This window comes from Lepisma saccharinum, unplaced genomic scaffold (genome assembly GCF_977018435.1).
Source record: "Lepisma saccharinum unplaced genomic scaffold, izLepSacc3.1 HAP1_SCAFFOLD_870, whole genome shotgun sequence".
In the NCBI taxonomy this organism is placed as follows: Eukaryota; Metazoa; Arthropoda; class Insecta; order Zygentoma; family Lepismatidae; genus Lepisma; species Lepisma saccharinum.
Window position 1 is genome coordinate 6,241 of NW_028143529.1, and position 69,760 is coordinate 76,000.

The 69,760-nt window shown below is 39.9% G+C and overlaps 1 protein-coding gene across 1 annotated transcript; it reads right to left on the reverse strand.

Moving 5' to 3' along the window:
* Positions 1-34,335: 34,335 nt before the first annotated feature.
* On the reverse strand, positions 34,336-59,204 carry LOC145983404 (uncharacterized). Its single transcript, XM_083116527.1, has 4 exons — positions 56,168-59,204; positions 55,290-55,575; positions 53,220-53,393; positions 34,336-34,778 (listed from the first exon to the last, which is right to left on the reverse strand). Exons 1-4 carry the CDS (start codon positions 59,094-59,096, stop codon positions 34,616-34,618), a joined length of 3,552 nt encoding a protein of 1,183 aa, XP_082972653.1. The 5' UTR covers positions 59,097-59,204; the 3' UTR covers positions 34,336-34,615.
* Between the last annotated feature and the right edge of the window lie 10,556 nt (positions 59,205-69,760).

The window sequence follows — 69,760 nt, forward strand, 5'->3', positions numbered from 1 at the left end:
TAAAAGTTGTTTGGTTGAGAATTCTCATTTTAAAAATCTTCACAATTAGTGAAAAGTGGCAGAAGAGAGAAGTAAAATAAAACAAACCAATCAATAGTCTAGATTTAGAGGATAATTGAATAATATATCACCTAAGTTGCAACTTTCTGTATCCTTCACGCCATTAATTATTATTAGTGCACGTTTAGTATAAGTATGTACTTTTTTCTATTTTGTTTAAGTCAGAACTTCTGTTCAGGTGCTTATGATAATTATCTTTATAAAAGATAAAATTTATACTTAAGCCTACATGGAGACCAAGAATGTCGCACCTGTCGCGAACAATTCAATAACTTACGAGGTTCTCAATTTTGTAATAATCTGGACTTCCTCGTTTCCCTAATTCATTTATTCAGCATACATTTCCTTAAGATCCCAAAGCATAAGCATAACTTCTCGGGGGCAAGGGTGTTATAACCAGTCCATTCAGATGCACTGTTATATGTCAAAATTTGCTAAGATTGGATATTTAAATCTTCATTTCTCAGTGGGGGCTTTTATTTTATTGCATTCCCCATAATTGATAAGCACTGATTCTGAAATTTCATCATTATCGGAGTTATATTAAAAAAGTTATTCAAAATTAAAATATTGGCTCGTATTTTATATACAGTATGTAACATTGTTATTCGTACACATAGAATTTCCGAAGAGAAAATGTCATATCTACTAGTAAATATAATCATTTTCATGTGTACCTGGAAATTAATGTTAACGAAGGTTTCACCAACAAATGTCAATAAAAAATGTATGTTCAAAGTGTATAAACAGAACATATAATTTGTGTGAAAAGAGAAAAACACGCTGTTTCATGCAACATTGTTATTCGTACAGGCAAGAGTTTCAATCTTCCTCGCACACAGCGCCACCGCTATTCTGGCGATTTCGTGCAGTTTGCAACTTCGTAACAAGTTTGAACATGCAGGCGCGCTCCCCGTCAAGCGGAATGCTGGCGTAGGTATTGTTGTAGGCCTATCGTCTATCTATCAGCGTGTTCGAAATGGGCAAGGTGAAGGAACTTAGTTCCGATCTGAAGGATGTTATTATAAATTTGGCCCTTAGAGGTTATTCGTTAAGAAAAATTCGACGAACAGTCAATAAATCACAGTCCACAGTTCAATACATAGTAAACAAATTTAGAGAGGAAGGTTCAACACAGAATGTGCCGAGAAAACCAAAAGAGAGACGGTTGAATAAACGTGATGAACGCTTTATTTTAAAAAGAGTGCGAGGAAACCCCCGACTAAGTGTTCCTAAGTTACGACCGTTAGTAGAAAATTTTGCTGGCAAGATGATGTCTGGTCAAACTGTCCGACGTGCCTTGTGGAAGCATGGATATCATGGCAGAATACCACGAAAGAGGCCGTATGTAAATAAGGTGAATCGCAGGAATAGACTTTCATTCGCGAAAGAGCACATCCACAAGGACCAGGAATTTTTGGATAGTGTCATATGGTCAGGCAAGTCCAAGATTAATATATACGGGTCAGATGAGATAAATAGGGTGTGAAGATAATCAAATAAAGACAATGATCCCATTAACACAGTTCCAACAGTTAAACACAGTGGTGGGTCATTAATGATTTGGGGTTGTATGTCGTCCAAAGGTGTTGGTACCATCCAGTTTATTGATGGTATCATGGATGCATATGTCTATTTGGACATATTGAAGAACAATGTAAAGCAGAGTGCCCAAAAAATGGACATGCCGCGTATCTACAGATTCCAACTAGACAATGACAGGAAGCATAAGGCGCGAGTTAACATGAATTGGCTAATATGGAATGTGCCCAAACTACTACAAACACCAGCTCAAAGTCAAGACTTAAATCCCATTGAGCATTTATGTGCAATTTTGAAGAGGCGAGTCCATAAAGCAGGCGTCAAGTCCTAACAAGAGTTGAAAACTGTTGTGCAAGCCGAGTGGAATAAAATAAGCTCTGAAACATGTCGGAAACTGGTTAATTCTATGAAGAACAGGTGTCAAACAGTAACTAAAGCCAAAGGATACGCATCAAAGTATTAGAACTGTCAGTCAATTTGCTCTGAATATACTTTTTTCTTTTACGTACATTATTAAGTGTACGAATAGAAAAGTTGTACAAAAAATGGCATGTTTCTCTTTCAGTTTCATTTAATTTATTATTGTCATTGGTTATACAGAATTTGGGTAAGATTTTATGTTCGTAATGATATTAGTTATTGAATTGCAAAGAAACAATTTCAAAAGAGTGTATTTTCTTTCAGATATTAAAGCATTTTCTTTCAAAATCCATGTATACGAATAAGAATGTTACATACTGTATATTTTCATGCTCCATTGCAAGCATTGCAAGCATTGCAAAGAACGGGAAATTTTGTAGGAGTAATTCTTGTATTTTGTAATCTTTCTTTGCTAATTAGTACTCACAGTTGTTTCACAAGGTTTTCTATAGCTACATTTGCAATGAAAAAGGCACAATTTGAAGTTAATTTAATATTTTGATGAAATTCGTCCAAGAAAATGCATAATTATGGTTGATCTTAGTTCATGGCTATTTTGCAGTGTTGCTTAATCACTTTGTACAAAGATCGGAAATATCGCAATAACATAAGGACAATAAACATACAAAATATATTATTTTGGGTTAGTAAATAATAGAAAAATGTCTTAAAATTGTATGAAACATAATTTTATTACATATTTGAACTCGTAAAATAAGTTTACAGCAGTTTCTATTAAAAGGTACATTCGTGATGTAGAAGAAAGTAATGATTCGATAGTCTGTGTGTCCATATCACAACTTTAAAGTGAAGGATACCGGGTTAGAGGCTTCGTAACAAAAAATGGCTGCCAAAAGGACACGCAGATAAGAGTCGGGACCGTAAATTTATAAATTTGACCGACATAAGTCCAAATTAGCTTGAATAATGGACCAAAACAGAAATAGTGGATTTAAGCAAAAGTTATATAATTTCATACCCTGGAATCTACAAGACAAGTGGTGGTGTATGAGTGATCTTGATATTTTGAAACCGGACAGATAAGTATTTTATAGCCAGCTCCAAGTAAGGGAGGCTGAAATCATCTGGTGACGTATTGAAAACTTCAAACAGTAACTACAATGAAAGGAACAAGTTTAACATAAGAATACAGATCCTTTGGATAATACAAATTATGGCCATTTAAGTGTACCATCAATATTTATGAAACTTGAAATATTGATACGTTTGCGACATACTCATAATATAGTACAAAAGCACTTGTATTCACCAATTACGTGAAACAAAATGTGTTATCACAAGCTGTGACATTATTGTAAAATTACACGTAGGCGTGGCCATGCAATAACAATAATTATTATAATTTGTGACGAATATAATTTTCTTTAAAAGATAAAATACTGTTTTATTTGTGAATATATTTCAGGAAGCATTGTTTTGGGTAGGTACATAGTTCATCTGTTAAATTATTTTGAGAAAAATCAAATTTGAAACATTCGTATATATGATTGTAGCATTAAGTATGTTGTGGCAACTCACTTGGCATTAGAGTCGCAACCTGCTAGCTATTGTGCAAACTTTTATCTATAACTGAGGCGAGGAATACATTTTGGTAAGGATTTAATACTCAATTAATTGTATATCCAACCACTCTCATACATCACTATTACATCCCCCTGCGGTTGATGTAATAGTGTGGAGGCACAAATTGCACCCTGGACAGTTTTCATTTTCAGTTGCACAAAATGTTCAACATTGCACAGTGTATTCCGCTACAGCTGAACGGTGTTTTTCTCCAATGAAACGTCTGAATATATGGCTAAGATCAAGATACTATGACGCAAGATACTATTGAAGATAGATACAGAAATTTCAGCGGATCGCAAAGATTTCAAGTGCAAAAAAGGAGCACTTAGATAAAACAATAATGTAATTTGTCTTAGTTTCTTCCACGAAACTAATCACAAGTGCTTCTTGGCGGTTTGCCTTTCAACATTATAACTTGTTCATTACCATGAACACTGGATTACCCAATAATAACAAACTAAAATTATACCTTCTTTATCCTAAAGAAGAAATGTGCTTCTTAATAAATTTGCAACCTCTATAATAGTGTATTCATTCCTTTCATAACACGGCATAAGCAAAATTCCATATCTTTTGAATACGAGGGGTGTCCCATAAATAGCGATCCTACCTTAGAAGGGGATAGGATGGGACCACAATAGCAACCTATTTTTCTACGTAGTCTCCCTGCAGGTCCACACACTTTTGCCAACGCTTCTGCAGAGCTTATATCCCGGTCTCATAAAAGCTTTCCACAAGGGTTGCAAAATAGTCACTTACAGCACTGATGACGTCATCATCACACTGCTAATGCACACCGCCCAAAGCTTTTTTTCGGGTTAGGGAAGATATGAAAGTCTGATGGAGCAAGATCGGGTGAATGAGTGGGATGTTCCAACAATTCGAACACACAATCACGGATGGTGGCCATCGCAACAAGCTATGTGTGAACACGTGCATTGTCGTGATACAGAATCAACCCTTTAGAGAGCTTTCCCCGTCGCTTAGTCGTCGAAACACCCAGTAATTGCCTTATCAGGGAAGCATAATGCTCTCGGGTCTTGGTGTTTCCCTTTCGGAGATGATCAACCAACAGAACACCCTTAGAGTCCCAGAAGACTGTCGTCATCACTTTCCCAGCAGAGGGACCGGACTTTGCCTTCTTTAGGGAGGGGGAGCCGGGGCGTTTCCACTGTTTTGATGCCTGTTTTGGCTCCGGTACATAGTGACGAGCCCAGGTTTCGTCAACAGTCACAAGTTCTTCAACAAATCCGTCTGGACCAGCATGGAACAGCTCAAGATTTCTTCTGAGATCATGTGTCTTGTTAACTTTTGTAATCCAAAGGGCAGAAACCTTTTTCATCCCCAACTGAACATGCACAGTGCGCTCCACTGTTGATTTTCACATCTTCAGTTCCTCTGCAATATATCGCAGTCACACGTCTGCCTGAAAGAATAATCTTGTGCACTTTCTCTACGTTTTCTTGTGCCACCATCTTTACTGGCCTGCCTGGGCGAGGGTCATCTTCCACACTCACTCTCCCCCGCTTAAATTCGGCTACCCATCTCTTCACCGTGGCAGAGGATGGAGCATCCGCTCCTAATGTTGTCACCACATCCTCATGGATTTCCTTGGGACTCAACCTCTTTTTCAACAGATACTTGATCACTGCTCGTATCTTTTCTCTCTTCATTTTTCTGACGTTACGCACTTAGCACACTTTCAGCTCCTGCAGAGAAGAATAAGATGGTTAGAATTGGACACCGGTTTTCATATACACTTACAAAGAATTGCTATATCAAACCCCAAAATTATTTTCAGATTGAAGTATGGGAACCCTACCAGGCTCACTACTTATGGGACACCCCTCGTAAGATGATGTGCAGATCACCTATTTCCCAAGGAGAATGGCTACTATGATTTTCGTAATGGATAAAAGCATGAATAATGTTACCCTCATTCAGCCCCCCCCCCAAGTGGACGGACGAATCTATGCCTATGCTGATGACGTCACATTGCAGAAAAGTCAACAAGAATTGTACCTGTTGGAGCTACATTTCCGGCACCTAGCTTCGTGTAGCTATGGACTGTGAGATTTATTTTGTTCGGGCATTTTCTATGCGGAGACAAACTTCAATTTGGTCTAAAAACCATTGCAAGTGAGTATTCTTGGATAGGTTACTACTTATTTGAAAATTCGGTATTTATGTATTTTCATTCAGAGTATCCAACAGTATCTTTTGTAGCAAGAATAAAGATAATTTGGTACAAAATGAAAATAATGGAATGGAAGCGAAAGATAGAGACAGACAAATAAAAGAAACCTGAGAAGAGGAAGAGAAAGGGATGGAGAGGTAAATAAAATAGATAGAGTGGGAAATAGAGAAACGTAAATAAAGTATAATTGATATAGTTAGAGGGGAAGAGGTAAATAAAGAAAACTTGAGAGAGAGAGGGAGAGATAACGAAAGGCAAATAAAAATTGGTAGAGGATTTGTGACATTCACAATTCAATCATTTGCACGATTATATTTCGTTCATAAATATTTGAAACTAAAACTCGAAGGTGAAGATACAACTTCTATGGGTCTATATATTAGTGAAATAACTGAGTAATATGCAGTTCACTATTACTTATATTTCCATTTTTGTCAGACACACTACTACATAATGACTATTGATTCTCGTTGCTATAGCAACGTTAGAATTCCAAATATCTCGTTTATACAGCGTATAGTGCAATGAATAACATAAAACATAATTAACGTTGTACAAAGTAATAATTATACATTTTTTTGAACCGTTAATATAAAGTGATTTGTATAATATGAAATTAATAATTTCAATAAACATATAATTATATTGTGCGGATTCACAGGACCGTCACAACATTCTCCTCCTCCGGGAAAATGAAAACTACGAAACAGCAAGGAGGAGTTTTCATTTAAAAATCAGTCAGATGTTTATCAACATAACTAAAACAAAGTTACAAATGCACAATATTATCTGACATTCGACAACAACTTGCACATAAACAGATTTGTGCCTAACAGGTAATAACAAATCAGACCATAATAGAACATTCAATTGTACAAAATAATAAACAGAATGGTTTCCTTTTCCCAGTATCTACTCTCATAAATTTAATTTTCAGACAAGAGTTGATTCCTCTTTTCTTCCGAACAGTTAAACACTCGAAGGTTTGAAAAGTTCACCTTATCATAATATTGCTGGTTCAATGTGTAAAGAATTGCATTATTGTCCTTAATTTCCTTGACAAGGAATGGCCCAATATACAAGTTGAACAATTTATGAATCTGGCTGTTAATTTTAGAAGTAACTTGCCTATTTTTTATCATAACCAAATCTCCTGTTTGAAGTTTGATCGAGTTCAATGCATTCTTAATCTTTCTACTTCTTCTAGATTGTCTAATCCTGATTTCTGCTAAAAACAATTTGCGTTTCCATGGCAAAGATTTAATTTGTTCTGGCCAGCTGATTTCTTCAAATATTGAGTCCTTCATATCTTCATGTAAGAAAAGTTCACTAGGAGATAATCCGGTAACTGAAGAGCATGAATGATTTAATAACTGAATAATAGAATTTATTTTTGGATACCAACTGGTGTGATTATCATTGCAGAATAATCGCAGTAACCTAACAATCTCCTTATTGTACCTCTCAATAGGATTAGATTTCGGATTGTATGTAGTGGTAGTAATATGCTTAATTTTCCTTGAATCCATGTAGGCTTTCCACTCATTTGATGTAAATTGGCTTCCACAATCTGATAATAATACATTACATACAGGGTAATGTTTAAAATAATGTTCTTCAAAACGATTGATAATTTCCCTGGCAGTCGCTTTTCTTAACGGATAAATCATAACAAACTTTGACATAACGTCTACAATTGTGAGGAGATATTCATATGTACGTGATCTTGGTAATTTTCCGATTAAATCAATAGAGAGGAAATCGTGAGGTTGGTGAGAAACGACGTGATATTCATCTCTCCGCAACGGCCGACCTACAATCTTTGTTCGTGCACATTCTAAGCAATCTTTCAGGTAATTTCTAATTGATTTTCTCATGTACGGCCAAAAATATGTCCTTCTACAAGCTGCTAAAACCTTCTGATAACCAAAATGTCCATTTAAATCATGCATTTTGTGTAATACCAAAGGTATAAGCTCACGTGGCACTACAAGTTTACAAATTTCATCTGAATTGGGTTTATGAAAAAGAATTTTGTTGTGAAGAAGATACTTTGAAAAGTTTTTATCAGTTGTACTATCTTCCAGGTGAGAAATTATATTATTGCATTTTTCATCTGCTCGTTGAGCTTTTAACCAAATAGAAGAAGTATCATCTTGTGAATCTTCCACAATTACTTGATTGATATATAATTTATCATCAAGTGCAGAATAAGTAGTACAAGGCGGAAATCTGCTCAACGTATCAGCAATATTATTCGAAACTCCTGGGACATGATATAACGTGAAATCAAAACACTGCAGTTTGAGAGCCCATCTCGTAAGACGAGAATTAAGTGATTGTGCAGTTTTAAGCCAAGATAACGACTTATGATCTGAATATAAGTTGAAATCAGTTCCTTTAAGATATATAGCAAATTTCTCCAGAGCAAATAATATAGCTAAACATTCCAATTCGTGTGTACTATATGTAATCTCTGCTCCCCTAAGAGCACGACTGCCGTATTGTATGACACGAATTTCATCATTATCAACTTGCCAAAGTACACAACCCAATCCTCTCTGGCTTGCATCAACAGAAACACAAAACCTCAAATCAAAGTCGGGTTGACTCAATGCTGGTGCTGAAATTAGAGCATTCTTTAATAACAAGAAAGCTTCTTGACACTGAGGTGTCCAATAAAATGGCACATTCTTGCGTAAAAGATGATATAATGGACTAGCGATATCTGAAAATCCCTGTATAAAACGATTCCTCCAATTTGCCAGTCCTAAAAATTTGCGAAGTGACTTTTTGTTTTGAGGAACAGGAAACTGTAGAATAGCTGAGTCTTTATCATGATCGACCTTAATCTCGGAACCAGACACCACATGACCCAAAAACTTAATTTCCGTTTGGAAAAATTTGCATTTGGCAAATTTTATGGACATGTTCGTCTTCTGCAATGTCTGTAGAACATAATCAAGATGTTCAAAATGTTTCTCTATTGTTGGGCTAAATATTAAAATGTCATCCACATATATCATCAGAAATGAATGAGTCTCTGGTCCAAACACCTTGTTCATTCTTTCAACAAAAACAGAAACAGCTGATTTTATACCAAATGGCAAGTAACAAAACACGTGCTGTCGTCCTCGATACGAAAAAGATGTGTACTTATATGAGTCGGGCGTAAGTGGTATTTGAAAATATCCACAGGAGAGATCAATCGAAGAAAAATATCTTGCACCCTTAAAATGTTGAAGTAGCTCGTTTATAGGTTCAACATGGGTAAGTGGTGAAATTACATGTTGGTTTAGGCGACGAAAATCTACTACTGGACGCCACTCACCGTTAGATTTTGGAACGATATGAACTGGGTTTAAATAAGGCGAAGACATCTCTTTAATAATTCCCCAGGCCTTCCATTTCTCTAGTTCCCTTTCTAACGCTGCTCTTTTGGCGAACGGTACCGGATATATAGGTGCCTTGATTGGTTCCTTTGTGTCTAGTTCAATTTGATAAGGTTCTACGAATGCAGATCGGGGTCGATCAGAAAACAACCTATGATATTCTATTATTAGATTCTCAAGCTGAGACTGCTGCTCCGTGTTGAGTGATTCACACGACCGCACCTTCGTTGTGATCTGATCTAGAGAAACGACAAGTAAATTTTCTGCTTCTTTGACTATAGTAACTTCCTGCATCTGGCAGCGATCCCTATCAGTTGTGCTTTTGCTAGAGTTAAATGGCTGAACCAATTCGGAACCTGTAGACGCCATCAAACTAATTTCGTTTCTTCTAAAATCGAGTACAGCTTTGTATTGCCTTAAAAATGGTATTCCGAGAATTAATTCAGCATGCAGTTGCTTCAATACAAACATCTCCAAAGAAAACACTTCCGAGTTAATTGAAATACTTATAATCTTCCGACCAGCAACACGAAACTTCTGATGTCCTGTAAACGGCAATAACTTAAGTTGATCCACGGTATCCAGTTTGGCACTCGGAATAATTGATTTTATACTGCACCATAATTCATAGCTGACTAAATTACACTGGCTTCCACTGTCGATGACACACTGTATGGTAATACCGCAAACTGTTCCTGTGATCAAAGGTTGATCAGTAATAGGAGTAGGTATACCAGTATCATTTAAAATCCAAGTAGGTTCATCTTCGTACCAATCTAATTGAAAAAATATTGAAAGTGGATAACAATGATCAACTTCAAATAAACCGGAATTACTTAATACAGCATACTGACAAGTTGTGCCTATATTATTACTACGATATGATTTAGACGGACCCTCCATTATGTTGGTGCGAGCAAACTGGTCCACGTTCACCCGCGACGTTCGTTTAATGTTGCTTCAGGGGCAGAAGAAATGAACTGTTTACAAGAAGTTTCTCTTGGATCGAAAGATGGAGCATTTTCATTTAATGGAGTATTCGCCACTGCAGTTGCATTGCAACTGTTTCCCGTTGACAACTGAGAAGACGAATATCCGCAATTGGCACATACACTGCATGGTTGGAATGAGTGGAAATTATTGTTAGAGAACTGAGAGTTAGGACGCAGTGTAAATTGCTGTTGTTCTTGCTCGTTTCTGGCATTGAAACTGTTGCTCATAAATCTACCATTATTGTTGAAGTATCGTGAGCTTTGTGGACTTCTATTTTGCCGGAAATTTTGAGTTCCTGCACCATTACGTCTGTAACGATTATATGGTCTGTTAGTTAGGTTAGGTTTCCCAAAATTATTATTTCTATTAAATATCATCGTCTTCTGGCTGGAGTTTGATTGTTGGTTTTCTGCAACAAATGGAACATCTGTACGTGGAATCTTAATTCTTTTAATTTCATCGCTAGAAGAAACAAAATGAACACTATCATTAGGTCTTACGTTACGTCTTAAACCTTGATTTCCATTAGGTTCATCATCGTTCACAAACGATGAACTTTTAGCAACACTTTGAACTCTCAGTTTTGCCCTTGCACTATTATTGTCGGTAAAACTTTTAGAATTATTCCCATCATGTCGGAAATTTTTTTCACGTACATTATCATGAACATTAAAACTCTTGTTTGATCTTGAATTCACTAAATCCAACCTCTTTAGTAAAGCAATTACATCATCCATTTTAACTAATCTAGCAGCTAATATTGTTTGTGCAATAGATGTGGGCAACTGATTGATTAAAATATCAATAACTTCTGCATCATCCGGACGATCAACTAAATTATAATATGCTGAATGCGTACGAATAGCAAAAACTTCCATACTACTCGTCGATTTAGGATCATATTTACGACTTCTAAGTTCAGATAATTGAGCCTGAGTTAACGAATAAGACGTGTAGTGATTCAGAAATTCGTCAACAAACTGTTTGTACGATGTAAACGAATCGACATGAGTATTATACCAACCTTCTGCAGGTCCTTGAAAACAATTAGTAATACATTCAAGCCTTTGCATGTCAGGAACTTGCAGTAAGTCTAAGTAGGACGTTAAAGTTTTAATAAACTTACGTGGGCTTGATTTTTCAGGATCTCCAGAATATTTAGGAAGAACAGTAAGTTCATTCAATCTTACCAACCGTCGAGGTTCCTGAGTAAGCGAACGCATACAATTGTCAGGATAATCACATCGATGATTCTGCGGATTTGCTGACTTTTGGTTTACTTGCCTCTTTCTTTCCTGACCAGAACCATCAGAATATAAAGAACGGTTTGATTGACATAACTTGTTAGTATTACTAGTTCTCACTCGATTATTTCTAGAACGTTTGTGTCTTTGTGAAGCAATGCGATTGTGTTCATCATCAGAAACAACACACGCTGAAGAATCAGATGATTTAGGAGAGGTTAGGTTCCGTGCAGGAATACCAGGTTGACAGTTACTATTCACATGAGAACTGTAAACTTGTACAGGATTACTTGATTCAACATTAGTCGAAATATTAGATGTTAACTTAGTAATATTTTCCTCACATGCTTCCACGCGCTTAGTTATTTCATCCTTGCTCACAACGACTTCAAGTCTTTGAACTTGCCGAGACAACCCTGAAACATTGTTCTGGCATTCTGTAATCTGATCATTCAACCCAGCAAGTTTATGAGAATTCTCTGTACAAGTAGTGTTGACTTCCTCGATTTTCTCTGTTAGTCCTTGCACTTCTCTTTCCATTTCCTGATGTAATGAACGTGTTGCTAATTTGCAGGACTCGGCAACTTCAGCTAATTCCTTTCGTAACGATGTACTCAATTCGTGGAAGTCAAGCTTGAGTAGTTGCTGTGAATTTTGAATTTCCTGTTGAGATTCCCTGATTTTTGTAAACTCAAGCTGTTGAGACTCTTGAGTTTGCCTCATAGAATCTTGAGTTTGCCTCATTTTTGTAAACTCAAGCTGTTGAGACTCTTGAGTTTGCCTCATAGAATCTTGAGTTTGCCTCATTTTTGTAAACTCAAGCTGTTGAGACTCTTGAGTTTGCTTCATAGAATCTTGAGTTTCCCTAATTTTTGTAAATTCCATCTGTTGTGACTCGCTGATTTTTCTTAACTCTGCCAGCAGATCAAACATTTGAAAAGGAACATTACTTTGCCCCGTTGACGTCTCTGCCAACACAGAAGGACGAATGTCAATTTCTTGAACATTTTCTTGACTTCTTTTCCATTGCACAAAAGCTTCAATACTGAACGGATCATAAGATGGATCACAATCTGTACAGAAATAATTTTCATTTAACTGGTATAACTCCCAATGCTTATCGGACAAACCCAAACATTGTAAATGATACCAATAGCCACAATTTTCACAAGCTACCAACCTTTCCTTATCGGGATCTTTGCAGCACTTCACCATATTCATGGCACCATTCTTATTTTGTGATTCATCAGGTTCATCACCACAATTGATAGATCTAGCTGTAAGACTTGTTTTGGATCTCAGATTATAAGGATTACTTGATGCGTACATAATATAAATTTATGTACAAACTAGATTCACGAGAACAATGGTGTAAGTTAACACGCAGAACACATCACTCAAGATCGTGCTGATAACGTTCCACAATACTGGACCACCAATTATACTGTGACATTCACAATTCAATCATTTGCACGATTATATTTCGTTCATAAATATTTGAAACTAAAACTCGAAGGTGAAGATACAACTTCTATGGGTCTATATATTAGTGAAATAACTGAGTAATATGCAGTTCACTATTACTTATATTTCCATTTTTGTCAGACACACTACTACATAATGACTATTGATTCTCGTTGCTATAGCAACGTTAGAATTCCAAATATCTCGTTTATACAGCGTATAGTGCAATGAATAACATAAAACATAATTAACGTTGTACAAAGTAATAATTATACATTTTTTTGAACCGTTAATATAAAGTGATTTGTATAATATGAAATTAATAATTTCAATAAACATATAATTATATTGTGCGGATTCACAGGACCGTCACAGATTAAAGGTGCAATTCCCGCACTCAACTTTCTTTAAAAACTAAAACACTAAAACAGGTGAATAACAAGTGGCGTATGCTGAGTGCAAGTCCTGGTCTAGTTCCCTATGGCACGTGGTTCTAGGCTAAGGAGAAAATGAGAAGCCTATGCTCACGTAAATCCCAGGTTAAGCACATCCATTTTGCTAGTTCTTGACGCCTTCAAGGAAACCATTCCAACGTCAGCCAGGCTGCAAACTTCTAAGAATTCAGGTTGCCAAGTTCTAAGAACTCAGGATGCCAACTGATAAGAACTCAGGTTGCCAACTCATAAGAATTCAGGTTGCCAACTCATAAGAATTCAGGTTGCCAACTGATAAGAATTCAGGATGCCAAGTCATAAGAAGTCAGGTTGCCAACTCCTAACAATTCAGGTTGCCACCTCCTAACAATTCAGGATTGCAACTTCAGAATCGCCATTATTTTTTAATTAAAATGAGTAAACTTATTCACAGTTTCTAATGTTTATATTTTTCTACTGTATTTTACTCTCTATGCTTAAGGCTTCGCAGGTAGCATAGCTAGACTAGAATATACGCTGCTGGTGAATAAATATGAACGACGTAGCATTACACAAAATTAGGAAGAAAAAGAACTTGCGGGATTTTCATGAGGGGAGAACGCTCATAATCAAAATAGAACAAAATACCATCCTTTTAAAATCATCATAGCTTAGCAGCATGGCTGGGAAGAGACCTGCTCTCGGTCTCCAGCTCTTAAGAAATATAAAGTCTGCCCCCCTCTCTCTCTCTCCCTCCCCACCTCTTGAGAGAGAGAGAGATTGAGGCAGACTTCATATTTCTTCTTCTTCTTCATCATCCCTGCCTCTTTCTCTCTCTATCTCTTTTCTATGCCAACAAAAGTTATAACTGGGAGACATCACAAATATTATTCTCGAAAATTGGTTCAACCTGTAATCACGTTGCTCACTGTAGCTATAGTGAGAATAAATATGATTCCTTAATCATAAATCATGAGTATATCAAATAAAGTTTGTTGATTATCAATAGCTAGATAATGTATAGAATCTGCCTTGCTTTTCTAGCTCCCATCCACTCTTCATCCATCGTACATGCAGGGAGCTTTCAGACAGAAGGAACAGGCGACAAGCCACACGGGGGTTTACACTGAAGTTACAAGCGACAGGACCCCCTTCCGTTCCGTCTATGATAAAAGTATTCATCGCACGAGCAGTACCAACAGATCGAGGCGATTCTACGCTCGATATTAAGAAAACGACCCAATTTGAGCGACACGCAAGCGACAAGAAACACGTGGTGCTTCGGTTCGGAAGGTTACGTGTTGCTTGTCGCTTCTCTCCTGTGACTTGTTCAATGTAAGAAGCGACACGGAAGTATCACACTGAAGCAACGAACGACAGGGACACTTCAGTTTATAAGCAAGCATTCATCGCGCATGCGCAGATAACAACCCTCGCGACTATACTGTCTATACGGTATCCAGAAAACGGCCTAAGCAGAACAACAAGCAAGCGACAAGCGAGACGTGCAGCTTCGGATCGAAGAGTTTGCTGTAAGGAAGATTTGTTCACCAAAGTTACAGGCGACAAGCGACACGAGTCGCTTGGGAGCGAACTTTCAGTAGTCAATGCAACCTTTCGAACAGAAGACACACGAAAAGCTGCACGTGTCTCTTGTAGCCTCGGTCCGTTGTTCACGGATGCGGGGTGAATGTTTTTGTTCAGACTGAAGAGGATTGTGTCGCTTGCCGCTTGGGTGTGAATTGTACGTGTCGCTTGTCGCTTTGGTGTGACATTTCCACAAGATAGCTTTCAGTTTGAAACGACAGGCGACAAACGACACAGGGTTTTCACACCAAAGCCAGAAGCGACACGCTCCTATAGGGAGATTTCAGACCGGAGCGACAAGCGACACGCGACACATGTTGCTTTGGAACGAGCCAATCAACAGCAACGTTTCACAGCGTAGGAGCATGGCAGGCCGCACAAACCTGCGTTCGATTGGTGAAATCCTGAAGCGACATGTGTTACGGGTCGCGTGTCGCTTCGATGTGAAATCTCCCTTAGTCTATAAGCAAGCTTTCACTGTGAATTCACTACCAACAGACAGAGGCGACACAATGCAAGCTATTAAAAAATGGCCCAGTCCGAACGACACGCAAGCGACAAAGCAACACGTGCCGCTTGACATGTCCTTCCCGGACGTATGAACAGACTGTTGAAGTACACCATCCCGCCTGATAGATATGAATCTTGGATGTGAGTTACGAGATTAATGGAAGTGCATGAGAGAAAGACTGTGAGGTTACTGTGATTTCTTTTTGTGAGTTTCGTTATGATGTACAACTTTGGTTCCTTTTAAATTGGATAATCAAGATAAATAGATTCTGAATTCATATGTTAAAACGTAAGTTCTGTGTTTTTGTGTCTATTTACTGCAAATCTTAATGTTTTCCCATACCCTGGGAGGTATCACGCGTATACCAATATACAGTCTCATGTTGCTCATTCTCAATTTGTATTGAGCTAAATATATTCTTATGACTATTAATAATATCATATGGTTCACTCTGGCACGACCGTGTCACGCTTGCCGGTCTAGTCGCTTCCGTTCGGAAGGTTGCATTTATTACTGTGGGTTCATTTCCAAGCGACACTTGTTGCTGTCGCATGTCGCTTATTACTCCTATGACTTCAGGCAATTTTATGTTCTTTACGTCAAAGCAGAGTATCTAATTTCACAAGCTTTTTAGAGCCGCGGTGGTGTAGTTGTTAGGGCGTCTGACTGCCAGGCGGGAGACCCGGGTTCGAATCCCGGAGTGGGTGAATAAAGGTCGGAATTATTCCGCATTGTCCCCGCATAAAGCAGCTCCGGAGCTCAACAGCCTCATATGAATAGGTGCATGGGGGCAATCTTGGAGGACAAAAGCGGCCGGAGTGTGATGTTGATCACTTTGCCTCCAAAATGACCTTTCCCCCACATCCCGTAAATATGCCTTCTTGGCACTGTGTTATATGCACTTGGAACTTTACCTTTATCTAGGTGTTTAGTGTGAAATCTTTGAAGTTTGAAACCAGCACTCGAGGCTGCTGTGGATTTTGAGAAGAGGGTCGCAAATGAAAGAAGGGTCTCTTTGGGCGAGAAATTTTAAGACGATTGTCACCAGTATGGCTGGAACAGGGCCGTAGAAAACAATGGCAGTGACTACCTCCGGATCGTTTTGCGCAAGGATGAATGGAAGAGAGATCTTGGGGTAGCAGATAGTTGCCAGATTTAAGGTATTCTGAAGAAATTTCAGTAGGAAGATACAGGGACACGAGGCTAAAGTCTGGGTAAATTCGTTAAGGACAACGTGTGACGAATTAGGATTTTTCGAGGGGGAATCTTACAGATCTCTATTCCTGTAATAGAAGCTGTTTTGGGTTTCCAAAGAAAATTCTTTATTCCAAATAAATAAATGTTTGTAATTGATTAGTTATTTTGTTTATATTTTTTCGAGACGAGACGAGACTTTTCAGGAGCCGCCTCGTCCCGTCTCTCGTCTCGTCTCGAAAACGAGACGAGACAGGTGGTCAGTCTCGTCCCGTCTCGAATTTTAAAAAGCCTGTCCCGTCTCGTGTGCAACACTACCGTCCTGTTACGGAACCAAATAGAACCCATTAGAATGTGTGTGGATTTCTGGATCCTTAACAATCCCAGGGTTGTTAGTTTCCAGGGATTGTAAATAAATTCAATTCCGTCCGGAAGAGAAAATCAGCAAATGTAAATGGGTTCTAGGCCGTCAAGAACCTTCTTATGTATCAAGTATTTCAATTCGATGCAGGGACCTTTTTCCCGGATGAATTTAAATTCGGTGCAAGAACCTCTTTTCAACGAAACAATACGCAACTTGTACCGAATTTAAATTATGTGAGAAAAAAGGTTCCGGTACTGCAGCGGAACCCAATAGAACCCATTTCAATGTATGGGTCCCTGGATCTTGAACAACCCTGAGAGAAAAGCGAGTTTCTTTCTTTACCTGTACACGAAGAAGTGAGCGGAAACATCCATCGCTACACTTTAGGCTGCTCTCATACCGAACTAGGCTTCGTGGCGATTCCTCTCTCGAACCTTAGGCCACCCTCTGTTATCATCGTTCTCAAGCAAAAATCGCCTTCAAAAATTCATACAATGGGAGCTATAATACACAAAAATATATCATGAAGGCCATCCTCATCTTCCCATTCCTACTTGTTTCAACCATTTTATTTATTCCATTGCATCTGTTTTCTTCACTTCGGCTGAACTCAGTGGGCTAATGGGATGCTCTGACACCTCTCAGGTACGGATATGAGAAACACATGGCGTATGATGTTTTTCTTCTTCCTCCTCTTTCCCCTTTTGCCTCATAGCATCGGGCTTACCTCTATCCACTCCTGCCATCTCTCCCGTTCCGTTGTCATCCTCTTCATTTCTCTTATTAATTTTCCTTTATTTTGTCCTATTTCTTCTATTCCTTTTTCGAATGTCTTCCGGGGTCTACCTCCTGTTCTTCTTCCCTCTGTTCTAGCTTCCAATAATTCTTTTGCTTCTCTTCCGGGGTCTACCGCTTGTTCTTCTTCCCTCTGTTCTAGCTTCCATTAATTGTTTTGCTTGTCATCCGAGGTCTACCTCTTGTTCTCCTTCCCTCTGTTCTAGCTTCCATTAATTATTTTGCTTATCTTCCGGGATATACTTCTTGTTCTTCTTCCCTCTGCTCTAACTTCCATTAATTGTGTTGCTTGTCTTCCGAGGTCTACCTCTTGTTCTTCTTCTCTCTGTTCTAGCTTCCATTAATTATTTTGCTTGTGTTCCGGGGTCTACCTCTTGTTCTTCATCTCTCTGTTCTAGTTCCCATTAATTGTTTTGCTTTTCTATCTTCGTCCATTCCTACCACATGTCCGAACCATTTTAATTGTCTTTGCGTTAGTGCTTCTGATATAATTCTTCTCTGATTCTTTCATGACGTACTCTATCTCTTCTTGTTCTCCCAACCATTCTACAGAAGCCTTTCATCTCTACTGTCGTTATTTGTCTTACTTCTTTTCCTCTTACTGGCCATCTTTCACTTCCGTATAGTAAAATTGGTTCCACTACTGACCTGTACACTTGTAGTTTAGTTTTGGTGTCTATTTCCCTTTTTCCGAAAATGGCCTTGCTTAGTTAGTAGTATGCATTGTTATACTACAAGGGTTGGATAAAAAGTAATGGCAACACTGCTGTCCCGTGAAAGGGGTGAGTCACAGCGCCACAAGCGTTTCGTGGCTGATAAAGGGATGTCAGACGAGGAAGTATAGTGAGTGGGAGCGATTGTATATTATTCAGTCAAAAACAGCAGTGCTCTGAAGCAGAGGACGAGAGTGCAAGCGCCCTAACAATATGTTTAGGCAAGAAGAACAACGTCTCTTAGGCAGACGGTCAACGCAGCCTACTTCTGCACCTTCTTGCAACACCACCTTCGTCTCGCATTAAGAAGGAAGCGACGGCACGGTGTCCCATCATCCTGCTGGACAATGCAATGTGTCACACTGCGAACAATGTGACGGCGCTCCTGCATAACTGGTAGTGGGAGGTACTGGAACATCCGCCGTATTCACCGGTATGAGACCGTGTGGTTACGACCGTTTTGTCAAAATGAAGGAACCACTGGGCGGGAAGCACTACGACACGCGCGAAGCCATCATACGTGCTATAGGGCGGTCACTGTGGGACATCGACAGAGATGGACGCGCTGACGGTGTACGACGCCTTCCATGCGTGTGGCAGAAGGTCGTAGAGATGAGGGGCGATTACTTTGAAGGAATGTAACACGTGCTCCTCTGCCAATACAGTCAAGTACCAATTATACCAGTGTTGCCATTACTTTTTATCCAACCCTTGTAAATCATTTTGACACAGGCTATGGGAAATGGAGACTAGATAAATGAACAATATTTGTTTCTGAAGAAAGGTCCGCTCCTTCAGTACATTACTTTAAGGGCAATTCATTTTCTGAAGACAGTTTATTTTTAGATTCTTTCATAAATTTGCAACACTTTTTCTTCTAACAATGTAATCTGTGTAATTCTTGCAGTTCATATTACATTTACTGAAAATGGATTGAAGTAATATATTCGTTATATAAAAACAAGCAGGCGCTTGCTTGGGAACTTTCTGAACGCTCCCCGGCATATGATTTTGACATGACTGGCGAAGGTTTTGAGTGTTGACTCTGATTTAATGTTAATGAGTTGTTCCAAACTAATTGGCCAATATGGTCTGGGTTCAATATTCTTAAAAAATATAGCAATAATTTGAAGAATATTAGAGACATCGACTTGATATCGGGTATATTCACAGAGCGAACCTACCCATACCAGATATCAATAATAAATAACGTGATAAATAGTTAAGACGAAATTATTTTACCTTATTCTGCTGTATGATGGCATTTGAGCATGCCTACAGGGCGAACCTACCCATACGACAGAATAACTATATCTCGAAATTAAGGCGGCCCCCGTGGCGGAGTGGTTAGCACATCCCGGGTTCGAATCCTGGTCTGGGAATGGATGTTTGTGAGTGTCCATTCACGAATTTCATCATATCGACACTCATCCTCATCTTCGCAAATTACTATTATTCTACTGAATGATGGGATCACACCTGCCACTCCCAATGGGTGATGTAGCTAATCATCATTCATCCTCATAAATGGCGAGAGCACTTGTCATAAAGACAATTTAAATGCTTGGCAGCAAAAGGCACAACTGAAATACAATAGAAATGGCAAGTAGAAATGGCAAATAGTCACTCGTTGGATTTTAGAACCTTGAACCCGAATCATACATGGTAAGGATTAAGATAAATACCTGTCTAGACTTAGAAGAATGATGATCAATTTACTAACTTAGAGTAAAATAAAACTGAGCCCTCTCTAGGCTTCGTCGCTTCTTGACCTACGTCAGGATAACTCCTCCTTCCAATCTCTCCCCAAAGGTGCTCTTCTCAGTTTTCAATCTAATCGCAAAGTGAGTCACCTGCCAGTCTGTTTCCTCCTCTCAACATCTCTTACCCAAGACTTCCTATACGCTGATCAGTGAGTCTTTTCCTTCCTATTATTGTAAGCTGCTTACTCCTTGTTTACCTGTTGTAAACCTTGTAGCCTCAATATATCAGGAAATGGAAGTCTGCTGTGCATAACTCAAATACCGAGAATTATGGACAGCTGGTGTAAACAAGTGAATGAACTTAGGTGAAATGAAGCTTAGAGAAAGTTAAAATAAAAAATAAAGAATAATCCTATGGATTGATACGAATTAGTCGTAAGTGGCACAAAAAGCGAAGTAAAATAAAGCAATTCAATCAATCAGTCAATCAATCTCTAAGTTAATTTGAGAAGGAAGACAAAGTTCTTGAATCTTCCCATAATGGGAGCTGAGTATTTGAGATGTTAACTAGTGTTGTGCGATACGTCGTTCAGACGATATATCCCGATATTGAAAAAATAGCGTCCAGGAGATTGTCACGATATTTTGGCGATATATATATATATATATATATATATATATATATATATATAGTGTCTGCGATATATCGTCACGATATTTGGCGATATATATATCGTGGAGAATATATATCGCCGATATTACGATACGGAAAAATATCGTATCATTAAAACGATATATCGCGATATCGTCCATCCCTGATGATAACCCATCAGTTATAAAAATGCCCCAGAATTAGTTTTCGAGGGTGTATTTAAACTCCCGCATGCGAGAGAGCGCCTCCGGTGATACAAAAGATAAACATACAGCTGTGATATGCAGAATTAAATTGCGTACAATGGCAACATTTCTGAGATTAAATAGTATCTTACATAAAGTTGAATTTTATATGTCTAAAACATCAATTATAACCCTTGAAGTTTCACTTACATTCATGATACAAGCTTGTAAAGATGTCTTTAAATGTCCATAAGGCTTATAATACTAAGAACTTCAATTGAAATTTATCTCTTATGGCTTTCATTAACTTTAATTTCGAAACTGAGAAGAACATATTTGTAACTAATTGTCAACAATGAAATAATCTGCTTTGATAAAATTTACAAATATCATAAATGTGAAATTACTCAAGCTAAAAAAAAATAGGTAATTATATCAACCATTAAAATATGTACTAAAACTTTTATAATGTGCATTATGAACGAAAGAAAAAGAATAATTAAGAATAACACTGAATATGGCCGAATCTTTGATATGATTCGGGTGGGGAGATTGTATTCTCGTGTGACATTATCAAGAATTCTTAGGCAGAGCTGGTTGTAACGCCAGGATACTCACTTCGCTACAATCGGTTCCACAAATTTTGTTTCCATACTAAAAAGCATTGTACCGAGATTGAGTGATTGAGTTAAAATTTGTGGGTGGGTGTAAAAAATCACCATATCTAAAACCATTACCTTAAAGTTAAAAAGGTGATGTAAAAACACAAATAAAGAAATAAGGATAATTTAAAAATGTGCACAGAAACAGTGTAAAAGGCCAACACTTCTCGAACAGCTAAAACCATTTGAAAACCACAGGACAAGAAAGTGCTTTGTCCATTTTTTTTATTTTGCAAGTTTTCCTTGTTTTCAGCAAGTTCTTTACCTTCATATCCAACCAACACATATTTGTAATGGATGGAAAATGCACGGTACCTTCTTGTAGAATTCCTAGTTAGAAACTCGCTTTACAGAGCTATTTGATAGCACCTTTACCTCAATTTGGTTAAAAATGAACAAAGCCTTTGCTAAAATACTGTCGTAATCTCCCAACATGGATGAAATTCGAGAAGAATATGCCAAACACAAAAAAGAACATTACATACACGACACAGAGAAGGGTCCAGCCCTTACAGAAAATGTCCATGAGTGAGACGTCTCTGTCCATTGCGCCACCGGTGGGCTTGAAAGCGCGGAGCTTGTTACCCCGTTGCAATCTTACTGGCACGTAAAAAGGAGCAACGAATCGAAGTGTAAATGATCATTCTTCATTATAGATACTCGTGCATTGTTACTCATGCCTTGTAGGAAACAATCATGGTCGTATTATTGCGAGAAACGTTGCTTAGAATTTAGTGGGAGCGGAAAGTTTTTAAATAGAGCACACACAAAATATTTCCTCTCACAAAATAGTAGCCAAATCGGCTTTGATATGGAACTCAGCGAATATAAAGACATCCTTCTGCAGCACGTGAACGCTGCGAAAACTTACGTGATCGACACCTTTACTAGAATGGCTTCTAGTTGCCCGCATTGTGAGGTTGGGGAATGCGAGTTCTACGAGGTGGTGACCCAGTTTCTTCTCCTTCTTCAGTTCGCAGAGCTGCGAGTCAACACACTGAACACAACTGTCGAGTGCCTGCACCAAGAAGAAGACGGACCCAACATTGTGGAGGTTGACGATCAAGGACTGCCCATCGATCATCCTCAAGCCTTTGAAGTCGACGACCAAGTCGCAATCTTTCAACAAGCAGCTGTTGCCCACGAGGCTTTTCCAGAAGAGGGCCAAGCAGCGGACGAGGATTTGATTCACCCAGAGAACGTGGAACAGGCACACGTTGCCCCTGGCAACATTTTCTTTGGCCAACTTGAGAACGACGCACCTCAGGCACCGGTCGAAGAAAATGCACAGATGCTAGAGTATGACGATGTCGAAAACGAAATTCCTGCATTCAACTGGGACAACGTCGAGGGACCTGTCCCATTCTTCAGCTCGAGCGTGTCGGATTTCTCCGACACATTGGATGAATCTGATGACGAAGAATCATCTTCGCTGGAGTCTCTTCGGTTGCGGTACGAGCCCGTCGAGATTCAGCCTCGACCAAGCCGCCGGGCATTCAGGTTCGAGAGAGCCATGCGCCAGAGAGCCAGACTTGAAGGACTCGTAGTCGATGAACAGGCACTTGAATCACAATTAGCGGTGAACGAAGGAAAGCAGTTATTATATGTTGCAACTACGGACAATCCTCCCCTTCCGGAGGTTTCCAAAGATATTCTCCAACAAGAGTTACCACAACACTACGAAGCTTTGCGTCCCTTGGAGGATGCTAGATGCCAGAAACCCGAGGTCGACAAACGCCCATTTGAACCACAATCAGGAGGCAAAGAAACAGTTCAGCCGTTATTTGCTCCAGCAGAAAGCCCTCCCATTGCGGAGGTTTCCCAAGATTTTCCCCAACAAGAGTTGCCACAGCTCTACGGGGCAATGCGTCCTGTCGAGGAAGATAGGCGCCAGATAATCGACACCGACGAGCAGCCATGTGAACAGAAATTAGCGGATGACGAAGTTCAACTGTTACAAGCTTCTGTAGACAACTCTTCACATGAAGAGCCACCACAACACGACGAAGCTATGCTGCCTGTGGATGAAGAAGTGGAAGCGTTAGAACTAGACTTTGTACAGGAAGCGTTCAAGGTCATTCGGGAAAGTTTATGTAAAACGACTAGAGCATTCCAAAGGAAGTTAGAAAATGAGCGTATGGAATCTAGAGTGAAAGACGAGTGTTCTCAGACATTGAATGAGTTCAAGAGCGCTCTAGAAGCAAGAGCAATGGAGAATTTGAAAGATACTATGAGATTGCAAGCGAAACAACGGCAGGGGGAAAGTCTCGCTCAATCGAGACAGCTTAAGAAGTGCATAAATCGATCAGTAGCACAAATCAAGGACACCGTGGTAGACGAGCTTAAACACAGCTACCGGGAAATTGTGGCAGGAGCAAAGCTCAGAAGAAAGATTAAGAAGCCAACGAAACGCTCGAACTTCGTGCAGTGTCTTCGCAGGTGCTGCTGCTGTGCAGCCTGCAGCTCCTCCAGTTAAAATAGGCATACCTCCTTGCTTTAAAAAATATTTACCTGTATATATAGCAAAATTTACTGTGCCGAATTAATGAGTAGAAATAGTGACGTCCAGCTCGGTAAAGCTAATAGACATCGCAGTGTTTCATCAAAACAAGTAGGACATATAGTAAATTTGAGTTGATGCCAATAGGAAAATAGGAAAGATGCAAGATTTGTAGGCGTGAACCAACACAAAAGCCAATTGCAGGAGATGAATCTAATTCGGCGAGGCGTTAACACCAACAGCGAGATGAGCGGATGATGAATGAGAAAGCACAACTGCTTGAATGTAACCTACCCTAAGAGGGCTGAGGGGAGTGTTACGGTTACACTCATTCTTTCATGAAACAGATTGCTTGCATATTGTCAGTGTGGAAGAAGTGTAGGGTGAATGTTTCAGGAAGAGCAAACCAAGAACGAGTTCAATGTTTCCTCAGAAGGAATTGTCTATCAGGAAACCATTGTCATGAGTTTACAAACTGTCTAGTTCCTGTGGTTTATGAAGAAGTACCCATGTTAAGCAAAGGCATACAGTCTAATCGCAAAGGCGTTATCACCAGCCGCATGACGAGTGGATGTAGAAGGGTAATCATCGTTTGATTATGGTAATGTACTCTATGAAGGCTATGAGTATATTTACTATTGCCTCCATCCATCCGAGACATGGAATGCTAGGACTAATAGTGAAATCATCGCTGATTACATCAGACATTAAAGTGAAGCATTGTATGCAGTTGTGATTATCTTCTTTACCTGCACCCTATCATATTGAGGCTATGAGTAGGATTGCGGTTTCAACGACATGAAAAATCAAATCCATCACCAGCGTCGAGTGGATGTGAAAGGCTGACCATCTTCGTATCGTCCCTTATTGAGGCTAAGGGTAGACATACTTTTTCTCCATCCGTTCGAGACAAAAAATGCTAGAAAGATTCTGTCGGAAACTTAACTAGACATCAGGGTAATGAAAAAATGTATTCTCAGCATTGTATACAGTTGCATTTGTCTTCTTCCTAGTACCATCTCTACAACACCCAAGCTAGGCAAAGACAAGACAGATATCACCTAATCAGCAGTGACAGACGTGTGAATATAGAAGGTTCCTTCATGGTATTCTACCCTATGAAGGCTACGGGTAGAATGCCTATATCCGTTCGAGACATATGCTGCGACAGATAAGTGAATGCGTCGGGAAACATTAAGTGATTGATAAATTTTTATCCTACGATCTTGTACACAGATTGCAACACTGTACTTTCGACACAACGCCAACGCCAGGCAACCAAAAAAATCTTCTGACACCAGTGACGAGGCGAGTAAATATAGAGGGTTGCTTCATGGTATTCTACCCTTTGAAGGCTAGGGTAGAATAACTGTTCATCAAACAGAGACCTGGGACGAATGTGTTTACTCCTTGTTAAAGTTGTAGAAGATGAAAGCGCCGACGTTAGATATCCCAAGACGAACATCACAAGAGTGCAAAAGCAAACTTTTCCTTAGAATGAACTTTTGGAACTGCAACCATTGTACTTAGGTTGCAAAAATTAAAAGGATGTGATTTCACTGAGATGTACCATACATAGCATGTAGAACAAAATAAGTGTCAATTTGTGTACGATTAGCGTTATACATTATAACCAGTAGTTGAAGTCACGTAGATTTGAAAATATTTTGTTGTAGTAAGTAAAGCAGGAGGTGAAAAAAGTATGCAAAACTGTTTTCTTTAATGTATCTCTTTACTCATATACTTGTTGGGAGAGACACTGCGCTTTGCAACTGTCCTGGGTCAACGAAGTTAGTAATAATTTGTGTTTTATACAGCGTATATTGATACATTTCTAGATTGAATTGTATCTTCTGCAAATATGCTGTATAAAGAAACAAACTGCCGGAGTACTAATTGAGGCGAGTGTACATCACGCTGAATATTAACAACATACGTTACGAGAAGGATGAGCACACTTTTATGCAATTTAAAAAGTGAATTTCTAGTCCTCGGCGTTCCAATGTGTTTCCATAATATTATGTAACTTAGGTTGCAAGAATTTAAAAGAGCACAGACTAACATCGCAAGGTATTATTTCACTCTAAATAACCAGATACAAACTCAGTTGTCTTTCTTTAGCACGACATTTTAGAATCAAACTTCCTATCAAACAAAGAAACAAATTGAAATCAACAACATTAAAAATATTGACATTGATACAGCGTTCTTAATCTCAACGCTTCCGTGTTAATTTATAATTCATATGTACAATAGAAAGAAAGTAAATACTTGTTATTTATGAGTGTAGAAGACAGATACAGTTTACGGCTAAAACAAATTCGAAAGTACCATCACGTGATCAGCGGCGAAAGAATATTTTTGATTTAGTATAACAAAGTTATTTCTCTCAGATACATGCACATAAAATTAAAATAAAATAATTTTGGAAACGATAGATGACATTGTAGTTTTATCAAGAATGAATGACAGTGTTGCCAACTCAGAATGAGGTATTTACTGGAACATATATAGTTCTATTCGTGATTCAAGTTACAATTTAGGGTCTACTGCTGTTGCAATGAAGAGGACCAAGGTTCGATCATTGCTGGACGCAGGTGGTGGTTCTGATCCCACTATAAACTGTAGGCCCAGTCCCGATTAGTCTATTTGTGTATAATATGGACTTCAAACAATCTTTGGAAAATAGTAATTCTGGCGCCGCCATTATGACCATTGAAAGTGGGGGCCAATATTTGATTTACATTTATCAGTAGAGCGTAACGCTTGATAAAGTTCTATTCTCGCAGTAGTGGATGATTTGAACTTGTACATAATTACCGTATGCTGCGAATCGCATACGAACTCTGGAACGTGTAAAGAAATGGGATATAGGGTCTTTCTTTCCCGTTTGTGCGCCTGACGGCGGCACGCTTGGCGCGCGCTCGGACGCCAACTCCCGTAAAATCACGATCCATACCTCCGCTATGGAAACCGCTAGCTTCGAAATGACTTCAAGTTGTCAGAATTATAGTTACAATTACATTCAAAATTAACACGTTAATTGTCACGGGGATGTTGGAAATGTCCTCGTGCATCCACTCGTTTTTGGCACGGTTTTAGGAAATTTGAAGGCTGATCCCGGAGATTTGTTTTAAATTTTATGCAATAATAGGCTAAAGAATTTGCCATAAAATGCCTTTTCTTGTTCCTTGGCCAGATAATGTAGGCGTTTATGTTTAAAAACCGTCTCGTGACATTTCTGAGTGGTATTCATTGATTGATTGAGTTGGTGTTTTAAGTCCACTTTATGCACAGTAAGGCTAATCGGGACTAGACCTACAGTTTAAAGTGGGATCCGAACCACTATGTGCCTGAGTGTATAGTGTTCCTTTGTGACTGTTTAGTTACTTTCGAAGATAACAGATTTTTCAGTGCCTAATCCATGAAAATGATGAAAAATGTTCAGCACGTTTAGTTTGATTTGATTTGATTTATTTTACTTCGCTTTCTGTGCCACTTTTGGCTAATTTGCGAAGATGGAGATGAGTGATATGATGAAATTGATGAATGAACACTCACAAACATCCATGCCCAGGCCAGGAATCGAACCTGTAGCGCGATGTGCAGACGATTAGTGCCTATTTTGTATTTTGTTCTTATTTGCCTGCTTATTTTGAGAGTTTTAGTGCCTATCAATCCTCTCTTATATTTCTAATAGCGATCACCGTTGATGGTGTAAATAACATAGGACACTGAAAAGTATCATATAAAAATTTTGTAACATTTTGAAAACTGTTAGTAATTAAACTTGCGAGAATTCTTTCAGTCTATAATGATGAAAACTTTTCATAATCGCAGAGACTATATTTCTATAAAGAAAAATCAATACTGGCGTCGAAAGCGTAGGGACGGAAGGGCACGGCCCTTAATAATTGAGAAAAAATATTTTGGAAGGTGGCAGATCGGACTCTCACAGATGCCAATTTTTACTGTAATGACCTAATATGTTATGGAAATTATTGCAAATTCATTCCTGCAGTTACAATCATTAAAGTGTCAATTACAATCAAAATCAAAATAAGCACAAGAGATGATGGAAATGGTGTCCTCTTGCATCCACATATTTCTGGCATCTTTTCAGGAAATTTTCATTTACACGCAACAGTTCAGCTTCTGAAATTGCTTCAGTTTCTCTCCTGATATTCTCCTTCAGTTTTAATATGTGGGGGTTTGTTGCATAAACTTTATTTTTCAATTTCCCCCATAGATAAAAATCGCATACGGTGAGATCAGGGGACCGCGATGCATACGTGTGATAACTTTCCTCACGGAAACCGCCATTTTCTTAACATGCAATTGAACGCTCGATGCACTGTTGCCAAACTTCCCTCTAATCAAAGCAGTCCGCATTCCACATGCTCTTCTCCCTCGTGATTGTCACTGTCACTGTCATTTTCGTCATGCTCGCCGTATTTTTGTATGGGATTGTAGAGCTTTCCCGCTAGCCTGAAAAATTCTAGCCTACGGTACGATCCTAACAGTGTGGCAACGCTGTAGACAGCGTAGCTGATTGGGAACGTCATGTGTTCATATCATGAAACATGGTTTCCATGCTTGTATACGGAGAATGATCGCGGTAATTGAAAAGCTTATTTTACAACTTCTACACGTCAATTAACAATTTCAACACGTCACCCCCACATGTTAACCTCAGATAGGCTACTTCATCGGGACTACGTATTTCGTGAGTATAAGAAGTAGAATAGAAATTACGGAAGCGTCCGGTATTGTAAAATCTTACCGCGAGACTCCCCGATGGCGCAGTGGTAGCGATGTCGATTTGTAATCAAGGGGTCCCGGGTTCGATAGTGGCTCATCGTGGTTCGGATCCGACTTCAAACTGTAGGTCCAGTCCCACTCAAATGATAATCCTTCCACTCGTTTGCCCCTTCCCCCCGAACAAATTCAATAAATATGTGAACGGTTCAAGAAAATAATTACAATCTGGTGTTTCCTCCGTTAATATTTTGCTCGTGAATATTGAATGTTCAAAAGTTATGGATTGGTTGATTGATTTGGTATATTTTACGAGGGTGAATCAAAAAGTAAGTTACACCCCCTGTAAAAACAAACAAAACACATTAGAAAGAAAAAAAAATATTGGACAAAAACGCATGAACATTTAACTTTTTTCGACATAGTCACCAAGGTGTTCCAAGCATTTGTGTGACCAGTTTCTCGATTCCTTGTGTAAAAATTCCGTCGAATTTCTTTGAACCACTTTGAGACTGCTTCCTGCACTTCCTCATCTGACACGAAACGCTGACCCCCTGGGTCTTGTTTGAGACGACCGAAAAGGTGGTAGTCACAAGGTGCCAAATCGGGGCTATAGGGAGGGTGAGACCACACTTCCCACTTGAATTTCTGCAGTAAATCCTGTGTGACACCAGCTGAATGGGGGGTAGCGTTGTCGTGATGAAGGACAACCCCATCACTCATTCTTCCGGGCCTTCGACCTTTAATGGCTTTTCTCAGCTTCTTTAATGTCTCACAGCATGTTGGCGTATGTCAAGTTGGCCCCCCAAGTGAATGGGCTAGATGAAAACAATATTGGGCCAGAATCTACACTTAATGGGCTAAATGGGCTAACAATTATTTCTGATTGGGCTAACTCCGTTTACGAGATATTCGGATTCAAAAAATGGGGGGCCAACTTGACGCCAGCCCCCCAAATGAATGGGCTAGCAAAACTAACCAATGGGCTAGATTCTCTGTTGAATACAAGGAATGGGCTAACAAGAAATTTTGATTGGGCTAACACCGTTTACGAGCTACACGGTTTCAAAAATTCGGCGCAAGGCGTCAAGTTGGGTCCCCAAATGAATGGGCTAGCAAAACTAACCAATGGGCTAGATTCTCTGTTAAATGCAAGGAATGGGCTAACAAGAAATTTTGATTGGGCTAACACGGTTTCCGAGATATCCGGTTTCAAAAAATGGCGGCCAACTTCACGCCAGCGCCCCAAAATGAACGGACTTAAAAAATTAACAATTGGGCTGGATTCTCTATGGAATAGACGCAATGGTCCAACAATTAGTTCTGACTAGGCTAACACCGTTCACCAGATATTCGGCTTCAAAAAAGGGGGCGTGGCATCAAGTTGGCCCCCCAAATGAATGGGCTAGCAAAACTAATTAATGGGCTAGATTCTCTGTTGAATACAAGGAATGGGCTAACAAAAATTTTTGATTGGGCTAACACGGTTTTAGAGTAATTCGGTTTCAAAAAATGGGGGCCAACTCAACGCCAGGGCCCCAAAATGAACGGACTTAAAAATTAACTATTGGGCTGGATTCTCTATGGAATGGACGCAATAGCACAACAATCATTTTTGATTGGGCTAACACCGTTTACGAGCTACAAGGTTTCAAAATTGGGCGCAAGGCGTCAAGTTGGCCCCCAAATGAATGGGCTAGCAAAACTAACCAATGGGCTAGATTCTCTGTTGAATACAAGGAATGGGCTAACAAGAAATTTTGATTGGGCTAACACGGTTTTCGAGATATCCGGTTTCAAAAAATGGCGGCCAACTTCAGCCCAGCGCAACAAAACGAATGGGCTAACAAAACCTATTATTGGGCTGGAATCTCTATGGAGTGGACGCATTGGCACAACAATTATTTTTGATTGGGCTAACACCGTTTACGAGCTACACGGTTTCAAATATTTTGCGCAATGCGTCAAGTTGGCCCCCCAAATGAATGGGCTAGCAAAACTAACCAATGGGCTAGATTCTCTGTTGAATACAAGGAATGGGCTAACAAGAAATTTTGATTGGGCTAACGCGGTTTTCGAGATATCCGGTTTCAAAAAATGGCGGCCAACTTCAGCCCAGCGCAACAAAACGAATGGGCTAACAAAACCTATTATTGGGCTGTAATCTCTATGGAGTGGACGCATTGGCACAACAATTATTTTTGATTGGGCTAACACCGTTTACGAGCTACACGGTTTCAAAAATTCGGCGCAAGGCGTCAAGTTTGGCCCCCAAATGAATGGGCTAGCAAAACTAACTAATGGGCTAGATTCTCTGTTAAATGCAAGGAATGGGCTAACAAGAAATTTTGATTGGGCTAACACGGTTTCCGAGATATCCGGTTTCAAAAAATGGCGGCCAACCTCACGCCAGCGCCCCAAAATGAACGGACTTAAAAAATTAACTATTGGGCTGGATTCTCTATGGAATAGACGCAATGGTCCAACAATTAGTTCTGACTAGGCTAACACCGTTCACCAGATATTCGGCTTCAAAAAAGGGGGCGTGGCATCATGTTGGCCCCCCAAATGAATGGGCTAGCAAAACTAATTAATGGGCTAGATTCTCTGTTGAATACAAGGAATGGGCTAACAAAAATTTTTGATTGGGCTAACACGGTTTTAGAGTAATTCGGTTTCAAAAAATGGGGGCCAACTCAACGCCAGGGCCCCAAAATGAACGGACTTAAAAAATTAATTATTGGGCTGGATTCTCTATGGAATGGACGCAATAGCACAACAATCATTTTTGATTGGGCTAACACCGTTTACGAGCTACAAGGTTTCAAAATTGGGCGCAAGGCGTCAAGTTGGCCCCCAAATGAATGGGCTAGCAAAACTAACCAATGGGCTAGATTCTCTGTTGAATACAAGGAATGGGCTAACAAAAAATTTTGATTGGGCTAACACGGTTTTCGAGATATCCGGTTTCAAAAAATGGCGGCCAACTTCAGCCCAGCGCAACAAATCGAAAGGGCTGACAAAACCTATTATTGGGCTGGATTCTCTATGGAGTGGACGCAATGGCACAACAATTATTTCTGAGTGGGCTATCACCGTTTACCAGATATTCGGTTTAAAAAAAGGGGGCACAGCATCAAGTTGGACCCCAAAATGAATGGGCTAGCAATACTAATCAATGGCTAGATTCTTTGTTGAATACAAGAAATGGGCTAACACCGTTTACGTGATATTCGCTTTCAGAAAAGGGGGGTTTGGCGTCATTTGGCCCCCCCAAAGGAATGGGCTAACAAAACTAACCAATGGGCTGGATTCTCTATACAATCGACGTATTGGCCCAATAATTATTTCTGATTATACTTACATGATTTTCGACATATTCTGTTTTTTTTTTAAATATGGCAAATTGCATCAGTTTTGTTTACTATAGAAAGGTTTACAAAAATAACGAAAGAGCTGGATTGTTTGTTGAATGAATAGAGCGGGCTAATATATTTTTTTATTGAGGCCATTTTAGATGTATTCAGTTTACAAGAATTTTTGATGGGGCCGTGTAATAACGAATTTGCTGGATTGGATAACTGACGTCGATGTCAAAATAAGACACAGGATTGAAATAAAGACTAACTTAAAGGGACAACGGTAGATGGCAGCACACAACATAGAATAACTTTCAATTGGAATAAAATGTTCGGTAATGAACATTTTTCAATGAATTTGCTATAGTAAATTTAGCAAATAAGTGTTATAATGAAATTCATAAATATGAAGCATGAGGAATCATAAAACGAGTCACAATTAACGTTAATGCCTTAATTGTTGTGTACAGATAAGCAACTTTTGCCTTAAATCAACATAAACCTATACATTGGGATTAATTAGAACGTGTCAGTTAGAAACAATAATAGGAAACAGGACACAAAATTAAATTCTTTATCATCTACAATAATCTGCTAATAAGTATAACTTTTGTGCTAGATTCCCCACGAAATACACTACAATCATAATGCGTGTACGTTAATAGTTTATCTCTCCAAGATATCCATCTATGGAAAACCTGAAATAAATCGATTAGGTAGCAGACAATGTCGACTGTAATAAAACAATGTGATATCCAAAGAGAATATTTGGATGGATTGCGAACGGTCTCATCTACATATACATTCATGGGGATTAATTGGAACTTCACGGTTGCTCCATAAGACACAGGGGAAATGTGTATGCAAGGAAAAAACATTTGAGGAAGCAGCCGAAAAAAATTTATTTCTTATCTGCCACAACAATGTATTGACAAAGATAAATATTGGGCTAGATTCACCACCTAATGCACCACAATTGCCATAAATACTCAACGCTTGTAACTGCATAATTTTACCATACGGTGTATGGAATGTTCAGCCTTATAAGATGGTTTCCGTAAAGGGAGAGATCAATTTCAGTCCACCCAATGGACAAAAGAGAACAGAGAAAGATCATAGGAGTAGAACCATTCTGTTCTGTAATCAGCATTTTAACATCCTTGTGAACACTATATTTATATATATAAAAATGTGATATTTCAGTTCAGCATACATTATTTATCTCACATGAATAAGATTTTCGTCATTTTTAAGATCCTTACCTACAAAAGGTCCACGTTTGAAACAAAATCGAAGAGAGTAACTTCCACTTATTTATTTTTTATAATAAATTTAACAGAATCAACAGCTACAATGTGTTTATTATCATGGGATACGTCATCTACATTTCTTCCCTAAATAGAATATGTTAGGAACACTTATTTACTTCATGTAAACAACGAAATGTAGGATTAACACATATAGAAAAACAGAGCATGTTCGAGGGCTTTTGCCAGGTAACATTAATGTTGCATCTAATAGACAATTACGTAAATTGTTGCGGATCGTCTGTTTACACTACACTCTACACCTTCTTTTATAAAATATGTGTATTACGTCTGGAACTTGTATACATTAATATATTTTTAAAACTCTCTACATGGAAAAGTTTTTGAATCTTCATTTTTTACCTTGAAAACATTAGTTCTGCATAACATTAGAAGAAGTATCCAAAATAAAATTGCATTGGGAATCCACACACACACACACACACACACACACACACACACACGTACATAGGAAAATATGAAATGTGTAATTCCTAACTTATAAACCTATTATCTAGAAATACAATAATTTTACCTACTGACATCAAATATTTAAACACTTTCTTGAAAATGTCTGGTTTCTTTGAAATGTATCATGGCCATTTCTTTCAGGGATTATTATTACAAAAAGCAGTAACGTACCTTAGCTTTAATACTAAAAACAAATTAATGCAGCTACAGTAATCTTCATTATAATCACTGATGCATTACAGAAGGAAAAGGAAAGGAAAACGCTAATATGATCTCAAATATGTATTTTAATTAAAAAATTGCTAAACTGAAATCGTAATTTTATATTAAGACTAAATAATCAATTATATTTAACACCCTTACTAAGTACAATGACTTGTTTTATCGAAAGTAATCCGTGAATATATCATTACTGGCAAATCACTCTTATCGTTTCAACTATTTCTCATGTTTCTGTACATTTTCAGAAACTTATTTCCACCTTCACTATGAAAAAAATATGCACGTAATTAATTTTACTCAACCTAGATAACACATGTATTTTAAAGACTGTAAACACACATTCTCAAGTCTATTCTAATCGTTGATTTTACTGGAACTACTTTTCCAGCCATATCATCTGCTTTCTGCCACCGTCCATCTCGCCTACGGCAGAATGCTACGTAATGGGAACTTTTCTCTTGAATTACACCTCGTAGAGTATACCTAGAAACGAATGATCAAATGATACAGGTTCTTTTCCTAGATGACAAGTGTAAAATTTATATAAAGACTTTCCACCACAAATTATTGTATCACAATACTTTACAGTAATTAAAATCTTGGGTGTGCTTCATGCATTCCTTTTCAAGAATAATTCTAAAAGTTAAAGCAAGGGAAATGTATTCATTATTTAGATATACAGAGAGAAATAACTTAAAAATTTCGTAAACATAAGATGAGTGGGAAAATGTATCTCGTTTGGTTATAGGGCCTATTGAAGAAGAGTAATAAGCTACGGTTACACAAAATTAAAGACAAAGATAGCTTAATCAGCTGTACTTACGAAAGAGGAGTCTGTCTTAGGCACGCTTTAGACGGAAGTATTTCCATTTAACATTTTTGCCAGCTGAAATGCTTCCAAAAATCTTGTACAGTCTTTTTTATATCAGACAGCACTTTAGTCCTCAATGAAGAATTTCACGTAACATTCCGGTTAAAATTGGTGAATATGATGATGCGAAGCGTGCAGAGAACGTTGGATAATTTATGCAGCACGCAATACATAGGAGTTACTCGGTTTTCATTTCATGAGTAATAAATTTAAAGAGGAGGAGATGTAATTTAAAAGAGGAAATAGTTATTTAATTGAAGAGATATCGTGTAAACATTAAACAAACTGAAACTCTACAACTAGTTTATTCTTCCAAACCTGTACTGCATGTGCTACAAAGTGCGTATGTCTTTAAGCAGCACTATGTGAAGTGATACATTGTTAACATTTCACTCTGCCACCATTACGTCTGCACTCGTGACCTATAGCTGTCTTGTGATTGGTTATGCCACGCGATATCCTAATGAAATTAGGACCCATTCTATGTGTGAAATATGAAATGACATCAAAAAGATTTCTTCCCTTCAAATTGCAGAATTAGATCATACTAAAAATGTTAAGAAAAATGCGAAGTAAAATGCTTTCGTCTAAAGCGAGCCTAACTCTCCAATCCTAGGTTGAACCTTCATTCTGCAGATTTTTATATAAATTACCAATACAACAGAGTAATATTATTATAAAACATGGAAATGAAAGAAACCAACTTACTGGCCTCCTAAAATGTACCATCAGAGTAAAAATGTATAATGTAATTTGCAAGTAATAAAGTTTTATGAATGTAAAAGTAACTACATACAAATAAAAAAAATAACAATCTAATGCGTTTAAAATGCCAAAGAGTAGTACAGGTGGCCGGGTTCACAAACCGAAAATGAGGCTCGGTGAGGCTCGCCTTAATGGATTTCTCTCGTAAGGCATGAGCCTCATTTTCTCGCAGTGTTGCCAGCTCACCCCAAGAATATTTCACCATGTGATATTTTACAGGCGAAGCTAACCTACAAATGGGAGTTGGCAACACTGGCAACATCAATTGCGGTTTAGTGTTGCCAACTCACCTTAAGAATATTTCACCATGTGATATTTTACAGGCAAAGCTAACCTACAGAGTAGTGCAGTGGCACGGGTTGACAAACCGAAAATGGCGCTCGGTGGCGCTCGCAGTGTTGCTAACTCCTCACTTGAAAAAATCACCAAGGTTTTTGTTTTTGGGTCTAACCTAACCTCAAGCAAGGAGCTGGCAACGCTTGAGGCTTTCTCGCAGTGTTGCCAACTCACCCCAAGAATATTTCACCATGTGATATTTTACAGGCGAAGCTAACCTACAAATGGGAGTTGGCAACACTGATTAGTGGAGGTGCACGGGTTCTGCAACATCAATTGGCGATCAGTGTTGCCAACTCACCTTAAGAATATTTCACCATGTGATATTTGACAGGCGAAGCTAACCTACGAATGGGAGTTGGCAACACGGATTAGTGGAGGTAGCCGGGTTTACCAGCATCAATTGGCGATCAGTGTTGCCAACTCACCCCAAGAATATTTCACCATATGATATTTTTACAGGCGAAGCTAACCTACAAATGGGAGTTGGCAACACTGACTAGTGGAGGTGCACGGGTTAAGTGCCATCAATTGATGTTGCCAGTGTTGCCAACTCACCTCAAGAATATTTCACCACATGTTATTTTACAGGCGAAGCTAACCTACAAATGGGAGTTGGCAACACTGGTAACATCAATTGCGGTTCAGTGTTGCCAACTCACCCCAAGAATATTTCATCATGTGATATTTTACAGGCGAAGCTAACCTACAAATGGGAGTTGGCAACACTGGTAACATCAATTGCGGTTCAATGTTGCCAACTTACCTGAAGAATATTTCATCATGTGATATTTTACAGGCGAAGCTAACCTACAAATGGGAGTTGGCAACACTGACTAATAGAAGTGGCCAGGGTTGCGTCCGAATCAGCAGCAGATGTCACCTAGAGCGCTGTTCCATCCGGGACTCAGCCAATCTCTGTTGTCCGAATTTGCGGTAGACGTGGAGTCGGAGGGAAGAGCAGAGAGGCGCGACAGATGCACGCTTGAACTCGCTGTGACGCTGCGCTTGGCAGCCATATTCTAATTTTCACTTTGTACAGACAACATTTACTGATTAGAGGATGTAAAACTCTATATTTTAATATTTTTTCGATAATACTGAATGCAGAAAACGTAAATGATGAAATAGCGTGTTATATTTTTAATGTGAGTAGTTAGGTGGAAATCATTGTCATGTTTGTTTGCGCCCCAGAGCGCGGTGGGTGAAGTTCGGGCTGACACCTGGCGGGAAAAGTGACAGCCGTACTACAAGGGGACATGCAGATTCGGACGACTTGGACGCGACTTCGAGTGTACGCGAGAGCAACGGGGAAGAATGGGATGGAGCGCTTGCCAATCCGGACACGGCTTTTGTAAACCTCTCTCGGGAACGATGTGCCACACACGCGCGCGCGCGCCTATCGGTAGATTACGTTTCGCGTATTTATTCGTTGCGCTGACACAGCGTGATGAGTAAATAATGCATTTTCTCATTTTTGAAGTACGAATGCACTTTATCGTAATCTTCCAAGTCCCGGGGACACTAATGTTTGTATATCGTGACTTTTGTAAACCTCTCTCGGGAACGATGTGCCATATACACGTGCACGCGCTGGCGCCTCTTATTATTTTGTGCAAGAAAAAGATGTTAAACCTGTTAAAACTGCTCTGTAACCCTCTCGTTCTTCACGTCGTGGACGAAGGACTTCTCGGCGACCAGGATAACGCTGCACACGGTATCATCGGGCAGCGCGTCGTGGAACTCGCAGATGATTTTGATGTTGGTGCGATCGTTGACCACCACCTGCTTCCTCTTCGTCGTATTGATGACGAACATCGGCCTGCGGATTTTGAATTCGCTGGGCGTGTAGTACACGTCCACGTTTCCCTCGGTCACGCGCTTGTAAGCCGTGTAAGCTTCGTAAAGTTTTAGGTAATCGTCTTTGGTCATGTCGAGGTTGTAATTCTCGCGCGGGAACACTTCGTTCCTACCGTTCTTCAGGTAAACATTTTTGATCTTGCAGTCGTCGAACTTACTGGAATCTTTTTCCTGGTTGTTATCGCGACCGGTTTGAAAGAGCACCACGACGAAATCTGGCATGTCGAACTGTATGTTGTTGAACTGCGTCGTCACGTCGAATTCCATGTGACTTCCCGATGCCACCTTCTGCACGTACTGGTAACCGTGAAAGTGAATCGGCACCTGCGGACTCTTCAAGATCTCCGCTTTGTACTTGAGGGCGTAGTTCGTCTCGTATTCCACGATCGGCATTCTCAACTCCATGCTCCGGATGACGCACTTGGCTGCTTCGGGTAATGTGTTGGCTATCGGCGTGCCGTCGGCGTTCAAGTTGGTGTATCGCATCAGTGCGCCGTTGTCGTTGGCCGCTCTTCGAAACGTGACGCGCAATCCTCCCTTCCACATGATGTCCTTGTAGTCCGAGAAGAATCCCGGCAGCAGACGCATGGGAAAGAGCACCGTGTGACTTTTTGTTGATATTTTTGTTCCCGCTTCGAATCCTCCCGCTTGATAGTATGCCGCGTCTGTTTTGGATAATTTCAATGTTCCCACTGCCGTCGACGTGATGCCTGGATAATCGATTCTGTCGATGACGGTGTTGTGTTTCCTCACCTCCACCTGCGAGAACAGATGAGGCACGAAGTTGTCCACGAGTATCAAATTTGCATTGGGCGGAAATGCTTCTCCGCTTTCCTTCTTCACCACGTCGAATTGAAGGTAGAGGTCTGCTCTGTGAGGATGAACAAACCCATCCCCTACGTCCACGTCGTATTCGATCTCCCTGTTTGCTTCGTTGAGATTGGCGAACGTGCGACGGTTTGGAGGAAAAGATTGCAATTCGTAACTTTCGATTTGTTCCATTTTCACTATGTGTGTTATTTATTATATGTTGATCTCCACGATGGCCGTCGTAGTGGCACCTGCGAAATCCACCACCTCTCCTTTCTCGTTCGTCACCACCAACTCTATGTCGTCTATGCGGTTGCGACATACTGGAAAATAGATCGGCGAAGAGGGTGTGTAGATGATCGGTTCCATGAATTCGGAATTGGGTTTGAATGTGGCGATGATTCCCGTCTGCTTGTGACTTCCTAACAATCCGTCCGAGGATTTCGTGATCATGCCTTCCGCCACGTTGCAGTGAACGTTTAGAGTCTCTATGGCTAGAAATTTAGGAATGTTGGTTGCTGTGTGTTTGATGCCAGCTTCGAGTTTTGTGTTGTTCTCGAAACCTAAAAGTTCTCCCATGGTGCCCAGGTTTATGGTTTCCGTCGCCGATAGGATTTCCACTCTGTGCGTGACCGAATTTTGAGAAAAATACGTGCCTTTGGGTAATTGAGCTTGCAAAGTGGAAAGATTGTATTGGCCTGGCGTGACGATGATGTGTTCGTTTCCGACGCTAATTTTGTTGTTGTGCTGCGTGACGTTAGGTATGAGGTACATGCTGTAGAATGCACGCAGAGCTACGGATTTAGGATAGACGATGTCGTCGTGCAGCGTGAGTTTCAAGATCGAAGATTCGCTCGTAAGATGGAACACGCCCATTGTGTTTAAGATTCCACAATGCATTCTGAAAATGTTCCACCGACGGGTTATTTATTTTAGACATGTATGCGAGAACGGAAAGGCAAAGGTGGCCGCAGTTAACATCAGTGAAACCTTGGATGCGTTTGTCATTGTAGTAGAGGTTGGCAACACTGAGATACTTCACCAACCTGGCAGGTGGTGTGCCACCAAACGAATCGAAAACAAATGCATTGTTATCGTCAATTTTGAGGTAGCATATCCAATGTGTACCAGGATTTTTGTAACTGTCCAGGTTGACCACGCTATACTCTTTTTTTTTTTCACAGCAGAGGGTAGAGAATCGGACATGAAAACACCCCTGAAGTTTTTTATTCCCAACAGTTCGATCAGAGATTCAATATCGAAGTTGGACAGGGCTTCTTCTTTTTTTTATATTTCTTCAAAGCATCGAGGTTGCTTTTTTGTTTTTTGGTTATACCTTTCCCCTTCTTCTCCATAGCCAGGTTGTGACGTTTCTGTTCTTCCAATTCCGCCTTGTTCTTCTTCGAGTCGATGACGGTTTTCGCGATGGCGGCGCTACCGCCGGCCAAACTTCCAACGGCCCCCAAAGCTGCCAGGATGGCTGGGATGCTGAATATGAAACCTCCGATTTTTTGCTGTTTCCGCGAACGCTGCAAGCGTCTCAATTGAGGTGTGCTGAGAAGTAATTTCATTCCGTGTCCTTTCGTCAAGCAAGAACGTTTCTTCTCGCGTTGTTTCTTGGTGAGTAAACCATCGAGGGCACCTAGATTTTTCAGATTGGAGTATGGTATCTGGTACACGACACCTTTGGGCTTCATGTTGATGCTCTATATGTTATCTTCACGGTATGTTATTTATATATATGTTCTGAGATTTTTTTTTGTTTTGTGTAATTTTTTTCGGTATGTTATTTATATATAAATGTTCTGAGATTTTTTTTGTTCCGTATAATTTTTTTCAAGAATATACTCCGCGCAGAACCGTTACACAAATTCTATTACGTGCTTTGTTTTCTTACCAAGAAGTTCCTTTGTACCCTTGTACACGATTTGAGTTTTGTTCTCGATTAAAATAGCTAGCTTCTCGTCGGATAACATGTTAGCGTATCGATCTGGTAAAAATAGACTGTATTGTGCGTTGAGCAACAGACGCGCCTTGGGACCATACTGGGTAGAAACAATTGAACCGGAAGTTATCGTGTAAGGTTTGTCCACTTCCAATTCCTGAATTTTTACATATTCGACTGATGAATTTAGCATTTGTTTTAATGCTTGGGCGTCTAGTGATTGTTTACTCATTTTATAAATGGCAAACACAATTGGAGTTTTTTTTTTTTTTTTACGTAGTGTTATTTATATACCGAAGAAATTTTTTTTCACGGTTCGAGAAATTTTTTTATTTCTACACACCCCATCCAAGTTTTTGTTTCGTGTTCATGGCGATGGTGGTGCCCAGTGCTGCAACTCTTTCTCCCAGCGAAGCGTCTCTGCTAACGAATCTTTCGAAAGCTGCGTGCTCTAACTTTCTGTCTGCTTCGTGACGTGCATCCAGATCGGTGCGAGTGGTGTTGTAAGCGATGTCGTGATCTTTGCATGCGGCGTCCAACAGATTCACACCCTTGTCTCCTCTCTCCAATCTTTTCTCGAGTTTGGTACCTGGTCCGCAGTACTGGTAGCCAGGTAAATGCATCTCGAAAGGTAACTTGTTGATGATGTCGTTCACGAGACCCTTTCCTTCGGCCACGTTCCAGAATCTCGGAGGCAGCGTGTTGATGATTTTAATGAGGTACCCTATGCCCTTGTCGTCGTTTACGATGAAGTTGGAAAGTTTTGTGCTGATCATGTCCACGATGCCAACCTTCTCGTTGTAGAAATTACGATTGCCTGCATTCTCCTCTCCTGCAATAACCAACAACCTGTCTATGAGCTTGCGCACGTCGTCCACCCACACAAACTCTTTGGGCAGGGTGTTGTAGAGTTTGACGCCGCTGCCTGTTTTCACCTGGTTCCATATCGGCTTGATGAGATTCCTGTATTTTTCGCCGCTGCTCGATTTCACCCTATTCTGCGTAGCGTCGTTGTTCTGGTACAAGGCGTCCGTCATGATCAGAATTTCCTTGTAACTCTGGTAATCTTCTTCGGTGTAATCCTTCGGCTGCTTTTTGGCAACGAGTTCCCACAGTCCCACCGTACCCGGATACCTGTTCCAGCTATTCTTATCGCCTAAATTGACTTTAATGTCGTTGCCTTCAAAAGTCACCTTCGATTTCCCAATCTTCCATACCACACCGCCGCCTTCATTGGTTTCCATGGTGGGATACAATCCGAACACTTCATCCTTGTCGAACTTACCCGTACTCAGGTAGTCTCGTGCCAAAGGTCCCAACTCGATCTTATCCAAAGACGACGACGTGCTGCTTATGGCTCGACGTCCTGGCGGTACGTCCTTCAGTTCAAACGGCGTTGAAGGAATGCTCGAAATAGGCGTGGGTACGGTGTAACTTTTAGCTGCAAGTGGTACGAGTTCGTTGATCAAATTTTTATTTTGTTCTGTGACGCTTTTAATTTCTTTACCTAGATCGCTGATGGCATCGATCACAGGTTGATCTTGACGTTTCTTCTCTTCGTAGAATCCGCGATTCTCGGATTTCCAACCTTTGAAGCGTTTCGCGAGGTAGTTTCGCAACTTGAGATTTTCGTCTTCGATTTTTCGTTTCGCCATAACGTTATTTATACACGTCGTTTCTCACAACGTTGCAACGTTTAGAAAGTCGTTGATTTTGTTTCTGTATTTTCCGTCGTTGGGTTTTCTCGTCATGTCGATCGTCGCGAATCCGAAATCGTCACTGTTCCAACAGTGGGAGCAGCAGCGTTCCGAAAATTGATTGTAGTTCATGTCTCCGCCTACGTAGTCATCGTACGCGTGCTTGAGGTTGGTGTGATCTTGACGAAACAAACATATGAAATTAGCGTTGTCGCGTACTAACTGTTTTGGAATTTTGGAAAACGTTTGAGCTAGGAAGAAGCAATCTATTCCTTTGTGACGACCTTGCGTGAAAAAGTTGCGAATTTCATTTTGATTTTCCAGGATGACATCGTCGAACACAACGACTGAATTTTCACGACAATCGTCGAGTGGTTTTATTTCCGAAGCGAACGTTGCAATGTCCAGACCATCGTACAGTTTCATCAGTTGCTTGTATTTCGCTTGTTCGAGACTTTTCGAAAATACGTAGAGGTGCCTGTTCTTCCAATCTAACCAATTCGGTGCGAGGAGAAAATTGTCCACGAGCAGTGTTGTTTTCCCACACCCCGAAGGACCTACGATCAGACAGCGGATGCTGTCGGGAAGCAACTCACCGTTCTTTTTTCTCGTTTGACTTTCCGAATCCGGTAAACGTTTCACCACGTTCCATGTACTTACAAGATCACTTCGTTCGCGTTGATCCAACTTTTTTCTGGAAGTCCCAGCCATTTGACAAACAGTTTGTTGCCTTTTCTACGCAATACTTTCTCGATGAGGTACGTGTCGGGATGTTTTGTTTTAGAGAGTTCCTCTTCGTAAAATCTTCCTTTCAAAATCTCACCGCTACTATCTTTTATTATATACGTGTGTCGGTTTCCGGGTAAAACTCGAACCACCGTAAAAAGTTCCGTGCTCCAATTTTTTGTGAACCCCTTCTCGAAGGTGCGTTTGAATTTGCTGATCCTCACCTGGTCTCCAATTTTGAATTTTGATTTCTTGGTAGTCGTGGGAGTGTACTTTGGACAGTAAACTGTAGAAATTAAACGCTGCTCGTCAGATTTCGTAACGTCAGCTGGCTTCATGCCTATCGTTCTGTGTACTGTATTATTATAGGTGTCGACGAGTTCCGGCAGTATGTCGACCCATTTGTAATTTCCTCGAAGCGTGAATCGTTTCCACATGTGTGTTTTCAAGGTTCGATTAAATCTTTCCACGATGCTGGCTTTGATGTGACTGAAGGTTGAATAATGTCGAATGTCGTGTTTCCGAATAAACTTTTGGAATACGGCATTGTAAAATTCTTTACCGTTGTCCGTTTGCAAAAACCGCGGTCGTCTGTCGCTTTCGCGAAAAATTGTCTTGAATGCTTCCGTGACGCACGTTCCTGTTTTGGCTTTCAAAGGTAGAGCCCATGCGAATTTCGAAAACGTGTCTATGACGGTGAGGAGGTACTTGTTGCCCTTGTTCAATTTATGCACATTTTTTAGATTGCCGCTACTCATCTCCACGAGGTCACTTTGCCAGAGGTCATCGATTCCCTTGGTTACCACAGCTAAACGTTTGTAGTTGCGGCGTGCAGGTTTATGCAATTCTTCGACGATGGCTTGCCTAGACATTTTTTAGAGATTACGTTTGAAGAGAAGCACCAGCGTGATGGGATTCAAAGAGGGTGGTACTTCGCTCGTGTTTTGAATGATCAGCTTATAGCCGGCACTCACGTCGAAAACGGTGAGATCTTCGTCTTCGTGTATTTCATATATGTTGCGCGTTTCGTTCCAACGTGCCAGAGGAATGTTTCCTGCTTTCTGAACACCACGATTCGATATCAAGGTCATGGTGGGAACGCTAGCTTTTCTGCCGTGAGACCAGTACGAAAATTCGTTTATCTGAATGGTCCCATCGAGGAGAAACTTGTAGTACGGATGATAAGGATGTAACATGTACAGTTTGTTACCTTCGACGAACGTGGAGATTCTCTGTTGATTGGGTACGCTGTTGATTTCGATGGCTTGCAGAGAATGCAGTTTAGCGAATTTAGTATCGACGCTAACGAGGTTGCTGTGAAGCTGTCCCAGTGTATTTTGTACGGGCAACAAATGTTCGACGATGCTATCCGTTACTGTAGAAAATGACGGTTTGATTTTCACTTCCACGTTCAACTGCTTGTAGTTTTCGTTGAGTTCTTGTAACTTGGCACCGAAAGAGGCCAGCGTCGATTCCTGCGTGGATTCCAGCACTCCAACTTGATCCCTGATGTTGACGACGATACTCTGAAGGTTCTCGACTTGATTCAATTTCGAACTTTTCTCGGTGAGATCGTTCACGATGCTTCGCATCTCGGTAAACTGCGTGTGAAGATCGGCGACGCTCTGCGAAGTGGGCAGCGTCGACACCAGCGAAGCAAGTTCGTCTCGAATCTGTTCCACGTTCGCCGTTTCCGTTTCCAGTCGTTTCAGCATACGTGATATGTTCCTTTTCAAAGCGTGCAATTCTTTGGAGGTGGGGAGATTGGCCACCCTACTCTCGAGATCGCTCAACGAACTTTTGATGTCGCTCGAATCGGATAGTGCCGTCACCGCCGTTTTCAATTTTTCCAAATCTTCGCTCGAAGGTACGCTCGTCCGTAACGATTCCAAGTCACCCTGTATGTTGTCCAGTACGTGATGAAAATGAGCAAGATTGGATTCGACGTTCAAATTTTCTAAATATTCGATCTTCTGCTGAACCGTGCTTAACGTGTCTTGAATGCTCGTCAACGCGTTCGCTTCAGCGTGAATATTTTTAATTTCTTCGTTGATCAACTCCAGAGACGCCTGAAGCGTGGCGATAGTGGTTTGAATGTGTTCGAAATCTTGATAAGCCTCCAATTGAATTTTTATGTTCGCGACGCTTTTACCGATGACCTGCAGTTCGTCCGACGATGGTAGGTTCGTCATTGTATCTTCCAAAGTCTGTAACTTGGATTTAATTTCTTCCAACGTGCCGGTGAATTCTTCTTGTAATTTGGAAACGACGACATGCAAACGTTCTACATCAATATCCTTCACGACGGTTTGAAGTTCAGAGAAATTCTTTTCGATTGCAGAAGTTCGTTCTTCGATTTCGAGTTTCAATTTTTCCAAATCTTCATTTTTCGATTGAAATTGTTGTAATTTGGCCAAATCATTTTGAAGCTTATCCACGCTCAACTGTATATTTTGAACGTTGTCGTAAGAAGGTACGTCGACATAATTTTTTATGAGCGTTTTCAGTTCGGAATCGATTTTCAGAATGGGGTCCAGACATTGCGTTTGGAGCGTAGCGATCTCCGACTCTAAACTTTTGTTTAAGGTCTCCTGCAAAGCGATCAAATCGCTCCTCAACTTTTTAATTCGGACGTCCAACATGAGAATCTCTTCTGCGTGGTCTACACGTTTGGTGTGGCCGAAAATATCGTTAGGCATTTTGGTTAACGGTTATTTATAATAGGATAGACGATTCGTAATTCTACGAAGAGAGGAATGAGTTTGTCGTAATCTCCTAGGAGTTCCACGTATAAACAATCTCCAGCAGAAACATCGTACGTAATGTTAGAAAGCATCTTGTCGTGCTTGATTCGAAAAATGTTCTTGCCGGTAGATATTTTGATTTCACCTACGTTTTCCGGATTCACGGTGATTTGAAGTTTTCCATCGATCGGAATTTTGTAAAAATGTAAATTGTTGTTGAAGACGTAAAACATCTTGCCCACATCGTCATCCAATTTCGTCCAAATGCTGTTAAGGTGAACAATCAGTAGACCGTTGAGTTTAGTTAACATGGAAGGTAGAAATTCATGATCTGTCGTCGCGCGGTGTACAGTCTCCATGTTGGTTTGTTTTCGGAAACCAAAGAGATTCATAGGTATGCTGGTTATTTAAAATACGGTCAAAGTTTTTTGTAATGACAGTCAGTGTTGTTTTTTTTTGTAATGACTAACAAAATGTTTTGTTTTTTTTGTTTTTTTTTGTTTTTTTTTGTTTTGTTTTATGAATCTTCTGTTGAAGATGGGCATATGTTGCAGGTTTTGCTTTCTGCTAAGCGATAGTGCCCCCACGGCAGTGTGTGGATTCCACACTCGAGGACGCACCTCTTGTCGTCGTTGGGATCCAGGGCAATCTTCCTCACTTTGTTGGTGGTCAACACATGGTCGACGCTCTGGATGCGCTGTTCTGCTCTTAGAACCGACGACCTGGTCTTGAGGCAATCCACGAAGTCCTCGAATGTGAGATGCTCACGAACCACCTGTCTGCCGACACCCTTGGCCTTCTTGGTAACGCTACCCTCGGCTTTGATGGTATAGGCCTTGGCGCGAAGACCTGCAAACTCGAGAATCACGTCTCCGTCCTTCTCGTCTTTGAGTTTGCCAGGCACCTTCTTGTTGCGGGCCAGGATGTCGTACTGGTTCGGCTGGGGATAGCCCGAGGTGTCGAAGAGCTCTTCAAGAGCTGGAACTGTGGCTATATCCCCGTATGCGTCGGCTGTGCGAACGTGGTACACCAAGCTGTCCGTGTCCGTGTAGAGAAGCGAGATGTTGTGGCCGTAGTGTGGACGTAATATGTCGTAGTATGTCTCGAACATGTGGAGCTTGCTCAGATCCAGAACAGTGGCTCCAACGTAGATGGGCTTGGTGAGTTTCACCACACCTTGCCTCATGTGAATCAGAGCCAGCTGCTCGTTATAGATTGTTCGAGACTTGAACAATGGACTCGCGACAAGCTGACGACATTGCTCTTTCCTCGTCACCAATTTTATGTCCACGCGATTCCGTACATTCTCCATGGTCTTGCCAAACACCGCATTATTCATGAGCTTGAAGAAATCCTTATCAAGCTCGGACGTGGCTGCGGTGCGGTGTTCAGTGTTGACTTCGATATATGGACGCAACCATGGAGAATGCTCGAACTTGAGGATGCGGTGAACTACGTGGACTGTGACCCCTCGCTGCATCAACCACCGGAGATTCCGGTAGTGAAGGACGTAATTCTTCTTGGGTTCGAAATCCATGACGAGCTTCTTCTGGTTGGAATCGGGTGGACACTTGAACTCGGGTGCAGGGGGAAGATCGCAGAACGAATCCTGCAGCTTCTCGGAGAACTCAAGGTCCACCTCGGCGAAGAACCCATGTTTCGAATCGTCGAAACCTTCAACGTCGAAGTTGGAAGGGTCAGCCCACTCGAACCCTCTAAAGGGGAGTGGCTGCATCATGGAGTGCCCGTACAAGTTATTCACGTCCGTGTGCATGATGTAGCTGGACGGTTGGGTGGAGTCGTAGCCAGTAGCCATGTGATGGTTGTTGGCGCGCGCGTGCCGTTGCGACACCTGGACCATTCCACCCCGCACGGCGCGTTCCACAAACAGCATCATGTCTACGTCTGAAAGAAGCTCCAGCTTGATTTTCGTCACCAGAAACATGGCTGACCACGCCAGTCCGGGGAGACTATAGAAGTAGGCGGGGTCCAGGTGGTAGATGTTCATTGCGGTCGCCCGGAACGTCTGGAACACGTCGGCGAGGAGCGTCACATCAAGTCTGAGGTAGGCGTCGTGGTAGTCTCCGAGAGTTCGACAACCTAGCTCGCGCCACATGGACTGGGCGTGATGATATTCTTCGTCGGTGATGTTCGAGCCTCGTAGCTGACTGTAGAACTTCGCCTGGGGAGGTAGCGACGTCTCCGCAAACTTGGTAGGGTCTGTGATGTATTCGTAGGGGTAGACCCCCTTACGCCTGAAGAGACCGGCGTCCAAGTTTGGAAAATTTGCAGAGGTAATAAGCATTTGTTCGTTGCTCAGCTTCCCTGCAAGAGCATCGAGGCTGGCTGGGAGGAACCTCAGGGAGTCGAGGAAGCGAAGTTCGACGGTAGAGTCGGATGCTGGGATTCGAACCAACTTGCTCACACTGATGTAACGCTCCTCGTTTTGTGCCAGGACGTTGATTCTTGCATTGTCGTACCCAAGATGCTTGATCAGGTGGTGGAAGTCGTATCCCGAGCCATTGTGAAAAAACACAGGGATGAAGCGTGGGTCCTGGGCCTTAAGGTTACATCTGTTGCACCAAGGACCAATGTACCTACCGCTAAAGTGATCATGGTGATGGACTTTACGGTTGTTGGCGGTGTACTCCTCGACGCAGACAGGGCAAGTGATGGCCTCGTCGTGTCTACGTTGATCATCGGGGGACAGTGGGAGCATAGACTTGGGGGTCAACAGCACCTTCCCTATCTCGTTGGCTTCCACAACCATCCTCTCGAGGAAGTGTTTGGCAGCGTCGGGACCACGGTACACGTAGGGCTCGGGGGCGATGTGTTGGTCTCGTCGCACCACAACGTATGCGAAACTGGATGCCTCGTGAAGTTGGTAAGGGGTGGTGGAAGAAACTTCAGGATCGGGATCGCAAGTGGACAGGGGTTTGAGGAAGGCCTCGAAATCCGCGATGATGATAGCAGGGTGCTCCACCATGGCACCGTGCATGTGGAAACGCTCCACGGTGCCAGGTTTGTGCAAGTCTGCCACCCCCGGTTCGTTGGCTTTGCAGTAGAGCTTGTGGTTAGCGAGCTTCTCGGCAGCGATGTTGGGACCTCTGATGCGCTGGTAATCCTGCCGTTTTTGATTACGAAATTTAGACAAGCACCTGGGACAAACTTCTATGTGGGTTTTGTCTTTGCTCCATTGCCTCGAAACAAGCCGAGAGAGGGAGCGGATGAGGGTGTAATGGTGATGGGCCTCGTTCTTGATGAGTAGGAGATGGATTTCTCGAGCATCATTGTCCTCTACGTCGCTCACCCGGATAGGGAAAACCACATTTTTGTTTTCGGTGAGGCCATAAACATAGATGGCCAACCGAGGGTTGTGTGTACGGGCCTCGAACTTGCGAATATCCGAGACCTCCACCGGGTAGTTGATCCCAGCAATGGCATCTTCCAGCTCTGGCTCGTAGGGTAGGTAGTGGTTAACTCGGCGTGGTTGTTTTTTCCAGTGAACAGGGTGCAACGCTGCAAGCACCGACCAGAGAAAGCACTTGGCGTCTCTGTTCTGAATGTTCAGGACGGCCATCTTTTCCGCAATTGCTTCTGGTAAGGGGACGTAGCTGGAGGCGGAGAGAGGCACAAACTTTGAAAGTTTGACGCGCAGTTCGTGAGGCTCACCACACAGCGAACCCCCCGAGCCCTTGGCTTGATGTTCTTCTTGCTTTGACACCAGCTCCTCGACAAACTTGTTGTAGATGTCCTCGAGGTTGTCGACATCCGCCAGATGCAGCGTCTTCGCCTTGGTGTTGTGGCAGAAGCTGTAAATTTCATCAGACGGCCTTTTGTACCAGCAACGAAGCGATGCGTAGAATTTAGTAGAGGCGTGCGTAGCCAGTGCATTACTAAAAATAGAAACTATTTCTGCTCGCTTCTCCTCTAAAAAGCTACGCACGTCGCATGAGCCATCCGACAATTGAACGTAATCTCCTAATATTCCCCCGAAAGCAGACCGGTCTGCTTTTGGAGGCTTGACGCGTTTAGCAGGTGGTGCATTGATGGAGGCTGCTTCTGCCTTCCTCTTGGTGGAGGTCGAAGGTTGGGCCCCAGATGTATTTTTGCTTAGACAAGTAAGCTTATGCTTCTTGACATACGCAATTGTAATATGTTTATTGCATCCGGAACACAGTTCGGTGGCAGCCAAATGCTTGCCTGGCACGCAGGTGCGACAATGTCTTGCAAAATTTTTGCTCGATATGGCTGTTTTGCACACAGGGCAATTTTTCATGGAGCGCATTTTTTTTGGGTATGTTTATTTATATATGGGTGGTGTTGCCTTCCTCAAATATGTGCTTTAATCAACTCTATAAAAAAATAAAAAAAATATATAAGAAAAATATAATTATAGATAGAAAAATAAATAAATATTGTATGCATGTGTAATTCTATTTAGCTTATTTTTTGCTAGACACAAATCTTCTTCAGATTTTATTGCCCACTAATATATTTTTCTACCAATCTAGTAGATTGCACAAAAAAAATTTGTTGTTTTTTACACAAGAAAATTAACAATAAAATTCTTTTTTATCGTTTCAGATGCTGTCGAACATCAAGCACACACACACACTAGAAGAAAACATGCAACTTTATTTGTAACACACACACATACATTCTCCATCTTCATCAAAAAAATATTATAATAAACATAATTATTTTTTATCTATATCTCACAATAAAACTCTATATCCAAAATATTACAACATCAAATAACACTAGAGTCGTTAGTACACGTTGCATGCATTGCGGAGGTCCTCTGTAGGGTTTCATGGAAGTTTGGGGGGAAAAAAAAATACACGTGAAACTCTACAGAGGTGTGGCTATCTTTAGCCGCAGCCGTTAGAACCTTTTTGGGTTGGGCACCACGCACCCTGGCGGGGTTATAGGGGGGCCAGGCATCCTAAAAAACAACAATTATTTATTTGTTTGTTTGCGTTACAATACAGGTGCGCGCGCGCGCATATGCATGTGCAGCACATTGTTCCCGCGAGAGAGGTTTACAAAAGCCGTGTCCGGATTGGCAAGCGCTCCATCCTGTTCTCTCCCCGTTGCTCTCGCATGCCGTCGAAGTCACGTCCAAGTCGTCCGAATCTGCATGTCCCCTTGTAGTACGCCTGTCACTTTTCCCGCCAGGTGACAGTCCGAACTTCACCCACTGCGTGGGGCGCAAACAAACAAATAATTTCCACCTAACTACTCATATTAAAAATATAACACGCTATTTTATCATTTTCAATTTTTCTGCATTCATTATCGATAAAATATTAAAATATAACTGAGTTTTACATCCTCCAATCAGTAAATGTTGCCTGTACAAAATAAAAATTAGAATATGGCTGCCAAGCGCAGCATCACAGCGAGTTCAAGCGTGCATCTGTCGCGCCTCTCTGCTCTTCCCTCCGACTCCACGTCTACCGCAAATTCGGACAACAAAAATTGGCTGAGTCCCCGGATGTAACGGTGCAGGTGACATCTGCTGCTGATTCGGACGCAACCCCGGCCACCTCCACTAGTCAGTGTTGCCCATTCGTAGGTTAGCTTCGCTTGTAAAATATCATATGGTGGAATATTCTTAAGGTGAGTTGGCAACACTGGCAATTAATGTTGCAGAACCCGGCCACCTCCACTAGTCTGTGTTGCCCATTCGTAGGTTAGCTTCGTCTGTAAAATATCATAGTAAAATATTCTTAGAGTGAGTTGGCAACACTGGCAATTGATGTTCTTGAACCCGTGCACCTCCACTAATCAGTATTGCCAACTCCCATTCGTAGGTTAGCTTCGCCTGTAAAATATCATATGGTGGAATATTCTTAAGGTGAGTTGGCAACACTGGCAATTAATGTTGCAGAACCCACCAACCTCCACTAGTCAGTGTTGCCCATTCGTAGGTTAGCTTCGCCTGTAAAATATCATGGTAAAATATTCTTAGAGTGAGTTGGCAATATTAAACCGCAATTGATGTTGCCAGTGTTGCCAACTCCCATTCGTAGGTTAGTTTCGTCTGTAAAATATCATATGGTGAAATATTCTTAAGGTGAGTTGGCAATATTGAGCCGCAATTGATGTTGCCAGTGTTGCCAACTCCCATTCGTAGGTTAGCTTCGCCTGTAAAATATCATATAGTGGAATATTCTTAAGGTGAGTTGGCAATATAGAACCGCAATTAATATTGCAGAACCCACCAACCTCCACTAGTCAGTGTTGCCCATTCGTAGGTTAGCTTCGCCTGTAAAATATCACATGGTGAAATATTCTTAGGGTGAGTTGGCAATATTAAACCGCAATTGATGTTGCCAGTGTTGCCAACTCCCATTTGTAGGTTAGCTTCGCCTGTAAAATATCACATGGTGAAATATTCTTGGGGTGAGCTGGCAACACTGCGAGAAAATGAGGCTCATGCCTTACGAGAGAAATCCATTAAGGCGAGCCTCACCGAGCCTCATTTTCGGTTTGTGAACCCGGCCACCTGTACTACTCCAAAGAAAACTGTAAATTGGTGATTTTTTTAAAAAAATAATTTCGTCTACCTAATGTTCCAAATAGAGAGATATGCTAATTCACTGATTTCATTCACAATGAAAATAACGTCCATTTACAGTACTTGTTATATCAAAGATCTCTAAAACTATAGTGCCACCCGGATAGCGCAGTGATAGCGTATTAGCCTTGTAATCAAGGGGTCCTGTGGTTCGGCACATAGTGGTTCGGATCACACTTTAAACAGTCACATTGTTTAAAAAGACAAGTTACCGTTTTAGAGATATTGCGCCAATACAAACTAAAAAGCGATACAATATTGGCAAGTTTCCTAAGCTGCTGCTGTTTATTTTTAAAAAAAATAGAGAACAAAATATATTAACGTACGTGGCAATGTTTTTTCTTATATCCAAAATTATTAACGTATTAGTTACATTCCCCCCATATAAGTAATGTATTAAACAAATTCATTTCAACTTTAACAAGTTCTTTTTTATCTGCATCACTAACACAACGGATCGAAAAGTAGTTAGTTATCACTATGGTTAGTTTTTCAAAATATTGGCGCAATATATAGTTTAACCTATACTATTTGGTTAGATTTTCTTCCCTTTACATTATATAAATATGTTTTATATAACCTACCTTTTCCCATTTATCATTAGAATAAGTGGAATTGTCCTGAGTGAAACGCCAATAGGACGATCAATAGCTGGACTGCCCTTTGATCCAACCCCTTTGCTCCTACCGATATCTAGCAAAAGCACAGACGGCAACTTTGTAAGTTCCAGCGATGCCCTTCCACTACACACCACGGATCTGAATACATTCAAGGGCATCAATAGATGGAAAGGAAAAAAAGAGACATATCCGTCAATTACTCTCTCACTTAATGATGCTTCACAATTACATTGCAAAATTAAATCGGCAAAAACGTCTTGTAATTCCTCGATCTTAGCAAATCAATACTAAATCCAACTAATGGGTTAAATCCCATCATTAAAACTTAATAGGGAAGCTAAAGTCAATTGTAATGAAGTTCCGAAGTGTTCCGAAGTACGAAATTGTGTACTATATTTTTTTAAGTCCGTAACGTATCATTATCACTTTTCGTATGTGTATAAAGACAGACATAGAAGATATGCTGAAAAGTGTATACAAATACGCATACTGCGAACTCATCCGCTGATTGATAAGCAGTATTTGAAATTCATAAAATCTCCCCCAAAACTTACCCCACATATGAGACACACAACTCTAGATTTTTCTTTTGAGTTTGTGTCAAGACACAGGAATTTTAAATTCTTGCAATTAAGTATAGAAACTGCATGCTTATTAAATGCTCTACAAAGAACGGAACACACACAAAACAATATATCTCTTTTAGCATGAAATGTATGAAGTTTAGACTTGTTTTTCATAACTCCTAGACTTTATAAAACGGAACAAATAGTAGCTTTTTAATCACATGGACCGGGATCACATCTCCCCTTCCAGGTTAACCGCAACGACAAGAATGAATAGTGTTTATATGAAACAGAAGAAGAGTCACAAGCCAAAGATTCTTTTTTTTTTTGTAACTGCAACACGTAAAAAAGTCTTGCAACGTTTCAAAAACTTCTTTCTTTGCATCCTTGAGCCTACAGAGAAATTCAAATAAAACAAAATTACGAAATGTCACAAGACATTTTAAAGCGTTTTAATGATACATGAGTATAATTTTGGAGTTATTTAATGTCGGAATGTGATATGATGAGTTTGTATGACCCAATAACTAGCCTTTATTACTTTAAAATCTAATTTTATAAATATCGGTATCGGCATCGACATCGGTATCGGTGGGTATCGGTGAGAGTATTGGCATCAGTATCGGTTCAAAGTGGTATCGGCTCAGCCATAGTATTAACGGTAGTCTAGGTCTCGGTACATCCACTAATACTCGTACATTCTTGTGGTCACGATTAGCCACGAATGAATGCAAAGCGACGTAAAATTACGAAGTACAGCAATTAATACTGCAACAAGTTTTTTAGAAAGAGCTACTGGAAAAGTTATATTCTCAGAGAAGAGTAAAATAATTGAAAAGGGAAATACACTGTTATCTTGTGTTACGATATATGCCTACATTGCGACAAGATGCACAGTCGAAAATGTAAAAAAGTGAGAATATAAATTCAAGTAAATTTTACATTAGAACCAAGTATGTTCGGATGAACCGCTTCAAAAGTTCTAGTGGTGCTCGGCAAGATTAAAAATCCGAGGCCTCCACGACAGCACAGTTGCAAACGCTGTCGCCTCGTAATCAAGGGTTATCAGCTTCCCGGTATCGCTCTGAGCTCAAACAGATCTTAAAATCAACTTGTGGAAACAAACAAAGAGGAAAGACATAGCAGTTTATGCAGTGGAATTATTAGCAGGCAACTTGCAAGCAAAACCTCACGTTGCGTAAAAGCAAGATGTAAAATTTCCCTGTTAACATTCATTCATCCCAATAATGCAAGGTTCGTGTTCTAAACTGAAAAGAAGAAAACTTCCTTTTATTTAATTATTCTTAATGCAAAAGCACTATGCGTGTTCTAGTTTGAAGTTGGTTCGTTTAAAATATCATTTCTGAAACACAGAAATAAAATCGATTCATATTTTAAAGTAGACACTTCTCTAACTAGTACATAACCTTCTTAAATTAAATACCAATGCCATTAAAATCTGTCTTACCTTCTAGATATAGATTCATCAAATATTGCAAACGAAGGCATATCGTGTACTACATTCATTCCTCCTGGAAATGGAGAGGAGCACATATCAATTTCTCTCGTTCTAAGACTAGCAATTACTTTAATTTCCAAATCTATCACGTCATCATCGGTATCGCATTCTATGGTTAGAAGCGTTCTTCTTGCATTTTCCTCTTTTCCTGGGCAATTTTGATTTGTGCATTGGCGTGTCCATTCAGTCACGAAGTTGGTAACTTTGAGCGACATGTAATTGAGTGTCATAAAACCTGAAATAAGATTTATATTAGTCTATGAGGAAGAAAAATTAAAATACAAGAAGATAGGACATTATTTTCATTTACAATATTACTACAACTTCATAATGGAGCAAGCAAGTGATCGAAAAACAAAATTCATAGTCGGATTTGTGGGACTGCTGTGTGTTCCCCCTTGAGAGTCCGCCTTGCCCCCTACATTACGAGACACGATAATTCCTAATGGATTGCAAATACATTCCTCATCTATTAATTGCTAAGTTATTCAACACCAAGTTTACGAGAAATGCTTCTTTCAGTTTATACGTTATCTATTAATAAAATTTGTAGCGTCTAAATAAAGACAGTGAAATCTGAACACACACAATTCTTCTATTCGGGTCTCTAGTTTTAAATCTGGATTATTATAATGATTGACATTGTATCTCAAATATTACAAAATTTCTATTTAATAAGCGATATATTATCTTGAAACTGAACTTTTTGCTTTCGTAGTCAAACATGTCTAATATGCGGTGTACGCATTTTCTATTCGAAAAATATTACCTATCAACATTTATAATTTGAAATGCAAGACAGAAAAAGTAAGGAAAGTATTACTTACAGTCATAAACAAGAAGTGTAGGAACCACATGAGATAATTTCCCTAGATTTCTGAAGATTGTGTGGATCATAGCAGCCCTTTGCTTGTACACTGTGATTACATTTTGATCCTCGCAAAAATTCGTAACCATGCACACGAATGGGTCATCCAACTGCCAGTCTTCACATTCCTGTACATGTACGCTATCCAAGAAAGCACAACAAATCACCGTGAATAAAGAATCGAATGAGCATGTGTTTTTCACACAGATACTACTCAGTTTGGGAAACCGTACGGGCTTCAAGAAATTCCCGTTTCTTATGATTTTAATATGAACTCCTGGGTTGATCCATTCAGTATTGGGATCAAAGTATGTCCTTTTTGAGTTGTTCGCAGAAGATACCTCTCCACGCCAATCTTCAACAGCCTGCAAGTCTCCGTGAATGCTTCTGACCAATGGCTGAGAACATCTGCAACACTGATTTTGTGAAGCCACCCCTGTCACAATGTGATTCTTACAACTATGCGAATTCACTCTACCTTTACAATTGCTACATGTTTGGAACTCCTCCGCCTTTTCGTAACAAGCCGGGCTCAACATATTTTTATCGGTAACACTAGCCTCTACCGTAGAATAATTTTCATTTTTTTTCTGCCTCATGATATTCGCTTCAACGGCAAGTGCCTGGAAGTTTTTATTTAGCTGGGAATTTAGGCTTTCGAAAACCTCTTCTTGCTTTCCGTTGTTTGAGAAGTCTGTTGGCCTGTTTACTTCTTCAGAAATCTCTATGCTGCCATTCACATGTTTCATTTGTTCCTTGCATGGGTTTTCATTTGCAGAGCAGTTGAAGCATACTACCATCTGGCCATATCCCTCCTCATTCTCATCACCAACACCACAAAATACATGAACCACTTCCTTACAACCGCTACATCTGTGAGCTCCTCCTGCTGGTAGATGGCAGACTACACACATACCTTGGGCTTCATCTCTATTTTCCTCAGAAACAGACGACAAACATCTGAATTGATCCAAACTTGTTTCATTTGTTCTCTTGTGACTAACATCATGATCTCTACCTTCACATTCGCTTTCTTCCACCATATGCAGGGTATTAACTTCATGCTGTTTCTTATGCTCCCATGTATTAGAAATGCTGTGGACACGTTCAACTTCATTTTGATCCTCAGCAACTTTCAATTTAAGCAAGCCATCCTGGTCAGTGTGGAATCTTTGTAAAAATATATCCGGAGTTGTTGGTAGTCGGCTATCCGCGAATAACTGACACTTTACAAATTTGTGGTGGGATTCGACTTCGCTGTTAGATATGCGAAAAACCGAACTGTTGTAATATTGTGCCATAACTACTGTAGCCATTGGCAACTTGCTGAAAATAATATTATTGAGTGCTGATGGCAGGTCAGGTTGAAAATATGGATTTGGTGCTTCATTCTCGTCAATATTAAAATTAAGTGGCAGATGCCCATATTTTTCAATGATCGCAGAGCCCAAAACAGAAAATTTATTTTCAGACACACAAGCATCATTGTCCGTTAAAGCGCATGAATCTCCAATTTCACAATCATCTACTAATGATGTGTTCTCAAATTCATCACCTGCTATGATAGTTTTAAGTTCTTCTGTCGCTTTCTTGCACTCGTTTGTTTCACATTCACATTGTGAAACTACAGAAATTAACGTGAAAATGTGAATTGCATTCTCCAAATTAGTAGTTGTGATTAACTGGCAAGCTGCATGCATGAAAAATTTCTTCACCAGGCGATTTGCAGATACCAAGAAGGGTAACTTGCTCACAAGTTTCACAATGTGAACACAGTCCAGTCTCAACCATACCTTTGGCAGGCCCATGTTACCTTCACCTCTTAAGCAGTCATAACAAATATTTATGTAATGCTTTAGTGATATTCCATTGAAAGATATAGAGCATCCTTGCATCATTACTAAAGAGTTATCGGTGACAACAGTATGGGGTAGTTTATCAAGATCCCTTATCCAACTCATTAGCCAAAATGTGAAATCAGGAGTATGATGGCGAGCACTTAACATCTGCACAACAGGAATGCCACTAGTTGTCCCGACATAGTAAAACACTGGTGAAGTTGACCCGTCTGTGCCTGATGCAGGCGAAACAGTCCTTCCCGTGGCATCTATATGTAAACTCGAATGCTTTTCACTGAATAGCTTTCTACAAATATCCAGTTGAGCACTACTCCAAAAATGCACAAAAAACTTATCTTGTCCAACATCATGAATGTAATTAGGAATTTCCTTTTTCACCTCAAGCACACCTTGAAAGTAGTTTGAACTTAATCTTTCACTTTTTCTCTTCTCGTAAAAAGCCTGGCGTATGGTACTTCCTTTTGGTAACGTTGGCGGTTCCTTGTCGCCTAGTTTCATAACTTTTGAGGCCAACTGATTCCTTACAACAGTCGAGCTAGTCCTTCCAGTGTCTAAACTTTGTATCCATTTTCTCTTAACACCAGACAGTACTCTTTTTTTAAAATGTTGTCTATTCGTTCCACCAGTTAAAACAATGTCAATTTGGACATCACCATTTCTAACATTAGGTTCTTTGGGTATTATACCAGTTAGGATGGTGTCACATTCAGAACAATTTCCAACAAGTTTGCAAAAATATTGTGCGTTTTCAGTTACGCTCACTTTGCTTCGCTTGAAGGAAAATGCGCAAGGTAATGAAAGCTGATTAGAAATTGCTTCTGCCAGTGCGTGAGTCCATGCGAATGTTTTTAGTGAATACCTTTCTTCTTTTCCCCATTTGTGGCATTCCGGTTCGATTTCTAACCATTTCTCATATGGTATTGTGACACATCGTGAGTTTGTCAGAGATGATATGCTGTGGGCTGTTACATCTGATTGGGCATCACAGTCTTCACCTTCAATTACCTGAAATGAGCATGTAAATAACATTTTCAAAGATTAACTACAATAATTTTCTCTTAATTGAAAATAGTTTATTAAAGAAAGGTAAAGAAAGGTTATGTCGCATCATTATATCATCTGTGACACATCTATTACTGCGCCAAATTCAGGGGTGCCCATCCCCCCCAAATCTCGTCATGCGTCCCCCCCAAATCATGTGGTAATTCACTATTTAATGAAGTATTTAATTACGATAGCGTGCCTACTGAAAGTAACGTTTTTCTAAGCTTTATTGAACACGATACTTGATCTGCTCGTCCTCCTTAAACAGAGGTTTCCATCCCCCAGCTAAACCGTGGATGCATTACAATAGCCTGTTAAACTGTCCATATTTGTTAATGGTTCAAATTTTCGAAATAACGGAAAGCTAGCAATCTCAAGTGTCATAATTATATAAATATGTATTTAAACAGTGCTTGGAGAACAAGATTTCAATAACCCACAATTTATGGATTTAACACAAAGTCTTGCACAACTTAAGATCGAAAATTACCGAACCGTAGCTAGAAATTCCTAAGGGCGGGACGAGAATATAATATGGTGCCTCCTTCAAAGAACTCACCCCCTCTGCTTGGGGTAATTACATTTTTTTAGTAATCTATAGCAATAATTACATAGATTTCATCTTAAGTGGAAATTCCACTTGGTATAGCAAAATTACCCTGCAACAATAAGTTATAAATGCGAATTTGACACTATTTATTTTCCTGTTTTATCGAGTAATGTGCAAGACGTTACTATGAAGTATACAGTTAGTACAGTTATTGCATCATAGCCTTTAGGGAATCAATAATAGAATAATATTGCTAATAGAACCATATCATTAAACTGACTCACCTGCTTTAAATAAGCAGTATACCGACACTAAACATAATATTTTAAGAAATTATATTATTAATTAATATCGAGAATATTGTTTATCTCTTGTAATGCATCTACAGTATAATTCTTCACAATCGTCTCATGAAAATGCCAGACACACATTTTTGTGACGCAAGATTGCGAGCGAAGCGAGGAAGAAAATTTTTATATACATTTCTTTGCAGGCTTGCAAGAATATTAATTTAATGGGACGTCAATACTTTCATAGGATCCCTCGATTTTTACTTTTTTCCAGTTTCTCTTTTCACACGTTCGGCGCCGAAACGTGCGAATACCATATCGCTAAATATAGTTCCCAAATATAATGTTCGAACCCTAAAGTAATCCCTTGATAATCTAAGATTTTACACTTTATTAAGAGCTCTATATCTCCTAGCATCAAATTTAATATTCAATCCTTCAACCTAGATATTACTCCCTCCAAAAGAAAAAAAATCTCCAAACCGCATTTTCCGCTACAATCTCAGACGTAATATTAATACACAAGAGTTGGACCCCCCCCAAATTTAATGGTCACCCTCCTAACTAAAATTCCCACGATAATCTAAGATTTAACAATGATATTAAATATTCGGATATTGCCACCCTCCCCCCAAACGTTTAATTCTCAATCCCCCACCAGAATCCACGTGTCGATTTAAGACCCAATGTGCGAGAGTCGGATATCCCCACTTCCTTAATAATATTTTTACCCGTTACAATTTCCTTGGCAGTCTAGAATTTGCTGTTTATGTAACGGCAATGGATAGTTAATAACGTAATTGAACTTGTGTCAAATGCTGTACTGTTTCACACCAGATTTCCATCACAGAAAATTGTCCCCCCTCCAAAAACAATAAGTTCCTTGGACATAACGTGAGTTCACAAACCCACTTGTGGGCATCATCCCTACCTTTAAATACTTCATTTTCTGCATATAATGGATTAAATATGGTGTACTTAAGGTGAAAACGTCTTTACATTTATTTTGGAAATAATATATAAATTTTAAATTTTATATTAGATAAAATAAAAAATCCCCCCCAAAAATTTCGATGGCGCAATCTGCGCCACAGTCCCCCCCCCCCCTGTGGGCACCCCTGGCCAAATTGAATCTCTTAGCCAGTTACTTCAGGCAAAAATTGGTCAATTATTGCAGAAAATAACGTGAAGCTGGAAATTAGTGGAGAGTTACTTTAGACTTCCTTAATGACATAATGTTGTGTCCCCGTCGACCCAAAATGAAAGCAAACTGCATTCGCTATCTGATTGATGGAAACTTGGAACCAACAGCAATGGAAAGCAAAATCTTATGACAACGTAACCGTTTTACACGTACAACCCTCCCAAATTATGGCTAATTGCACTACAAGTCGGGTTTCAAATAGACGCATTTTGAGTTACACGTTTCTATCTAGTCCATAGTTTACTTAACATTTTACCTTTCATTCAACAAATTAATTTTCCTTAGAAACTTTTTCCAATTACAGCACCCTCCCAAAAAAATTTAAATTTGTACAATATACACTCAAACCGTACGTTCAAGTTGTACTTGAAATAATATGACCACCCCAAGTTGCTGCTTTTATAAGCATCCATACTATCTAATAGCTAAACACAAAAAGTTTATTTTGTTTAGAAAGAACATAATTGAACTCACTGTAACTATTCTACTCCGTTGTATTTCTAATTATTTCACTTGACCTGTGCTCTTGGAAATCTCAATTCGATGAAAATTGTTTAAAATGTGTGTGAAACTGTGGAATAAGATTAAGTTTAGTTTTAAAAAAATCATGCTACAGGCTAATTCCTTACTTTTCTAAGGAAGTAGTCGGTTTGAAGATACGATAATAATCTGCTTCAGAAGAGTATACTACTGACCTTTCCTCTGGAATTTTTCATGTAGTTTTTTTCAAGAACCAAATACTTTCACAGCTCTCACAATATGAATTGCTGAAATTTTACAATCTATAAAATTATATAAATTATAACTTTTAACATTCCATCACAATAAGCAGAATTTTGCCCCACTTTATGCACACATAAATGCAATAAATTTCATATAATTTTATCACGTAAAATATTTGCAGATATTTCGATTTCAAATTAAACTGTAAAGCCAGTGCTGATATTCCTATTTTAGCAGAAAACGAATCTAGAAGAAGTTTTGACAAACTTCTTAGTAAATACCAAAACGAGAAGAAGCACAAACAAGGATGAGAAGGACCTCTTCACACAGGAGACGATGCCACTAAAATGCCATTCTCACTTCCACGTAGTATATAGCTATATACGATTACATCACCACGGGCGCCTAAACCGGGAGAGCTAGGTGGGTCCGGGCCCCTCCAGTTCTCGTTTGACCCCCTCTTATAGTGGGCCAATATATAAATTTCAACATATTACATAACTTTTACACACAGAAACTTCGCATACAACAGGTGTTGGAAATTACGCAGAATTCTGCTCTGAAATGGGCAGAATCAATAATATCACTCAGTTTGAGTACCATCCTTGTGCTCGTGCGTTTACTGTTTCAGTATTTCCTTTTTCAAACCGATAATGAATTAAGGGCAACGCATGGTATATTATGAATGAACATGTGCGAGGATCGGGGGAGCGAGCGGGGTCAGTTGCCTTCCTACTTTTCAGCACTTTTACCCCTGCACTATGCTAATCCTTGACTACAAATAGAAATATACTGATATACTGTCTTTGCCCCCCGGCACCTGGCCAACTCGGTTTTGGAACCCACTCACCGCCACTGTTTGCGAGAGTAGAGGAAGAAGCATGGGATTACTGTAGGCTTCATTTCAAAATAGGCACCTTTGTTTTCTTTCGGAAAAGTCAAGTAGGAGTTGAAAATATTCTGTTTTCAATATGCGACTGTTTTATACAGTGCGTTCAATTTAAAACTCCCCTCCTCCCTCGCCCCTTCCTTCTTTGCACCCCCTCACTCGCCGCTATAAGTATACGTACATACAAGACTGATACAACAACGATCGATTAGAGGCAAATGGCAAACAATTAAAAATGTACCTCGGGCCGGCTTTTAAAAAATTAACGCACGTTATAATCACGATTTGTATATAATTTTTACATGTACCTGTAAACATGTGTGTGCTACTTCATACTGCATTGATGTGCCTGAAAGTTGCAGTGTTACATGTCTATACCAATACCAATGCTTAACCAACGTTCAAAACAATACGTGTATGTGTGGCATCCCCATTTAGTAGAGCCAAATCCTTATTTCTGATTACAAAAATGTGGATATTTGTTTTATAAAGATTAGATTTGTGTAGAGAAAAATTAATTAAGTTACTTCTAAATGACAAATGTATATTTAAAAATCATGTAGCAATTTAAACTAAGAGCCTACTGTTATTTTGATATCAACCTACAATATACGTACCCGTTCTTTGCATTAAGACATTGAAAAAACAAAGCTAATATTTATCGTCGTTAAAACCGTAAATATGCAACACGGTTATGTTTTTATTGGCTGAAGGTGGAAAGTAGTGAGGCGGGGGGCGACAGGGTGGGTAGTTGGGGTACCAGAAATCGACCTCGGCTGGATGAAAATTTTATCTTGGACCTTCCTTTTTTATGTAAATATGTGTGAAGATATTAAATGCCTAATAAGGATTTTAGGAATAAGTATTTTAAATCGAATATGATAATCAAATTCTCAGTCAAAAGTTACATGTAAAGTATTAACTTAACCCTCAGCGCGCCAGCCCTATGGGAGTCTTGGCTTACCTACCGACTGCTGGTCTCCCTCCCACACTGTTCCTTCACCACCTGTTGCAGCTTGGAGATCTTAGACCAGTGTTGGGGTGAGGGTGGTCAGCCCGACGAACCCCCAGCCGTTATTGTAGGTCTTCTTGAACGGGTTACCGCTCACTCATTCGGAGCTTCCCAATTTCCTCACGATGGTGGGTTGCCACCGGCCCTATACGTAGGCCGAATAAACTCCGACCAGAGCCGGATTCGAACCTACGCCGTCGCGCAGCGAACGAGTAAGACGAGTGAACGCCTTAACCCGCTCGGCTACGGAGGACACATGTAAACTATTATGTTGTACAATTACATTATCACAGTAGTACAGTGAATTCTTTGTTCAACTAATAAAGTTCGATGTACCCTGAAATATATGTTTTGTTGTCAAAGATAGTTATAGCAATTACAATTTTTCAAAGGTTAACTCAAGTGTAAAACCCAACTAAAAAAAAACTTTTGTCCCCCCCCCCCCCGCAAACAGAAAGAAATCAGAACTTATGCTTTGCTTACCTTTGCCCCCCAAATTTCTGAAGAAATCGGCGCCTATCATCTCCCCTTTGCCTATAAAAATTTTGAGTTGAATTCAATATGGTGGACGTCCGCTTGGAACACACCAATCTGGTTCCCCCGGGGCCTAACCTGTTTCTATCATGACCATTTGTACCCAGCTGAACTCCTTTACATTTTATAGGAGTTAAGAGACTTTTCAGTTATCCTATAAATCAATCAAGTACTTTCGGAGCATTGTAAAGTGCAGCCAATTTCATTATAAATAACTATTTTGTTAAATGTTTTATCAGTCCTTTAAGATTTCTTTGTTCCTATAACCTATGACTATTTTTTAAAGAGAAAACAAAATACTATAGCTCTCCACAAGCGCTCAAACAGCAACAAAAAAAAAATATAACACGACCTAATATAAGTCAAAAGGTCGGCACAGGTTTTTTTAGTATTCGCTGGAAAAGTGGTTGCGGAACACCCTGTAAGTTCGAGAAAATACCGAATACATGGCATGTAGGAAAGTGAGCAAAGAACATGCCCGTGGAAACGGGTTGCTAAGGATATGATAAAAGGAAAGGGCATTTTCACTCAAAAGGGACAAGTGAGTGATTTTTTAAAATTTTCTCCGCCTCTTGGAACAATTCCATGGGGGGTTGTAACCTAATACATTAGATGTGGTATGGTACACTTTCGCCATAAATTGATTAACGATATTTTTATGTAAGAATTATATCTATGGTGATTAAAAACTGAACTGAACTGGAATAATATATTTTACATACCCACCGAGTGTTAGTTCGCAACTCTCATGTTACAAACTTTGACTTTTCATTCCATTAAATTCCAAATGATTGAATTTCAATAGGTTGAAGTTTGTACACCCAAAGTGTTTCTGTGTTGTTCTGTCGCAATTGCTTTGTTCGGAACACCTTTTCATCTAAGGAGTGCGGAGAACATGAGTTAAAAAAAAAAACATGGCTTCGTGATGAAGGAAAGAAATACCGACAGTCAATAATAGCTCAAGTTTATAAACAAGTGTTCACGAAATGAGGAACAATGTGCTGCGTTTAGCAGTTGAAATGGGAACAATAGTTGAGCATATTGTCATCACCATTTTCATTGTCTTTGTTTTGCGCAATGAGAGCTTCAGGACGTCAATCAAACTGCTCATACCCTATGCAACAGTAAAACCCTATTCCATGAAAACACGTTGGATGGGAAAGAAAAATTGATAAATACAGTCATGTTGTCGACCAACGCTTGTGCGTCCCTTTGTACAAATATACATGCAGCTGCAGAAGCAGTTGGGTAGAAGTGTTTTTGTTCGGTGGGGTTACTTCGTTTGCAAAAAATGCGTATTTACATACAAACTAATATCTTTCAACATGGTCTGTCAAAACTTTTCATGTTTAATACACTTCAAATTTACTGATTAGTGTAGAAGGACCTATGCTAACGCATATCTTCATCTTATGATAGACTATGTCCCATTGGACATTTTTTAAAAATATGTATTAGACTGTACTCCTTGAAAGAACTTTTGATCCATCACACTAAGTTGTTAACTGCGGGAGTTAATTAACATAAAATTTACAAGGCTAGAAATGAACCGGAACAGCACAATTTCAAGTCAGTCAAACAAAATCTAACCCTTGATTACACGTAAAATAACAATATGGAATTATATATTTATCTTAAACAAATCGATGTTTTAAATTAGTATTATTAAGACAAAGTAATTAAAAATGTTTTCCCTTTTGTACGATATTAACTGACTACCATTTACGATTTCCTTCTGTTTAAATTAAAAAAAAAAAAACACAAAAATTTCAAAAGCCTTGTGTCCAATGTATTTTGCATTATTTCATGCGTGTGTAAATATTTCAAAAATAACTCATTAATTTTAATACAGCACTCCATTTTACTTGTCGCTAATCTCCTAGCTGTAGTCAGGGCCGGACTGGCTCACCAGAACACCTGGCAAAATCCCGGGTAGCCCTCTCAGTGCCTTTCAGAAAACACATTCGGTGCCTTTTTCATCCCAACTGCCTGTCGGCACCCTGTTGAGGAAATTGCCACCGCCCTCTTGACAGTCCTAGGCCGGCCCGGGCAGTAGAAACCATAGACAAAAAGAACCACGCATGTAATTCTTTAAAATTTACATTTAGAGTCCAACAAATCATTGCATTTGTGGTTGAGTCCAAGTTCTTAGAAATTCGCGGTTAAATTTCTAGAAAAGTCAAGGACATATTTAGATAGAGGGACAAGAGAGCCCGCTTGTTAATCCAAAAATTAAATAATCAAAATATTGTTTACTGACGTATAATATACAGTTGAATTATTTCCGCAGAACTTACATATAAGGATTACATTGTTATGATCAGGGTTTGTATTGGCAGTGCTTGTGGAACTTTATACGTATCACTGCTGATTATAATACGCATAAAATTAATTAGCAGGTGTTTACTTTTCTTAAGCTGCACCCAACAACCTTTTCGGTAGTCAAACATTAATTCCATTGATAGGACGACTGGTTTTACTGATCCTAACTAGAACTCAGATAGATACTGTTTTTACCTATTCATGTAATAATAATGAGAGGCCTCCTCGATGGCGTACTCTAATCATAGGCTCACAGATTCGATACCCAGCGTAAGCACATAGTGGTTCGGATCCAACTTTAAACTGTATGTCCAGTCCCCATTAGCCTATCTGTGCATCAAGTGAACTAAAAGCAACAACTAAAATAATAATAATGATTATTATTATTTTATTTTAATAATAGTTTCATTAATAGACATATTATTTTCAGTTAATTATAAATAGTTTCCGTAAGTAGAGGGCCAGGGGTGCGGTTGCATTCGCTTTTTGCCCGTTTTTGACTCTGTACTACATAATCATAATGCTAAGTCAAGGCTACCAAGAGAAAGTAAACTGTCCTTGCCCCCCCCCCCTTTTAGTGTTGTCACCGAATCGCCACTACTGTTTATAACGTTATTATTATTATAATTATTATTATTATTACTATTATTATTATTAATCAGTTGGTTTGGATCTCTCCAGAAATGAAGTTCTAGATACGTGCCCGCAGAGAGTGCAAAACTTTTTCCTCTTGAAAATCGAAATGTGGGTCCAATTTGGAACCCACTTATTTATAGTAGTGGACAATAATTCAGAAGGGTTACAAACATTTTCTTGTGGAACAAAAACCTTCCAAACCATGTGATAGTCAAACACAGTATAAGATATGCGATGAAGTCTTTTAACTGGTTTAAACCTTCAGAGTAAATAAAATAAATTGTACTTACGTGCAATTCATTCTTCAGGTCCTTCAGTACATTCCGTCTGTCGCAACACACTTGAGTATAAATCCACTTCAAATCCACGTCAACATTCAAAGTTTTGTTGAAATCATCAGCAATATTTTGCCAGCACTCATGTTGCGGAGAAGGAACAAGAAATTTATCATTCTCCAGAAAGTTACTCGCATGTTTTAAAACAGCCGAAAGAAATTCTACCTTCTGTTGCACGTAGTCACCTCCGAATTTCAACCAATTTGTTGCCTTCTTTCCCATATTCGTCACCACAAAATAACCTCAATATCGATAACAGTTCACTCACTCTATATACTACGCATGATAAAACTTCATTCGGATTACTATACAAACAGGTACAAAAAGTGAGTTTCGATATGGCAAACTACAATATATCATTATAATTAAATGACTCTGAGAGTTAAAAATTGAACACCATTTGCATATCAATCTATACAAAAAAGTAGATTATTTTTCTTTTTTCTAAGAAACTAAACTTTTACGTGCTAACTTCAATATCTAAAAAATATATTCTTATTACAGGACACGTAACAATTGAAAAATATCAAATAAAGCAACACTGCCATCTGTTATTCATAACTGATATGAAATTTTATTAACCTGATCACGGTAAATAATATGGTATAAAAATAGCGCAATCATTGGTGGACATGCATCCCACCCAAGAACCTTACACAGAAATCAATTCTAGTGGTGGCAAGGGTGGGGGAAAAAAGAGAGAGAATGCCATGGCGAACCGTGAAATTATTGTCTCGAAAACCGCCTTAACCCCAATCAAATTATTTTGTTAGCCCATTCCTTTCATTCAACATACGTACAATCCAGCCGGTTGGTTAGGTTCCGTAGCACATTACTTTCGGGGGCCAAATTGAGCCACGTCCCCAATTTTTGAAACACAACATCTCGTAAACGTTGATAGCTAAATCAGAAATAATTGTTGGCCCGTTGCATATATTCAATGGAGAGTCCAGAACATTAGCTAGTTTTGTTAGCCCATTCATTTTGGGGCCCTGGCGTAAAGTTGGGCACCATTTTTAGAAAACGAATACTTCTAAAACCGTATTAGCCCAATCAAAAATTTTTGTTAGCCCATTGCTTGTGTTCAACATAGAATCTAGCCCATTGATTAGTTTTGCTAGCCCATTCATTTGGGGGCCCAACTTGACGCCTTGCGCAAAAATTTTTGAAACCGTGTAGCTCGTAAACTGCGTTACCCAATCAAAAATAATTGTTGTGCCAATGCGTCCACTCCATAGAGATTCCAGCCCAATAATAGGTTTTGTTAGCCCATTCGTTTTGTTGCGCTGGGCTGAAGTTGGCCGCCATTTTTTGAAACCGTATATCTCGGAAACCGTGTTAGCCCAATCAAAATTTCTTGTTAGCCCATTCCTTGTATTCAACAGAGAATCTAGCCCATTGGTTAGTTTTGCTAGCCCATTCATTTGGGGGGCCAACTTGACGCCTTGCGCCGAATTTTTGAAACCGTGTAGCTCGTAAACGGTGTTAGCCCAATCAAAATTAATTGTTGTGCCAATGCGTCCACTCCATAGAGATTCCAGCCAAATAATAGGTTTTGTTAGCCCATTCGTTTTGTTGCGCTGGGCTGAAGTTGGCCGCCATTTTTTGAAACTGCATATCTCGAAAACCGTGTTAGCCCAATCAAAATTTCTTGTTAGCCCATTCTTTGTATTCAACAGAGAATCTAGCCCAATGATTAGTTTTGCTAGCCCATTCATTTGGGGGGCTGGCGTCAAGTTGGCCCCCCATTTTTTGAATCCGAATATCTCGTAAACGGAGTTAGCCCAATCAGAAATAATTGTTAGCCCATTTAGCCCATTAAGTGTAGATTCTGGCCCAATATTGTTTTCATCTAGCCCATTCACTTGGGGGGCCAAATTGACATACGCCTTTACATCGGCTGAACATTAGTGGTGAGGTACGTAAGAAAACTCTTGACTGTGATATTGGAACTCATTAACTTTCTCGTCGCCGTTCATTATAAAATTATTTGCGACGTCATTGTTTTTCACGTGACTTAAATAGTAACGACGATAAACCTATAGCTTCTTCCCAACATTATTGCCCACTTCTTTCCACGTGTTGAACAGTTTAATTGTGTCAAAAAAAAAAAATATATATACATATATTTTTGCGTGTGTGTCGTAAAGGGGC

Excerpts from the sequence above, each read along its gene's own strand:
- LOC145983404 (XM_083116527.1), bottom strand. The coding sequence starts at position 59,096 with ATGTTATTTACATGCTCATTTCAGGTAATTGAAGGTGAAGACTGTGAT. Across the intron at positions 55,576-56,167 it reads TACACTTCTTGTTTATGACT|GTTTTATGACACTCAATTAC; the intron begins GTAAGTAATACT and ends ATCTTATTTCAG. Across the intron at positions 53,394-55,289 it reads GATGAATCTATATCTAGAAG|ATCCGTGGTGTGTAGTGGAA; the intron begins GTAAGACAGATT and ends GAATGTATTCAG.